Below are 72,089 nucleotides of genomic sequence, written 5' to 3' on the forward strand. Positions count from 1 at the left end.
AACATAGAGCCGTTTTCCACTCTTCACTTCCATTTCCGCTACATGCCAAATTAATTTGTAATCACTTGCGTCTTGCTATGATGGAGCGGCATTTTGCACATTTGGAATTAATAACACAGTTTTCTTTTTTTATGCATCCTTTTAATTTATAAAAAAAGCATTTTACATTCACTTTTTATAATGCTCCTTTCTCAGTGAATTCTTCTCTTTCAGACCAATCTTATAAAGAAATTTTAAACAATATTATAAATAATTCATCAACACTTCAACCAAAATTGGAGGACTTGGATAGTTTTTTATATTCAGATCAAGTTAGAATAGAGAAAAATGCCCAAAATCGATTGAGAAAATGCCATTCTTTCGAGCTGGAGGTCTTGTACATCCTTTGTGTCATTAAATCATTATGTACGATAGAGCGAGCAAAGATAGAGCTAGTGAGCAATCGAATACTTTGCTCATCCAATTGAGCAATCCGGTAGAAATAGTTTTTCTTTATAATACATTGTTTGTTTTGGGCAATGAACATGTTTTATGAATCATAGTTAATAGTCCAATATGCCGCTCAAGAGAGAGAGTCCCGGGGGAGAGAACTGCGGACATATCATATCCATATCCCCTTCAAGAAAAGGGCACGAAGAAATGCGCCCACTTAATTTATTTTCTAAAGGGTAGGTTCCTCCAGGAAAAGGTGATTGATACCAAATACACTTGGAAAAGACACTTGTTTACTTCCAACGCACACAACAGATATTAAAATTGTTGTCGAGCCAAGATAACAAAAGCAAATGGAAAACATAAAATAAATAAAAGAAACTGAATAAGACTCTGGAAAAAAAATAAAAGGTACGCCAAAACTATAAGAAGTGTAAAACGCAGATACTACGCCTCCAGCTACTTTTATCATCGGTCTGGTCCTCAAGTGCAACTTATGCAAGTCAATTTTTATTTGCTCCTTCAACATTCTTTTATGTCTAACCCGACTTCTCTTTCCCTCACTATAAGGCTTTCCACCATTCTTGATGAGGCGTCTGTAGTCTTTTTCTTAACATGTCCAAACCACCTCAGCTTGTTTTTACCAATTTTTCGGACAAAGGAGCGACCTCTAACCACTCTCTCAACTCCTAGTTCCTGTTATTTTTTGCACCACTTTCCATTTTAATTTCTTCCACAAATTTTGCATCATTTTTTTTGGCAATGGTCTTACTGTCATTCTTTTAATTTCATCCACAAACTTATACTCTCTCTCCATCTTAATTATTTATTTCTATCATCTACTTGTTTTTTTTTCTTATTCTCCAATTCAATTGCCCTTTCCACTAAGGACATGCTTGGATTGAGTATAAATATTTAAGGGGGGAAATAAAGTCAAACTAATGAAATGAAAGCAAATAGAGATGCATTGAAAGTAGTTGTGATAGTTGTAAAGAAGGTAAAATGAGCATGAAATAAACATAAAGAAGGAAAAAGAATATGATTTTCCCTATTATGGAGGTAATGCATTCCCTTACCCTCCCCTAAGATAAATGTTTACTCCACAAAATTGAAAACTCATTTTATTTGTCATTACATTGCAACTATTCTTTCACCTCTACAACAATCAAATTTCACTAATTTCTCAATATTTATCAACTTTATTTTCTTATTTTGACTTTTTTACTTTTTAAATATTTACACTTAATCCAAACATGCTCTAAATTTCACGTATTTGCACTATGTGCAAAATAAAAGGCAGAGGAAATACATTTTACCTTTAACATATTCAGAGGAAATACATTTTACCTTAACATATTCATACATTTAGTGTATAGGGTAGAAAAATTGATATATTCCTCTTTTGAGAAAGTAATAAGCTAAATTTAGATATAGGGAGAGTGTTTAAAAATTATACCCAGTTTATAAAAACTTTTCAACAAGGACCTTTAATTTGACCAAATCCAACCCATCCTCCAACTAAGTGACTCATGTACATGTGTGTTTTCACCATTAATTCCCCACGTGTAATTGACCGTCCACAATCGGCATAAAGTATCTTTTACCCGATATTATTTTTTTTTTGACTAATATTACAAATAATTACGTATAGCAGAGTAAATATTAAAAAGTGGTTTGCTCCCGCCAGTTTTGAAAAAGAGTGGCTGCATTTCGTCTTAAAAAATAAACGTAAGAGTTAATAGGATGGGGATGATTGATGCTGGTCATGGAATGGAGGCTTCGTATTTTCTACGTAATCTACAAACCTTATACTCCATTTCGTATAGCGGTTTAAAGTATTAAGAATAGCGCTTCAATATACAACACTTTATTCTATTTAATGAACAACACATACACCAACATAAATTATAATTGGTCTGCTATTTTAAGTCTTTTAAATCTTTTTTTGTAAGATGGTGTATTTGTGTATATAAATATTTTGCACATTCAATCGAATCTAGGTAAGTCGTGATTATCATTTATAATATAATAACTTATAATTGTATAAAACTTAACATAAATTATCTAAATAATCAATTATAATGGACCGAAACATAAATTATGTAAAATTGAAAAATGTAGAACATAACCTTTTAATGGACCAAATACAATTGAAATGGACATAAGCATAATTTATGTAAAACCTAATACATAATAAGTCTTTTTGCCATACCTCAAACTTTAATAATTCTAAGTTACACTAAATATTATTAAAATTTGTCTTACTCAATTTCTAATAACCTTACTTTACAATGTTGGTTCTCAATTCCGGCTTAGTGATCGAACTGTTTGTACTAGTGTTATGTATAATGCTATGTATAATATGTCCGAGATTAAATTTGTTATGTATAATGCTATGTATAATATGTCCGAGATTAAATTTATTTAAAAGTTTAGCTTGTAGTATTATGATTGAGTATTTTATTTTAAAGTCTATTCTAAAATGATTTGCAGTTCGATTTGGTCTAAATAATTAATAAGTGAGCAGATTAAAAATTTTATTTTTCTTAAAAAAAAAAACAGACCATACCAAATACTCAAACTACAATTTGATTCGCTTGCATTTGTGATTTAGATCAAATATTATTCGTCTAACAACTAATTTTTATTTACAAAAATCAATAAAGTAAACATTTAGGGTGCATTTTCAGTGAATATAGAAAATGTCCATCTTTTCTTAATTTGAAAGGGTAGAAAAAAACATGTAATTATTGATTTTCATCAAAGAGAGTAATAAATCATAAATCATAGATCATAATTCGCAATACATAATTGGCAATTCATAATTCATAATGAATAAAAGCCTTGGAAGAAAAGTCTACCTCCTAATTCTAACACAGTACATCATTAGACATTATATATCATTATAAAGAAACCAAGTATCCTTTACCCTTAAGCTTACACAAAATTATACTACTAGATTATTAAAGTTAGTTTGCTTTGCAAAAGAAACTACGGGTCAAAAGTTAAAAAAATAAATTATAAAATAGCTAGTCTCCTTGAGACTGCTTCTATGAGAGACTTTTTCAGGCTCAACCTATTAAATTTTAATGTCCACTTATTGTATTATACTTAATACCTTCTTATAATATATTTAATGCCTACCGAAAAAGAACTTAAAATACTTATTTACAATATATTTTCTTTATAGTTTCCTTTTTGGACCAGCCTAATTGGAGTTCGTCTTTCAAAAAGACCGTCTCTTACAAGAATTTATGATTACAAAATATATTCAATATTTAATAAATTGGAATACTGATTGATCACATCCACTAGTTGTATGTCTGTGATGATTCATCAATAATAATAATAATAATAATAATAATAATTATTATTATTATTATTATTATTATTATTATTATTATGGGAGACTTCAACTGCATAGCCAACCTAGATGAAAGAATAGGTCAACGACCTCGTATTCATAAAATGGAACACTTAAGGAGATGTATGGAAGCTTGTAATATTCATGATCTAAAAAGTACAGGGAGATTCTTCACCTAGACCAACAAGCAGTAGGGATCCGCGAGGGTCTTAAGCAAAATCGATCGACAAGCCTGGTAAAGCACCTTCCCTAAATCAGAGGTTGTTTTCCTCTCAGAAGGGGACTTTGATCACACCCCGATGCTCATCCACTTCTTCAAGTAGCAAAGAAGGACCAAAATGTTCAAATTCTTCAACCACTGGGGAAAACAGGAAGACTTCATTGGGGCAATCCAAGACATTTGGGACAATACTATCCAAGGTTCTAAAAGCCATCAAATCATCACGAAACTCAAGAACATACAAGGTCACTATAAGTAGAACTTCAAGAAAGATGAACAAGCAGCGGTGATCCAAGCGGAAGATAACCTTCTTATAGCCTAGGAGAAGGTACACTCCCACCCTGCTAATGTGCATCTTATTGATATTGAATGCAAAATGACAGATCTTCTCAAAAAGGCCAAGGAAGAGAGAGACTCTGCTCTTCGTCAAAAGGCCAAAATTGTATGACTCACTATGAGAGATTAGAACACTAAATTCTTCCATCAATCCACCAAACACAAATATAGATCAAACACCATCAATATGCTTCACATAGGCGATGAGATAATGAGCGATCAAACTAGGATCCGTGAGACCTTCCAGAAATACTACACTTATCTTTTGTGTTACGATATAGAAGAGAGACGGCTCAACAACATGAATACCATTCATCAGGGCCCAGTTCTCACGGAGGCCCAACAATTCGGAGGATGAAATTAAAAAGACAATATGGAGCATCCTTGAAGATAAAGCTCTTGGTCCAAATGGCTTCAATAGTGGCTTCTATAAAGCAGCCTGGCCAGTAGTAGGCACTGATGTGGTTGAAGCAGTCCAAGATTTCTTCAACACAGGAATTTTTCCTAAGGCTTGGAACGTCACAACTATCACCTTGATCCCCAAAACTCAGAGTCCGAAGGGTCCAGGGGATTACCGTCCCATTTCTTGCTGCAATATCATGTACAAATGCATCTCCAAGCTCATCTGCAGTAGACTCAAGCTTGTCCTGGGTTCCATCATCAGCTCCAACCAAGGCGCATTCATGGAAGGACACAACATTCTTCATAATATTCTATTGTGCCAAGATATGGTGAAGCACTATGGAAAGAAAAATTGCACGCCCAGTTGCCTTCTTAAAATAGGCCTATGAAAGGCCTATGATACTCTGAATTTGGGTTTTCTGAAAGATATGATGACAGCCCTCAATTTTCCGACCCAATTCATCAAGAGAATCATGACGTGTGTTACCTCCACCAATTGTTCACTGATCCTAAATGGTACCCCACTGGAACCCTTCAACGCCAAACGTGGAGTTAGACAAGGCGACCCAATGTCCTCGCTTCTTTTTGTCATCGGCATGGAATATCTTTCTAAAATCCTCAAAACTGTTGGGGAAGTAGAGGATTTCAAATTCCATCCAAGATGCGCCAAACTGAACCTAAACCACCTTTTCTTCACTGATGACCTTATGTTATTCTGCAAAGGAGACATGCAATCTATTAAGCTTCTTAGCCATGGTGTGGAAAATTTCTCTCAAGTTTTGGGCCTCGCTGCTAATTACACAAAATCAGGGATCTACCTTGCAGGGGTCGATGATGATTTCAGAGCGCTCGTAGTTAATACCCTAGACTTTGCCTTTGAGCGCCTCCTTATGAAATACCTAGGCATGCCTCTCACTTCCAAACAGTATACAACAGTTGACTGCGACTACTTGGTGGACAAAATGACTACTCGAATTCGCTCCTGGTTTGCAAGGAAACTCTCATATACAGCTCAACTCCAATTGGTCAACTCAATCCTTATGAGCATTTCTAATTACTGGAGTCAAACTGTGATTCTTCCCAAGAAAGTTGTCAATCAGATTAACACTACATGTTGCTCTTATCTTTGGCATGAAGAATCAGATAGCAGATCCCCAGGGAATGTAAGCTGGGAGAAGGTGTGTAGGCTTAAAAAAGAAGGCAGGCTCAGGATTCGAAACCTCCAGCTCTGGAAACTAGCAGCCGTAGGTAAAATAGCATGGCACATTAACTCAATGCAGGACTCCTTGTGGGTTAAATGGGTACACAAAGTGTATATGAAAGGAGGAAGATGGGAGCTCTTCAATGCCTCTATCACGGAAAGTTGGGTTATAAAAAAACTTTGCCAAGTCAAGGAAACACTCAACGTATGGATGAAAAAGTCGCAATATTCCATAGAAACTGTGTACAATGAATTTATGGGAACCAAGGACAAAGTATGCTGGGCTAATACAGTGTGGATTAGAGCTGTCACACTAAGAAGCCGCTTCATAATTTGGCTCGCCTGTCATGAGAGACCCAAAACCAAGCAACGTCTCAAGAACATGGGAGAGGTGGGTGATGAGACTTGTCCTATACGTGAAAGTCAGATTGAATCGATCGAACACCTCTTTTTCCAATGTGACTTCAGCTGCCAATGTGTGGAAGCTCTTAAACGTTGGGTAGGGGTGAACTGGAGCATCAAGAGCATGAAAGACATCCATCGTAAATGCCGAATGCCTAGAAAGAAATCAAAGCTCATAGAGGCAATCTTTTGTAACCTCATCTATACTATTTGGAACGTTAGAAATGATGCTATCTGGCAGAAGAAGGTGATGACTGTCTGGAGGGTGGTAGACTCCATAAAAGCAGAATCTAAAATCAGATTCAAATCGCTGTCGCTTTAATGAACCCATGTTACATTGGTTGATAACGTTGTAATTGTGTTGATTGCTGGCTTGTGTATCTTTGTGCTCTTTCTGGCTTTGCAGGGTCTCTCCATACCTGCTGCTTCTTGATTCTTGGATGCACAACCTGCTGCTGCCCTACGTCCACAGTATTGCTGCTGCACCTGCTGTCTGCTGCTATTCCAGCCACCGATCAGCTGCTGTACCTGCTGACTGCTGGCTTCTGGTCCCTGTTCCAGTGCACTACGCATCAGCAGCCAGCATGCACATGTTTTTGCTGAGGTTTCTTTCTTTGGATGCTGAACTTCGAGTGTGTACCTGCTGCTGTACTACAGGCTCTTTGTGCAGGATATTCTTGGACCCTAGTCTCATTTTGTACCTATGTTCTATGCCTCTTTTGTAATGGTCTTATTTGGACCCTCTTGTCTGCGACTAACGCATAGGTAGATTTTTCATGTTGTATGGCCGTTTGTGGCATTATTTTGAGATATCCCGATGTCTCCCTTGCACATGAAGGATGAGGTTGAGAAACTCTTCATAAAAGTTGGGCTCTTCTTACACACTGATGCAACTAATAGAGAGGCCCCTGAATATCTGGACTCACCTCTATTTGTAAATGATTTCGTTAAGTGTTTTATAGAAAATCGTTTGACAATAATAATAATAATAATAATAATAATAATAATAATAATAATAATAATTAAAATTTGATCTTTACTCAATGAAAAAGAAGGTTTAAAAATGCAATCGTAGCAGGAGAGACGATAAATCTTAGCTTATAATCACTTTTCAAACAAAATAATAATAAAAATTACTCTTAATAACCAACGACCAAGCTAAAAGTGGGTTTGATTAGATGTTGTTTTTAGTTAGTACATTAATTTGCTGGCCTTTGGATGTGCTTTCTTCTCATATAATGAAAGAGGTAAAAGTTAAAACATTTATTATTCAGCTGTTTTCATATGGTAATATTGTTTTCGCCTTTCATTAATCAATTCCAATTGATGGTAAAATCATTAATTACATATGTTCGGTGGGTTATAATACAATATATGTTACAATTTTTTAATTATGCAACATAAAAGTGATAGAAAAAATTAGGCAAAAAAAAATTATAATTTGTAAACTATAGCCTTGAAGTTTGAAAACTTTGCGAGTTACAGCTGCAAAGTTCTTTTTGTTTTATAGCCACAAATTTACAAAATTTTGTAAATTCAGACCAATTTACCAAATGACCTGCTAAATAACCTTTAATCAGACTTAGTTAACTTTAACTTTCACTTAAATCCATTAATCCAAGTTAATTACTCACCAATCTTTATCTAATCCAAACTTGCCATTTATTTTCTCTCTCCACCTAAGAGCTGAATAATAAATGCTTGGATTGGATAAAGTTATTTATTTATTTTGACCGAACTTAATAAACATTTATTTTGTTTATTTATTGACATTTTAAAAAAATATAAAGTCATTTATCAAAGATTCTAAAATAAAATGTGAATTCATTTAAAATAGGATGATTTTTTTTTTTTAAAAAAAAAAAAAAAAAAAAAAACTAATAAACTCAAGGTTTAAACATAGTATGCTGTACATTCTAAAGGAAACTCACTATCTTCTTTCCTTTCTATATTTTGAGACATTAAGAATCAAATCTTCTCATTTGTATTGATTAATTACTAATTATAGGTTATGGAAGTTGGACTAAGAACTTAGATACACTTTATTCTTGTTCCTTCCACTCTACTTGTCAAAAATTAAAGCACTTTTAAAACCTCTTTAATATAGTGGAAATTTACAATGATTCTGTTAATAAATAAGCCTAATGATTGAGTCCATTTCATTTTTTTAATTAGAGCCCATTTCATTTTAATTGTATAAATCTTTATCATTTGTCTTGTTAATTTTGTGATCTGTAGACTGTAGCTTGTATAGAATATTTAGGCCCAATCATCTTTTTTTCTAATTGTATTATATTATCAGATACTCTTTCGAGAGATCGTCTCTCAAAAAGACGACCTTAAAATAAGAAGTCCATCCTTGTATTATTTTTAATTTGTACTAATATATCTCTCGAAGAAACCGTCTCACAACAATTTGTATTATGGTTTAGGCTGAGTGAAAGGTTGGCTAGGCGGAATCCATTTTGCTTTTTTCTTTTTTTTTTTTTTTGAAAAAGTAGTACCTGTACCAAACGAGACATAAACTAACTTAATAAAAAATTTGTCATTTCTCAATTATCAAATTAGAAAGGTTCTTGGAAGAGTATTTTATTTAAAAAAGCAATATAGTAGTACTCATAACCAATGTTATGTCTCATTTACAAAACGCATAATATCATTAATACTTCACGCAGACTATATCAATCAAAATAAATCAACAAAACAAAAAGGCAAACAAAATATCTCTCAATTGATAATGCTTCGTTGTCAAGAACTGCAACCAAGATTATCAGGATTGAGATTCTACGTAGAATCGAAATCAACTGGTGGGACCGGATCGTAGGATCGGACGATCCTACAAATTTACAAAATTAACAAGTTGTATTATGTGTATGTTTGTTATTTGATCATTTTCAATTTAAAAAAGCATTAAGAACCCATACATTTTCTTAAGATTTTACTTTAATTTTAAAATACATATATATCTAGACTTTTTAATATAGTTTTTTTTTCTCTATTCTTAATGAAATGACAAAATATATATAAAATATACACTACACATAATATAAATATAACACATATACACAAGGATATAATAATAAACCATAGTAAGCAAAAAAAAGAATAAAGATACTACTAAAAAAATTTTAATTAGTAGTTTTGACCGATCCTACAGACCCTACCAACGATTCTAGCCGATCCTGATGATCCTAACTATGATTCTAGCTGATCCTAACTGATCCCACCAACGATCCTGATCGGTCCTGACCGATCCCATGCACAATTCTGGCAGATTTCAATCCTATACATGAGTACAATCCTACAATTCAAATCGCAATTTTGATAACTGAGTGCTCATCCTTATGTTATGTTTCTTTCAATTTAATGGTGGTTTAAAAACTTACATATCACAATGCTATAAATTGAGTTGGTAAAGGAGTATCTGAAAAATATTTTATGTAAAATAATTATATTATATAAGAAATAATCTAGTAATTTTTTAAAAAATATATTCATTACAAAGTTTTAAGTTATCAAAAAATTCATCCCTTCCCCCTTATACAGAATTACTTGTAACACCCTGGTCTTATCAAATCATTGATGACTACCCATGGCGATTATAAACTTGCCTCACAAATCAATACAAAGTCTTTCAGAGCACTTTAACCTCGTTAATACGCACTTAAAAACTTTTGAAAAGATACCTATCCTACAAATACTCCCACCAAACATGCTTATAATTGTAGAATTTTCAGCAAATGATATCCCATGAAAAATAATACACCTAATCAATATAGATAGTGATTTAATTTATTTTTTAAAGCTCAACTCAGGAATGACATACTAGCCTGATGCAAACAAAAAAAAAAATAAATTAAGTGCCTCACTTCACTTGAATCACTTTCATTTGATTTAATGAAAACAAAAGAAAAAGTGCAAACAATACACAGCTATAACACTACAATTTTACAAATTGTGAATTCTTTGATCAACTGCAGAACTCATTTAACATTTTTCAATAGGTAAACCAGCTACAAGGTTTATTGAATCCCACAACTAGAAAATCCATGAAAGCTAACATACATAAAACTCATATCTTTCCTAGTACCTTAGTACAGATCAGCCTCTTTGTGGGTGTGGATTACACAGTCGGATCGCGGGTACGAAACACATGTGAGCAAATAACCCTTCTCCATTTGATTTTCATCCAGAAAAGATCCATCTGATTGATCCACAGTTCCACTTTCGAGCTGCCCAGCACAAGTTGAGCAGGCACCTGCCCTGCATGAGTACGGTAGCTCAAGCCCCGCTTGCTCGGCTGAATCAAGGATGTAACAATCATCTGGAGCATCAAATTCATTTTCTTCCCCGTCTGGCCCAATTACTTTTATCTTGTATACAGCCATTGCAGTCGTTCTAAAAGAGCATGAAGATTTCAAGCCAAATGACTTGGATATTTCTTTTACTGAACCCAAAGATACAGGGCAGTTCACCATGGGGGTCAATGATGTTGTCTTTGGAATGGTGCTAAGCAGGCTTTGAATAGGGATGTTCACAGTCGACATTGTTTCAGCCTGAATTGTTGGAAAAACAGTTAATTGGTAGTTATTTCCAAGAATTTATCAATGAATCATAAATTCAAGCATACACCGATTGTCATTGACAAATATGTATGCGTTACTTGAACCGAACACAACAAAGTTTCGGAAGCACATTGGCCCAACAATGGAATTAAGGGAAATAAAGAGAAATAATTAAAAAGAAAATTCACAATGATGATGCTTTGGTTCAGAAGTCCGAACCATATCATAAAATCCAATTCATTGACATACCATTCAACAATACTAACAAAGAACAAATCGCAATATCCTACTTCATACTCCTATTAAGACCACACTAGCTTGGTTAGTTTCTTCACTACCATCATTAATCAAAAATTATCAGCCGAATGTCACTGCAACAGTGCTCTCAGCATCCACCATCTTGAGCTACTTACAGCTCGTAATAGCCTAACACATCAGCCATCAACTCCCTAAACCTAATTATTCCTTTCTGTTTTGACACATATTTGTTTCTCCTTGATTTTTTTGGGTAAAAGAATTTGACAAATAACATCGAAATTTCACCATCATAACAGATAACTTCCTTATCTAAGCTAGTCACTTCTGTATGGATACTATCTAATTCTCTTATAGATAGCTTCATTGTCTTAAAAACGTTCTCACATGTTTTTGTTCAATCTCTTAGGCGAGGACTACTACTCATGGTGGACATTGCAATCTCAACTGCACAACACAGGACATGACCTAAATATAGGACAAGGTTCATATGCACTATTGATATGCTAGCACAACTACGGTACAGTATAGAGAGCCCATCACACATTCCTGTTGTTTTATTGTGAGCTAAAGCCGACAACCCGGGTTTATGTCTTCAAAAAAGTATCAAGAATTTGGTTGGTCCTCACTACAATACAACCCTCTCACTGTCCGTGGTATACACAATCCAAGTGATTTTGGCCAAAACTAATTATCACTATACATCAAAATTCTATGGCAGTTCAATGACACTTCAAAGCAATTTTCCATGGTAGATCTTATTTTTCAATCAAACGCTTTCTTTAATTTCACAACACACACGTCACTCATCCACATTCCAGATACTCATTACACAAGTGACTTTTCTATAGTACACAATCACATGGTGAAAGCTAGCCCTTTCAAAAGAAAGTCTCAACTTTTGGTCATCAGTCCAGCAGCTCTCTTACTTGTAAAACTAACAAATATCTTAGTGATAAGGACATTAGGCATATGCACAGCCGTATGGGAGTTCTAACAAAATAATTATCCTTACAGGAGACGTTCAAATCCTTGTGAGAAACTACACTCAATAAATTACTGCCTAATGGTTTACAAGATTAAGGAGCTATCATACATCCCAAAAAATCAATTAACCAAAACATGCATTAACTGAATTTTCGGGTTTACTACATCGAATTCAACCAAAAAGTTACATAGATTTAGCATATATATAGCCCAAAATATCATGAATTCATGACCAAATCGCACTCCAGTTCAACTACATTTCATAACTCCAACGGTAACACTATGTTTGGATAACAAATTAGGAGAAAAAAGAAAAGACGAAAGGGGAAGGGAAGGGAAAGGAAGAGAGGGAAACACTACATTGTTTGTATAGGAAGGTAGGGGAGGGAAAAGAAAGGAAATCCATTTTCCTTAGATTTGAATGTTAACAAAATATAGGGACTTAATTCAAAATTCTTTTCGTCCCTTTTTGCTATCCATCCAAATCCTCTCCTTTCTTTTCCCTCTATTTCCCTCCATCCAAACAAAGGCCTAAAAGTGGCTCCCACCACGTCAAGATCCGGGGGGTCGGATGTATCATGCAACCTAGGGTATATAGTAAAATCATCCAATTAAACTTCCTCAATTATCAATATTGTAAATATCCTAGAGCAACGCATAGATCTCCCAATGACATGAAATATCCAAACTTTGGCTATTACTAAAACAAATACATAAACATCAACAACTGGGAGTTAAATAACCCAACATATAATCTCAATTCTCAATGTAAAAGAAGCAAACTTTATTATGATTCAAATAATCCTAAATCGTGATGACCACCACCATCATCATCATCATCAATTCAAATAAACCTAAATAAACCAAAATTGCGAAGACCAATTTAAGAATCTAAAAAGAAATACTTTCAACAAAAAGGCAGACCATCAATTATTTTTTACAAGTAATAGTCCTCTTTGTCGCTGAAATTAATCAAAACTAAAGATGTTGACACTTTGGAGGCGTGCACCTTAAGCCCTTTATATAAGTTCCTTAAAGAGAGTCGCTTTCAAATTCAAGCATAATTCAAAAAAAATCCAAAAATATATATATTTCTTAAGAAAATATACCCATAAATTATATCAATAACTTTACATAAAAAACTTCAACAATACAGAAACCCAGAAGCAGAAAATCAACCTTACAAAAAATGGAAATTAGAAAGATGGGTTTTACCTGAAATTTGAGATTAAAGGAAATATAAGTGTGTGGATCCACAAAGGGTTTTTGAAAGTGGCGACTGAATGTAAGAAAGGTTAATGATTTATCGTTGTTAATTGGTCTTTTATAAACAGAGAAAAGAGCGGCAGACTACACAGTTCTATATTATATAATTTTTTTTTTTGAAGAGCGGCAGACGCTTGTGGAAACAGAGAGATATATCTGACCCTTGGTTAATTCATTAAGTGCAATTAATAAACACAAATTCTTTTGAAAGGCGGTTTCGAATTGGGCCGATATATTATATTTTTTAAAATATTGTAAATATGCATTAAAAATAATATAAATAGGCATTTAAAATGTTGTGAGTAGGTATTAAGGATATGATAAATAGACATTAAGAATAATATAAGTAGGCATTAAGTTTTAATGGGTTATGCCTGAGAGACGGTCTCTCAAGAGACTAGCTGATTATTAAAAGTTAATTAGTTCATTTTAAATAAATAAATAATTAAATAAATAAAAAGATACTCTTTGTAAGAGATCGTCTCTCAATCATATTCTTAATATTACGTAGTACTAAATGCACTATTTAACTATAAAATACGTCTCTCAATAAAATCCTCTTATATAACAATTTCTAAAAAGTAATGAATTGTTTACTATTTTGATTCAGTGATGAATTGCTGATGACATTATGCACGGGTGACGTTCTATGTTTTCCTAAATTCATATTCATATACTTCAAAATACTCCAAAAATTATAAATTATTATTGCTATTATACTCCTATAGTAGTCCTATTATTCAATAAGATTAGATAACATAAGCACATTCATCATTTTAGAGACATTGCTTTATTATATACCAATTGGGTAAAGAATCAATTATTAAAAGAAATTCATAATAAGTGGAATTAAACTCACCAACAATAAATAAGTATTGTTTGTTTATTAATAGTGGATTACTAATATATATGTCAAATAGATCAGATTGGATTAAATTCGAGTCATATATAAATGAGTCATAAATTTGTTGAGTCAAACATAACATATTTAGTTTATTGGTTCAAAAATCTTAACTCTAACATGATCTATAAGGGCACTATTATTGGTGACCTAATATTGGGTCACATGACCCAACAATAAGAAAAATGCTAAAAATGGTGATCTATTTTTAGGTTGGTCATGCAAAAGGTTGGGGGAAAATATTAATGGATGACCCGTTCATTTGAACGGTCATCCCAATTTTTTTCAAAATTTAATGCCACGTGTCGCGTTCTGATTGGGCATTGAAATTTAACAGCCTGCTGCCCCCTGCATGCCTCTGACGTGCGTCAGCTGCAGGCCACGTGGCGCGTTCTGATTGGGTGAGAAAAAATAGCCGTTTTTTGCCTTTAACGGCTATTTTAGTATTAAAATAATTTTTTTTAAAAAAAAAAAATTATACCAACGGTCATATTTTTTCGAGATCTATAAAATGAGACCCATATTGATATTTTTTGACATAATTTTTTTTTTACATATTTTGTTCTTATTTTCCTACTTTTTTTGGTTTAAAAAAATACCAAAGTAATCATTTCAAAAATCCCAAAAAAAAAATATGGATTCAAATAACCCAAATTATGGAAGAAATCCATGTAAAAAAAAACCAAGGAAAAAATCTTCTCACAATCAAAGTGCTCAAATTCAATATCAAAATCCTCCGTTTAATCCTCCATTTTCTCAAAATACTCCAAATTCTTCTTATTATATTCCTCAAAATATCCCAAATTCATCTTATTATGTTCCTCAAAATACCCAAAATTCTCAAACTATGTTTCACCACCATCATCAATCTCACAATGTCAACTCTAATATTTATATGTATTCAACTCCAATAAGGGGTGAAAGTTTAGATGAAAATGAGATGGAGTATGATGATGATGATGATGATGATGATGATGTTGATGAAAATCAAGGAAATGATCAAGATGTTCAATATGGTGAAGATGGAGGAAATTCTGTTCATCATGTTGATGCTAGTCTTTACACGCAACCATCATTTCAAGATCTAGTTTCACAATTTGGTTCACCACCGAGCTTCACTCAATTGGTTCAACCATCTCAACAGCTACCTAATAATAATGATGAAGCCCCTATACATTCAAAGAAAAGTTGGGATTTGATTGAAGATATTGCTCTCATATGTTTAGTCATGAACACAAGTACAGATCCAATTGTGAGCACCAACCAAAAGATAAGAGTGAGGTGGCAGAAAGTTAAGGAAGCTTATGAAGCAGCGAGGATGGAACGACCCCATCTGATCCCACGAAGAACCGCCGACATGCTTAAATGTCGTTGGGGTAGAGTTGCTCCAGCATGTTTGAAGTGGTCTGGAAGTTATGATGAGGCTGTTAGGAGGAAGAAGAGTGGCACGACAGACGAAGATGTGCTTAAAGAAGCGCATTTAATCCATCAAAGAAAACACGGTAACTTTAACTTGATTGAGCAATGGAAAATTTTAAGAAAGTATAACAAGTGGAAGCAAGTGGTAAAAACTAATCAAAAAAAAAATTGGATCAACAACCAACTGATGATGTTAGTAGTAAAAGTAGTGGGAAAAGATCAAGGACCGAAGAAGATTCTGAAACTCCAACAAGTGAACCTCAAGGAGGATCATCCACGCGCCCCGAGGGTATGAAGAAGGCTAAGGCTCACATGACAGGGAAGATGGTCGCAGATCAATCAATTCAAGCTTTGAGTGCATTTGGAGAGAGTCTTCGACTTAATTCAGAAATAATGAAAGAGAAGACAGAACTTCAAAAACAAAAAGAAGCCCGAAAACAAAAACAACTTCAACTGGAAGAATATCGAATGAATTGGGAGATCTATGAATCATTAAGCAAAAAGGAAACTCTTCAGTCATGGGAAGCTGATATGATGGTTCAACTCGGACAATACCTTCAGAATTACAATCGTCAGTAGATATTTTAATTATGTAATGTCTTAATTATGTTTTAATTATGTATTGTTTTTAATGATGGTTTAATTATGTAATGTTTAAAAATGATGTTTTAATTATGTATTTATTTGATGTATGTGCATTGTAATATTTATTTGAAGTTAACGAATTTTTCTTAAATATTAAAAAATATTTATTAAAAATTATATTTATATTTATATTTATTAAAAAATATTATTTTTATTAAAAGAATAATTTTTTTTAATTATAAAATAGTAGATCTATTTTAATCAAATAAAAAATTATATTACCTTTGTACATGAAAATATTATTATAAAAAAATAAAGATAAATGTTAGATAAATTAAGGGAGAGAAATTATGGTGGGGTAGAAAAAAAGTAAGAAAATGAGGATGATGACCTTTTAAAAGAGGTCATTGTTAATAAAATTAGGTTAAAAGATGAAATTTTAGGAGAGAGAAAAATTGTAAAAGATTGTGATGACCTTTTTTAAAGGTCACCATTAAAGATGGCCTAACAAATAAGTTTTACCTAATTTCATCCACTTAACCCATTTTGAGTTTTTTTTTTTTTTTTTTTTTTTTTTTTTTTTTTTTTTTAATATTACGGTTTTTAACATGATTACATTGAATTTTTTGGCATAGATTTTGAATGTTTAGTTTTTGAGTTGATTATTTTGTGTTTTACTATAAAAATAAAAAAATAAATGAATTAAGTTTAGGTTATACTAATTGATTTGACTCAAAATTAATTCGTTTTATGAACTAATTCGTTTTATGAACTGAATTAACATGTTTGTTTCACATTTTAAATTTTAATCTTAATCGAACCAATTTAATAAACAGATTAAATTGGGTCAACCTATTTAATCAATTGGATCAAAAGTCTAATCAATATCCACTAATTTCGAATTATGTTCAGGTTAGATTAACAAATTGGAACAACTTCTGTGCCGCCTAAAATCAAGTAAGTTTTTTCTAGTGTTGTAGAGCTCCATTTGCAATGTATTACCAAAAGCAATATGCATAAGAACGCTAATAATCCACCGAAAAAAGGTAAATACATAAATGACCCTAACCTTAAATTATTATATCTATTATTCTTTTTTTATTTTTAATTCAGAGATTGACTATCCATAATTAAGGAAAAACCGAATTGATTTTTCTTAGTATATGGTGGAGATCAAATTTTTGTAAAGATGTCTACTGTAAGATGCATTTTAGCTATTGCAACAAGTTCAAAGTGGAAGGTGCATCAACTAAACATTAACAATGCATTTCTTCATGGAGATTTGCACAAAGAAGTATACATGAAAGTCCCGGAATGAAGGAATACAATGTAAACCCAATCAAGCATGCTTCCCTAAGAAATCACTCTATGGTCTCAAATAGGCTTCTAGGCAATGGCATATCAAGCTTCTTGATGCATTGAAGTCTTTAGGATATGTTCAATCCAAAAATGATTATTCATTGTTCCTAAAGAAACAAAATCTTAAAATCATCATTGTAGCAGTATATGTTGATGATATCATCATCACAGGAGATAATGATGAAGAAATTCATTTCTTAAAAAGACACCTTGATCATGTTTTTACTACTAAGGACTTGGGTGATTTATATTTTTTCCTTGGGATAGAAATTAGCTATCAAGATGATGGTATGATTCTTATCCAACTAAAATTTACAAAAGAATTGTTGGCAGCTAGCAAAGATAAGGAGTTGAAGCATGTTGTAACTCCATTACCTCTGAAAACAAAATTATCTGCTAGTGAAAGAACTTTTCTTGAAGATCCAACCATATATACAGAAGTTTGGTAGGAAAATTAAATTTCTTAACCAACATTAGGCCTGATTTAGCATACAATATATAGAGTTCAAGCCAATTCATGCAGACACCTAGAACTTCTCATTGGACTGCATTACTTCATACTTTAAACTATGTCTATTCAACATGTGGACAAGGCATAAAATTAAAAGGGCAAGCTTAACTAGTTTTACAAGCCTATTCTGACTCAGACTGGGGATCTTGTGTTGACACAAGGAAATCCTTACAGGATACATTATGATGTTAGGTAATTCCCCTATCAGTTGGAAAAGCAAAAACAACCAATTGTATCAAAGTCCAGCTCATAAGCAGAATATAGAGTTATGGCAAGTGCTATTTTTAAGAGCTCAATGTACAAATCAACAAACCAATGACCTTGTTTTGTGATAACCAGTAAATATTTTTATAGGCAAAAATTCAGTTTTTTATGAGCGAACAAAACATATTGACATTGATTGTCATTTTATAAGAGAAAAGGTTCTTTAGGGATTATTACAATTATCTTACTTGCCTACAAAAAATCAAATAGCTGATCTTTTTACAAAAGTTCTGCCTTCTATACATTCCAAACCCTTTTTAAGCAAACTAGGAGTTTATAACCCCTAGTTTTGGTGGTCTTTCAAGTGAAAAAAATTTAGGAAACCTAATCTTTCCAAATATTACACAATTTGTTCAGAAAAATTTGAAAGCTGTACTCTTCATGTTGGAACGATAAAACTTATAATTGTCTAAAAGTAGCCACCTCCACCACTAAATGCTAACTAAACAACTACTTTACTAAGGAATGATTTTTTAAAAGTAGTATTTTGAGCTAATCAAACTAGCAACTAATTGGTCAAATACACCCTGAATTTGCTCACAAAATAACAAGCAACTTGGTGCGAGCTACTAATCTTCTCAAGCAACAGATGGAGAGCATGGTTAAAGGCCTTCTAGCATAGATGATTCTCAACTCTTGTATTACAACAGAAGCTGAAGCTGGTCTTTGTGATGGCACTTGCACAGCAGCCTATCCTAGCATTCCATGTGCAGTAGTTAGTTAGGATCAGTCTTTATTCTGTTCCACGTTAGAACAACCTTGGTTTAGTTATGTTGTACTATAGTTTAATTGAAGAGTCTTGTAGTCTATATAAACAGAAGGTCTTGTAATTATCCATTTAATACATTTGCATAATCAATAATACATTCTCTATTCTTCTTCTTGATTCAATCTTTTGCACAAATTCTAACAAAACCCATAAGTATCATCATATCTCCTCTTTCTTTTTTTTTTTTACATTTACTTGTAATATAATTTCTTTATATTTTATATTTATTGTATTACTAAAATTATACTTCCTACGTTCTAAAACACTTACTATTAATGGTGTCATGTTAAGTGGATCGAGAAATCTCACTATCAGCAGCAAGTATAATGAAACAGTGAAAGTACATTATATTTAAGTAGGAAGAGTCGAGACTCTAGACTATCAAGATAGCAAAGGAAAAGAAGTAACGTGGGGACTTCAGGGGTGTGTAGAAGTGCAAGCTGAAGTTGCCGTGCTATGTTAGGGTGCCTCTTAAGGAGCATGGGAAGCCAATTTTAATTTGTTGGGTCCTGATCCGTGGATCCCACTTTCATTCAATTTTAAGTAATTCGTTTTTCTGCCGGCCTGTCAAATTCAAATTGTTGAGGTTATGAGTTCTCATTTTAAGAATCAAAAGTCACCTGCTTTGTTATTTTGGTCCATTGAAATATGAATCTTTATTAGAACAAAAGTTGAAACATTTAATTTGATACAATTTGATAACACAAGATTTATATGGTCCATTTAGGTGACTGATTCATCACGTGATCAATGATAGAAATTGTGAAATTCTAATTAAATAGCCTAAGGCCCTAAATAGACCATTTAAATTGTATGATTTTGTTTATTTGGTGACGTTGAATGTTATATCATTCTGATCACTTATTTTTTTAGTTGTTTTTTATTTTGTAGTTATGTCCATCGGAGTCACCCACTTTTTTGTTGGTTTTGTTTTGTGGAGTTACTTGTTATTTGAGTTAAGTTTATGAAAAATTAGTTAAGACCACTTAGTGGATGGTTGATGGGTGTTTTTACGAGGAAAGCCATTGTGTCATAAGTATATAATAAGTCTTTCAAAGAAAAAAAAAGTGCAAGTTATTGTGTTTGAGGTAAGATTTGGAGTCAAAATATTTTTTAAACGGCTATTTTGTAATATTTTATTATTTTAATACGATGGACTGTGCAGTCACCTTTTAGTTCACCACACATAGGAATTGGCATAGGTTTTAGACTTTAAAGGTTTAGACTCGATCCGATTTTAATTTAAGGATCTGGATCAACTTATTTTTGGACCTTTAAGAACCGGGTCAGATCTGGATATATGATCTTAGCATTTGGGCTTGTGTTTGGGACCAGATCCATACTTTTGAGACCCAGATTCGAGCTAGGACCAACCTATAGAACCATAAAAAGTTTATATTCAAAAAAATTATTCAAAAACTATTATGTATATTTGTTTGTTTGATGAAACTTTGTCAATTTATGCAATTTGAAATGTGGTAGTTGTATTGGTACTTTGAAAATTGAACGACTTGGTTAATATTTTGTTTTAAGTACATAAATGTTGGAAAACTTTATATATTTGATCTTCTTTTGGCAATTAAAAGAGATATTATATTTGATCTTTCAATTAGTATAAAGTATAAGAAAATCCTTGTTAATTGAAAATGTTTAAATAATTTTATACGAATGAATGAAAATTACAGAAGAAGTTTTTTTTAGAAAAGCAATAACAAAGAAATTTGGGCACAGATTCAGACCCTAGACCCGCAAGACCCTAAGGGTCTGGGTCTGAATCCAATTTTTTCAAACCCTATGGATTTGAGTTTGGATCTAGGTTCAATAAAAAAATATAGAATTCTAATTTGGGCCTAACTAGACCCAGTCAAAATCCGACCCATGCGCATCCCTATTTCTACAGTGTTGATCTCGTGATTTTTTTATGGCTATCTCCTATGACTCGGTATGATTTTGACTTAAAATAAATCTGTACTAATTTTAATTTGTAATTAAATTAATTCAAATGAAATCGTCCGATAAAATTCAAACTTAGCAAAATCCAAATCAAAATAATATACGTCTCCAATGACAAAAGTATCATGATTTAAAGATGGGACAAAAACTTTGATTCCTAGGAATGTCATTGTCGTACATCATTATTTTTGAATAAATTGAAGTAAAATTGACAATTTCATGTTAATGGAGAGGTTAGATTGAAATTTTACCAATTCCAACATTTAAGTAGCAGTTAAATTTGTTAATAATAAAATTTAGAGATAATTTGTCTGAATCAAGTAAAATTTCTACCTAAAACAATGTTATGTTCCAAACTTCCAATCACCCAAACACACAAATACCATCTTAGTAAAATAACCCCTTTAATGTACGTGTAGATGTAGCACGTAAACAACTCCATCAAACTAAAGGACTAATATAATTCAACTAAACTATCAATTGATAATTAATAATTATCTTAGACTTGATCAACTTTCATGTTTTTAAAAGGAACCTAAGAATCAAATGTGCCTTATACATAGAGGCTGATTACACACCATATGCTTCTCAAAATCAAAATTCTTTAGAAAATGGGTCTTAACCATGCTTCATTAGTGTCTTTCATGATCATGACCTTGGGGGTTGTCTCATTCGCTCGTTCTACTCCAACATTTAAGACACTTTCGTACTCTCCAATTAATTATACTCCCTCGTATTTGCCATTTTCAGTTTTTTCACCAGTTTATAATAAGCTTTTTGAACCATCACCAACATATGAGTCTTCTAAATACGAGTCTCCATCATATACACTATCTCCAATGCATTCTCCAGCATCAGTCTATGAGTCTCCTAAACCCTCACCAATGTATGTTTCTCCAATATACGAGTCTCCATCATATACACCATCTCCAATGTATTCTCCATTACCAGTAAATGAATCACCTAAATCTTCACCAATGTATAAATCTCCTAAATACGAGTCACCATTATATACATTATCTCCGGTGTATTCTCTATCACCATTTTATAATTCTCGAACACCTTCACCAATGTATAATTCTCCTAGATACGAATCTCTATCATATACTTTGCCGCCAATTTACACGACCCCAATCTATAGCCTATCACCATCATACTCTCCATCGTCTCCTGAATATAGTCCACAACAAGTGTATGATTCACCGGTTTACGCTCCAACACTCAAACCTACACCAAAAGATGAGCATCCAATTTATACTCCACCACCGATGTATGTTCAGTCTCCTGAATACAATTCATCACCAATATACAACTCTCTAACTTACACACCATCATCAAAAGACACCCTATCTTCAACATACAAGTCTCCTACGTACCCTCCACCAACTTAATGACTCTCCTATGTACATTCCACCAAGTTATTAAATGCTTATTCATAGCTCCTTTTGATTTATAAGCTTTCGTATCTTTTACAATATCAAGTGATACTACTAGGAAATATTTTCAATTCAATGATATGATGTCGTGTATCTCATTTACTCATACTGTATAATAAAATACTATTTTTTCCGTTAAAAATTCTAAGGGTAAAAAGAGACATACACAACAAATCACCAAAATATAATACTCTTTTAGTGAGATATATTTAGTGACATCTAATTTAAATGTCACTATTTTAAATTTCTAATAGTATATATAGTAGTTTTAGAGACATTTATTGAATCCTTCAACAGTAAAATAAAAAAATCATATTAAAATTTTTCACAACGTTAAATTTAATATTTCTTTCAGATAGATTAGATTGACTTGAACATCAGAAGGTTGTTCTAGAACAATACCCCAACTAGCTAGGTTAGTTCCCTGCTCTAATCACAACTGCCTAATATTCGGACCTAAACTATCCGGACAGCAGTCACAGGCTCACAGCACCATTCTGAAAAATCAATCTTCTTATCATTCAGCCACGTGTCGATATAAGGTAATCTCATACCTTTCACTTTAAAATTAAACACACTACAATATAATTAGCTTTTAGTAAAATATATTTATCAACACAAGTCTTTACTTTAAATTTCTAATGATATATATAGTGGATTTAGTAACAATTATTAGACCCTTTATTAGCATAATAAAAAAATCATACTAAAGCTTTTCGAAACATAGAATCTAGTGACATTGCTCATAAATGTCACTATAGACTATATTAACAATTACATATGCCACTAAAGACCAACTAAAATGTTACTAAATCACTTTGTAGTGAAACTTAAAATAAAAATCAACAATTATTACACTAAAAATATAAGTCAGTACATTTTTTATGCAACTGAATTTAATGTAGCGAAAAGTAAAATTTGTTGCAGTGAATATATTATTGGTGTAACTATTAGTTCCAACTACTATGCAAACATTTTAGATTGATGCATGGTTTATGACACTCACCATGCAAAGAACAAAGGTTTTTGTTGACACAAAGTTTTCCACAATCGAAAAAACAAGAATAAAATTCTTAAAACTCGAGATGAACAAATATGTTGAATCCTTAGCATAGATTGATGCACAACATGGTGAATATAATGTCTATTTCTGCCTCAAGTATATTTTATCCAAGTAAGACTTCAACAATTTTCTCACATTTGTGTTTGGGATAGCTTCAATACGGCCAATTAGCTTCTCGTACAAATTTGCTTCGTATTCAGCGTACACACCCTATCATCAACATATGTTTTTCACATCACATAAAATATTTGATGTTATTAGAAATATAAAAAAAATAAACATAAAATAATTTTCAAGCGAGATAATGAGTTGATGATGATGAAGAAACAAAAAATAGTAATAATAATTATAATAAACATACACAAATTTAACATTGTTATTGAAATAATAATGTGCTAGCTACGTCCAACGAAAGAGAGAGTACATAATACAAGTAGGTCAAGAGGAATTTATATCGAATTCCTAAAAACATTATCATAATAAAGCTCTAAAAATCCTAATTAAAATAGCGCTAATACTAGGCCCATAATTGATCAGTCAAACACATAAATAACTCATATAATCACATTCAACATGTGTAAAGAGATTAAAAAAACAACTTACATTGTAAGTTTATATAATCATTTTTTTATTGTCCACTCAAAAAAGCTCAAAAATTGAAAGAAAAATCTTCAGTGTCAGTGGAAAATATCTTTGATAGAATAAATGGGACTGAAATAATAAATTCTTTGAACAAATGGGAGCATGTGAATATTTTATTGATATAAATGTTAAAAAGATAATCTAAAATCCAGATAATTTTAAAAATCTTTATAATTATACTCTAGAAAGTGTTTAGAACAATTTAGGCTAAGAAAAAACAAGAATATACTAGAAGGTTGTAAGAAAGTGCTATTCACCAACATAGTGCTTATAAATACTCTAGCATACATAGAAAGAAAAAATATATATATACAAAGAATACAGAAAATGGGTTAAGCCACGTAAAGGCTATACCATAACATTAAAATATGAGTGTTAATCAAAATTTGTGATTTATGAAAGATAAGTTAGACATGAGCTCACATAAAAATATTAGTGAAAAGTGTATGGGTGCGGAACAAGTATCCCACCAAAAATATTATTGTACAATTTATGATGTAATTAAATATTTGTATTCAGTAAATGTAATATAATATTTATTTGAGTCTAACTATAAAATTGGCGTACACCTAAAAATTCTATCAATAAATGTAAATGACTTAGTAATAACTTTCTTGATCGAATAAAATGAATGTGTGAATATTTCATCAAATTAAATATGAATGAAGGGATAACTTTTTGAACGAAGGCATAATTAAATGAATGATTGATTTAGTCAAGTTAGTATATATAACTATAAATTATTTTAAGTGAAAAAATAATTTCAATTTTTCTATTTTAAAAATGTGGACATATTCATTAAAAAAATATGGTAAAAAAATCGGATAATATTTTCACTTTTTTATTCGACTAAACTGTATTTTTACCTCAAGATTAAGATCTTTATAGAGACATTTCACTATAGCAACACTTTCTTGATCCGACTTCATATAATTTTCCTGCAAAATAAAAACGCTATCATTGAGCTATGATTTATAAGGTTAAATATAAGTAGACATTTTATAATGTTATATACACTAATAATATATATTTAGGCAATACTCCACTGTCGCTATAATTTTGCTTTATTGCGAAAATTAAAATAGGAATTTTTATGTATTGTGTAGCAAAATTAAATAAACAGACAGACATATCTAAAGAACAATTTGCATGAAGTAGTAGGAGGAAGAAATAGGAGCATTACAACTAATATTTTCTTCTGCTCCTCATCACAAAGTTCTAAAGCTTTCACGACCAACCAAGAACATTTGGATTCTTCAATATCTGTTCCCACCTAATGAATATAACAAGATATGAAAATAAAGTATATATATAATTTGATATTTGATTATAGGCATGAAATAATGAAATAATGTGGGTGTTTGGCAAACGACTAATAGCTAGTAGCTAAATTGCTGATTATAGTGGTTGATTTGACCTGTTGATTTCATTAACTAGTTTGACTAACTGGTTATGAACATGCTGTTATAAGCAGCTTATTCAAAAATAGCTTATTCATAACAATAAACTGTATCAACCAGCTAATTTATCAAACACTAGCGTTGGCTGGTTTAACCATCCAACTATCTATTTATATCAAAATAAACTAAAATTGCTCAATAATCTATATTGACAAACACGCAAAATAGTTATAACATATATTTCACCTTGCCCATCTTTTCAGGATCACCAAAGCAGTCTAAATAATCATCCTGCCATATAACAAAAGCATCAATAGTTTTGATGGCGAAAAAGTATCACAACTAATTTAGTAGGTTGTAAAAAATGTTATAGCTGTTTATTGAGAAGGCTCAAAATATTTAACATAACGGAATAAGACATTTGAAAGAGTAATTACAAGACAACTCAAGATAAAAATATATAATATATTTTGATGTCTGATTTAGTGATAAAGTCTAATATTATGTGATATTAGGTAGTATAATTTATGCTTATATAATATGCAAAATTTAAAATATAGGAAAAATTAATGAATAATTGCAATTTTTGATTAACCATGAAAAATCTCAACTATAGAGAGTGTTTGCTAAGAATGTATTAAGATAATTCATGACCTGTAAAACAAGTTAATTTTCAAACAAAAAATATTTAATGAAAAAACTGAAAAAATGAAAATTAAAAAAGAATCATGTTAGTTATTTTTTAATCTTAACTTTAAATTTTTAACATTTTAAAATTTTGATTTTATTTTTCCTTTTTTTCTTAACCGGTCCTCATTTGGGCCACAATGTTCCTAGATTCGTGACCATAAAATTGGAATTATTTATGATTAATTGAAAGTTAGAATTATTGTAGGAAAATCAATAAAAGATTGAATTATTCTGGATAATTTTGGTAAAATATATTATTGTTTACTATTTTAAAATTGATTTTTTATCCCTATTAATAAATAATAAATATTTGGAGAGCATTCATTAAAAAGATCCTTAATCTAAAAATATAGAATTAAATTTATTGAGAAAAATATACTTAGAATTATGAAATAGCAAATTCACTCGATAATATATACAGCTAGGACGCAAATACACTAGCTATATACTTGGTTGGTCTTAATTGCATCGGTGGATGCAGAAAAACTTATGGAACTGCCCGTTTTAGTAAGGTGGAAAAACAAAAAGGAACGGAGGGAGTATAAAAAAAAAATTAAGTAATGCTGATGATTTAAATTAAAAAATTATATATGTTTTATAAATTTTGTTATATATGTCTTATAAAATAATTTCAATATATTTATTATAGTTATTTATTTGAAATCAACCGTTATAAAATAACTCATGAAATGTTGATATACCTGTACTTGAAAGTAAATCCCCATCTCAAGTAGAATGTCCTTGGCATCAACAAAATCCTCTACCTTCTCTCCCAACATAAGTAGTGCGCATGCAAACTGGAAATTAATTATTATATTATTATAATTTAAAACTTGTCTTAGTGTATTAACGTTCAAACAATTGTAATTCAATGAATATACACAACAACTATTATGACAAATAAATAAACAATTAATCACAATATCACATTAAATAATATTGGGTGATTCTGATGATGTATAAGGTGTCTAATTGCATAAAAATTAAAAAGCCTTAATTATTAGTTATTATTAGTTTACATTGTTTTCGTTTTAATTTAGTCATTATTTATTTTTAGACCTTAAAATAATTATAAAAAAAAAAATCAAGGCCTAAAATTTATAGTGTAATTTTACTGCGTTCGTTAACATCATATAAGAAGAATTAGGTTAATAAAAAGAGAAAGATACTGAATATACAAGTTTTTTTATTAACTCTGATTTGGAGGTTAATATTACAATAAATTTTTAATTTTTTTTTGATTTCAAGTGTACTTTACTGGCATTTGTATTGTTTTCTGAAATTTCCATATTTATAAACTCAAATATTCCTCATCTTGTCAAAATACACCCGAGACCCGACTAACAATTAACTTAATATAAACCTAAGTATTATCTAATAATTATTCAATTATATATGGCTTTATTATTATATATGCCTTGTGAAAAACGATACTATACTAGAGTTTAAATGACGTGTTTTAAGCTCCAATATCACCAAGATCAAGTGTATGAAGTCTTGTGATGAACAAATTACACTTTCAATGAAGTGAATGTTTGTAAGAGAAAACAATGCAATAAAAATGACACAAAGATTTAACGAGGTTCAACCAATTTAGGTTACATCCTCCGGTATGTAGTATCTCGCTTATATTACACAAAGGAGCTTAAAGAACTCTCAAATGGAGAATTACAATAGAGAAGATATATAAGTTTGTGTTTAGGCTTAGGGTATTTTTGTGGATGTGTTACAATGGCATATGAGACCTCTATTTATAGAGGTTTGTACATTAATGAGTATCATATAATTAAGGCTAAGGATCAATACACAATAAACAACTTCAAGGAACATCAAGAGTCAAAAACCGAATCCAATGCTCGATCAAGACAATGCTTCATAACTTGGATGCCTCGTACAAGAATCTTCACCCTTTAGTCTTCTCATTAACTATCATTCATCATGCCATAATTCTTATGTTTAAGTCACTCCTTAATTCCTCCATAACTTCATGAATAAATTCTAACACTTGAACACCATCATCAATCACACATTAAGTTATATACTTAACTCACCCATTTAATCTATTCATGGGATTCCCTCTCTATGTTGTTATTTAGAGCGTATAATGGTCATCGGAAATTAAATTAAATAAATTAATTTAAATAAATTAATTTGAGAATATCCCAAGGTTGTAAAGTTTATGTTTTTAGCAAAAAGTAGTGTTCACGGATCGTGAAACAACTCGCGACTCACGAGAAAGGAAGGAAAGCTATTATTTTGTGGATCAACAGGTCGCGGCCCGCGAGTTTCCTTCTGTTTTGCGGATTCTTCTTTACAAAGTTATTTTATCCGTTTTGTTAGTTTTAATGTAACTACCAACAGTTAAATGTGGTTATATTAACCAGATATATTGGGATGGATTAGTTCAAAGATGACATTAGTTCGTGAACCAATCTTGTGTTTCATGGAGTAACATGTTGCTTCATGAAAAGGTGTAAGCTATTCTATAAATATAGAATGCATGTGTGGTTATTTGACACATGAGATGTAATTTCTGTTTTCTTTTCTTCTCGAGCACTTTACATAGAGAACTTGCAATCCTCGTTTGTAATTTTCCGTATCTTCTTCCATTTAAGTTTTCCTTACATCGTTCCAGATTCCGTGTGCTAGGAATTTAGTGTAAATCTTTGTATCTCAGAACATATTTTCGGTTTATTCCCAAGCACCGTAGTAGGGAGGAAATGATGTTTTAGGAAAAAGCATCTCGTCTAGAATTAATATCAAGTTCAAACAAAATCTTCTTGTTACTTTGTTCGGGATTGAAGATCCGCTTCTCAGAGTTCTCGGTGGTGTACATAAGCATGGTTCTTGATTGTCATATGTAATTTATTTCCTTCTACAAACTTGTAATTTTATTTTATTGTTTATTTAAAAAATAAAGTAACATTTTACAATACTCTATGCATTCACTAATACATAGAATTAATTTGGTGAATTCAAGTCACCATTTAACACTAACACCTTGACTTGGTGGTTGATTCATGTGCGCATATCGAATCTAAGTGTTCAACACACATTATATTGATTATGTATGAGGATTAGTTTGGAAGCCAAAAGGAATTAACATTAAGAAAAGAAAGGAAGAGGTTAAAGTTCGTACACAAAAGATAAAAATCAAGTCATCTTACCTTCAAGGGCTCCCAAACAGGAGTCCATTTTAGGGTGCTGGAAATTTAATTTTGAGAGAGGGTTAAAACCCAAATCGGCTTTGAGTATGGTTGTCGGGGAAGGTATACCACATTGGGTGAACTTCATTAATTCTTTGTTATTGATTGCATTAATTTTACTTTTCTTACCTTAACTCATTAAGTTTTCATGTTGTGTGTTTTAGTGGATCATTGATGAATCAAAGACTTGAAATTAAAATTTTGATGGATGTTAGACATGTTCTGGGTTTGAAAAGAATTTAGTCTCCTTAGTTATCGTTGATATGAATGTATGTAGGTTTACATGTGAAGATGGAGTGATGAAGGTCGCCAAGAGTTGATCTTTCATTATAATCAAAGAAAGCATGATTGAGAGGTAATATGTGCTACAAGATGGAGTGAAAGCTTAGATGTTTTCACTTACCGGAAGATAAGTTGTTCCATATGCTGTCTTGTAGAGGCTGATGCGTTGATGCCTGCCAGCAGCAAATTTGTTAGTATTCACTTTTATCCAAATTAATTTATTGATACTTGGGGATTTTGTCAACTAGATATGACAACTTAGCCTAAAATTTTTGATATTTGTATAAAATAAATGTAACTTATTACAAACATTAGTGCTGTTAATTACTTTAATTGAGAGGTGGTTAAAATTCAAAATTATAATTTATTGTTACGTAAGCTTTTAATATCATGTCAAGTATCCAACTCAACTAAAAACTTAAGTTAATGGTTGACGCTTTAGGATATGTTATATATACTCTAACATGTCCCTTCACACGAGAACCCTTTGGACTAAAACTTTGGATACAACACAGACTCTCCTCATACCTTGTGAGTTCCCACTTGAATTTGAGGGGTGGTTGAGATTCGAACCCGTGATCTTTTTATCACATTGGTTTCTAAAATCTTTATATACTCTAACAATTAAAATCATTATCATGTTGTTTTATTTTCCATGAGAATTAAAACATTAGAATTTAGATATTGTAGAAAAATGTAATTGAATATGAAAATACACGAAATCAATGATTCTATTTCTTATAAAATGTAGGAATTTAATTGGCAGGGATGGGCAGGTAAATCTAAATTTCTAAAAATTTATATCAATTTGATCAAGGCTTTCAAGGAAATAAAAAAAAAAAAGCTAATTCATAAAAATTGATCAACGCTTTCAAGGAAATAAAAATTCACATTGAAATGGACTCCTATATTTGTCAAACGAGATCTAAGTGTATAGGGATTAGGGTTTCATTGTATTAGGAATATTGAAGTTGATAATAACTATAAATTCGTGCAGAAATTTTCACTTACCCGATATGTTTGGCCAAATTCGAATTTATAACCTTCAACTTAACTTAGCAACAACATTACCAATTCATCCATTTTTAATTGCTTATCTAAAATGTATCAAATAATAATTGAGGCACTTTATTGGTAAAGTATATTATATTACACCCTAATGCTAGTACTCTAACGGTCCATTTGATAGGTGGTGATAAATGATTTATGGGAACGAAAACTTGTGTAATTTTATTTTTGAAAAATCTCTTGACTACCTTGATGGTCATGCTTATCTAACTTCAATTATCTCATTTTCTTTATAAAATTTATTGCAATGCATTACTATCGAGAGATGTGGTATTAGGTGGTAATGGAAATTTCTAAAAAAAAAAATATATATTTTGTGATCAAGTTTTATCACCATGAAAAGGACATGAAACTTTTGATTAAATTTTACACTATAATCACTCTCATTATAACCATTTAGTACCAATAACCAAACGGGCCTGATAAGTGCAATTATTTGTACTTATTTATATTATTTTATACTCCTTAATGATGGTCATTGTTAGTAAATGCATTACTATCGAGAGATGTGGTATTAGGTGGTAATGGAAATTATTAAATAAAAAAACTTTTTGTGATCAAAGTTTTATCACTATAAAATTGACATGGAACTTTTAATTAATTTTTACACTATAATCGCTCTCATTATCACCATTTAGTACCACTAAACAAATGGGCCTGATAAGTGCAATTATTTGCACTTGTTTATATCATTTTGTACTCGTTAATGATGGTCGTTGTTAATAATTTCGTGCTTATTTTGAAGATTTATGCTACATTACTCATTTTGGTTATTCATGTTGATTTTGAGTGGCTTTGATTGTTTTAAGCATAATTCTTATGGTTTTAATGATGATGGAATTTTTAGCTCGGGCGAAGATGTTCTACAAAGAAAATGAACAAAAGAGTATGCTTTATCGAACTATTCAATATAATTAGCGTGTGAGATTAGGATCGACTTTGCTTTAGGGTAAATTTTAATTAAATTCTTATTAATTCGTTCAATAAAACTAGCGTGTGAGAATTGAATTAATAGGGTCAAATCTAATAGTTAATCAACAGAGCGGGAGTTTGAGATTAACAAGATCATGTTTAACCACGAAATTAATCTGACATTTCATAGACACCAATGAGAATCTGATTATACAAGACTTTAGGGGATTCCCGACACCCTAGATATCATTATATAGCTTTAATTCTCATTTCTTATCACATTTGTAGTTTGATAAATAAACAACCAACCAAATATTTTTCTTCTTGAGTAATATAATTAGTAGAAATTAGCAAGTTTCTTGTCCTACACGTAAACTGTGCGCTTGCGGTTAATTAAAATTTGCACATCAGGGCCGTAATCCTAAAATCCATTACCTGTCTCATATAATTAGAGTAATTTGAACGTTGTTCACTAAAAGATTCACATTTACAATTGTAAACCCTCACATTTCGAGACGAAATTGAAGTTTGACTTTGATTAGGCTGTAATTGAAGTATTAGTTTGATTAGTACAACCATAAACTAATGTTTTTTATCTCCTCAACTTAAGGCAACATATGCGGTATGATTGTTCTCTTGGGAAGTTATGTTCAAAATTTAAAAATCTCTTGTTAAAATTTGGTATCTAATTGTTTTGATCTTACAACTTCATTAAATTCATTTTATAAAGTATTTGCTTGTAATCCGCCACCTTAACAGCCCGTTTGGTACATGGTATTAGAGGGCGGTAATGCTAATAAAATTAAGTAATAAAAAATTTATTTATTTGGATGCCTTCAATGGTAATGGATGGTAATAGAATAAGGTAATGAAATTACCAAAAAGGGCCATTTTTATTACCATCAAACAACCTGATATTAGGCTGTAACGGTAATGAAGTATTACTGAAAAAAAATAATGAAAAAAAAGGTAATATATGTAATTATCCAAAAAAATTTTATTACTAAAAAAAGAATCATTAAATTGAATAATTTAGATACAATAATGCTTTTAGATACAAATATACAATAATGAAACTAAGAGTCATTACCATTTTTTATTACTAACAACCAAATGCAATCAATGGAATAATATCTTCCATTACTATTTTTAGTCATGCACACCAAATAAAAGAATCTTCATTACCAATTCTCATATCCATTCCTTCATTACTATTGTCATTACAACATTTCATTCCCATTACTTCATTACCATCAATCAAACGGGGGCGTAAGATTTTTTCAACTACTTCTCATAAATCTCTAGTTTTTAGACTAATTTTAATCTGATTGTAATTTTAAGTATTCATTGAAAATAGGAATTATATTCTAATTGATGGTATGAAATGTTTAAGATGAAGAAGTCATGTATGTTAGCGTATTTTATGGATATACATAGAATTTAAACCGAAAAACTAATAGATTTATTACCAATTGTTAGAGGAAAGTAGAGAGACTAAGAGAGTTTGTAAGGAAAGAAGATTAAAGTAATACTTTTATAATGGTAATATTTATTCTATAGTATTTGTTACTGAACAAGACTTTTAGTTTCTCTATTTAATAAGTTTATCATTAAGTCTAAATTAATTAGAGTATATGAATAATTTAGGGGTTATGAGTAGATTTTTTTTGAGAAGAGGGTTATGAGTAGAAGAAAGACTAAAAGTTGTTACTTTTTGATAATTATAATTATTATTTGATATATTTCATTCCCTATATAAAGGGTGCATTGTATCCATTTTCAAGTAAGAAAGCAAGTAAATATTTTTCTCATATTATCTCTCTCTTCTAGTTTATAGTTTTTCTCTACTTTTCCCAATAAGTCCCTATAATGACTACCATTAAAGAGTCACAAATTTGACCTTTCTCAAATAGATAATAAACTAAACTATTTCATAAAAACATACTGACAGTCTCTAAACCGTATAAAAGTCACATTATCAAACACACAAATAATCAATATTAGTATTATAGTAGTCGTTTAAAATGTCACTCACAGTGTCATATTAAATTGCCATATATCTTTCTCCCCTTCAGTAATAAGATCAATCATTTGTCCAGAAATTGTTTGGAACCCAATCTATATAGGAAAGCAAAAGAGATTGATCAAAACAGTGAAATGAAAAGTAGAATATACAAATCGTGAATCTAAATAAGCGAATATGATCGTTTTCAAGTTAATTTTCAACAATTTTGAGCAAATCCCAAGTTTAAAAGTGTAATTAACTAGCAAATCCTTAGGTTGTGTGAAGAAGCACTAACCTCACTTATTAAATCAACATAATCTCTATAGTAAGGCTGGTCTCGAAAGTGTTTCTTAGCAATTCTACCAGCTTGACACCCAAGTAGTGTGCTATCATTTAAAGCAATCAAGCCAACCTACAAATATAGTGAAAGTCATACATTTGTTCCCTCAAATATCAATGAATGATGAGAATACAACATAAATAAAATTAAACCTTGGGTAATCTAAACCAACAAGGCTTGCCGCGCCTCATGTTGGAATTGTCCACTATATCATCTTGCATAAGAGCACTTGCCATTGCCTGAAACATTGTAGTAATAACTAAAGTGTCAATACTGTTATTTGACTTAGCATAGCTGACTTTGGACACTTGCATTTGGAGTATTGAGCATATAAAGTGGTGATTTAATTAACTATTATTTATTGTCTTAACCATTTTGAGGAAAGTCATAATATCATCAAGCATATGCACATGACTTTATGAAGTTGTGTCCTTTGCATGTTCATGATAAATTTGTTATTAGGCTTATACAAAATAAATTTAAAGCAAATAAAATTGCCCCTGTTGAGTAGAGATGGACATGGATCTTGGACCCTGAGGGTCTAGACTCGAACCGATCCTAATTTAAGGGTGATTTACTTATTTTTTGACCCTATAAGTTCTGGTTGGATTTGGATCTATGACTTTAGCGTCCGAGTCTGAGTCCACACGTTTGAGATCCAGAACGACCCATTTACACATTTACATTTTTTTTTTCAAAATTATATATTACCTATCATGTGTATTTAATTATTTGATTTGAAATTTTGTTATATTTTGGAACTTTTTTACTTGATTTGGAACTTTAGCGATTCATGTAATTTGAAATGTGGTCGTTGTATCTTTACTTTAAAATCAAAAGACTTGTTGAATATTTCGTTTTAAGAACTTTAATGTTGGAAAGCTTCATATATTTGGTCCTTCAATTAGAATAAAGTTTTAGAAGATCGTTGATACTTAAAAATGTTTAAATAATTTATACAAATGGACAAAATATAATATATTTTAAAGAATATTAAGGAATTAAAATAAAATATTATTTTGAATTAAGATTTAGGTTCTAGACCCGCCGGACCCTAGGGGTATAGGTCCAAGTCTAAATTTTTCAGACCCTATGGATATGAATTTGAATCTGAGTTTAATAAAAAAATAGAGTCTAAATCTGAATTTAGCTGGACTCAATCCATTTCCATCTACTGCTAAGTGCTTGAACAAGCGGTCTTAGAGCTCGATCGAGTGAATCACGAAGTATTAACTTTTGTGTCTTTTAATACTTTTTGTTTTTTTTTTTACTTTAGAGAATTTGTTATGAATTTTTTACCATAAAATGAAATGAATAATGGTATGTTTAACAATTTGAAATTTATTTTTAAATGTTGAACTGGACTAAATACTATATTTGGTAAATCTTGAATTTGAAAATGTGAAATTGGGTTAATTTAATGGATTTCCAATAACAATGAAAAATTGATCAAATATCAAAATTTGCAAATTTTAGTATATAAGTGTCATTTATAATTCTTGAATTTAAAAGTCAAAATTAAAATTTTTATTTTCAAATGAATTCTATATTGCCAAATACTACCTAAAAACAATTAATAAAATAGGAATTCTGATGGTTTTTGAACCGTTTTGTTTTAAGGAAAAAGTAAAGACAAAAAAGACAAAAATGGTTACCCATTGAATACACCAGCCCATAACGGAAGCACGAAAAAACTCCTCTTCAGAAACTGGTTTTCCGTCTTTTAAGCGCTTCAAGCTTTCAATCACAAGCATTGCCCTGCTTTGTTTTCCTGATAATCCAAACATAATAGATTGTTCAGAAAATAACTTGTATGTGATTCAGCGAAGAAGAAGAAGAGTTTGATGGACTAATCTTTTTATAACCAATCAACTCATCACTATCTCACCATAAAACATATCCATATAATTAGTTTATTTCTACAATTTATCACTTTAAAATTGCAACTGATTACTTTGACATACTAAATAGGTATGGACCAATTCAATAGAGATGGTCTGATCATGATGTAGCCTCATCCGACTTGTTTGCAGTCAACTGTGAGTCTTGTTGTATACAACTATATAAGCCCAATGACAACGAATATTTTAGCAAAAGAAAAAAGTTTATACTCATTAAAAGATCAAAGCAAATATCTAAAGGAACCAACTCAATCGTCAAAATTTTAAGTTGATGGTTGAGGCTTTAAGATAGATATCACACAAGAGCCCATTACGCTACAAGTGTAAATGTGCACATGCACTAAATATTCCACTTTAAATAAAAAGTTGTAAATACTCAAACGGGTGACCTCTTGCCACAATGGCTCAAATACCATGTTAATGAACCAATTATGTAATATGCTCTGACAAATTATTTAAACTGAAACTAACCTCCAGGAACATTGTAATCCATCATCTGTACACAAAAATAAGAGAAAATACATGAAACATCATAACAGCAGTCAGCAGGTGAGTAAGAAAAAGAAGAAAATAAATCAGTTTAAATGACAACCTGTTGGACCCATTGAAGAGATACATCATCATGCTCAAATGCAGGATCTTCGAGCACATCTTTCTTGAGCACTTCATAGACTTGTTGAAATCTTTCTTTCTCTTCCTGTTCTACATCCATCTTTATGTACCAAATGAAAATTAACAATTTTAAGACTCCTTTTAATTTCTTCGTTTATGTACTTATATTACGGTGACGCGTTCTGTTACTCCTGAACCTGTGTCAGGAGGTTTTAATTGTTGAAGAAATTTGCATTCGACGAAATCTGTTTTTGAACAAATTAAGGAGCTACTATTAATTAATGGCCTTAAGTACCTTGACAAAACTAGTAGCTAATAAGATTCATGAGTTTAAGTGAGGGCAAATAAGGAATTAATAGACTACTCATACTAATAAAGTGCATTCTTTTTTTATAGGAGCCATTTACTAAGAAGTATACGGTTAAACGTGTTTGATGGAGAGGAATCTTAGGATGAGTGACCTCTTGAGAAGTTTTGCTAGGTTATACACGAGTGAAACCAAAGTGCGTTGAAAAGATTTGTGTTGGTTTGTAGGGCCAATCTACAGTCTATATGAATAGTCACCGGCAATCTGAGGGGTCGGGGTGTTAAAGTAATTGAGTCATACTCTATCTTTTTTATTTGTTATTTGCATTCATTTTTTTGCACAGATTTCAATTCAAACTTAAAAGTCAAAGAATTTTAATTGTGCGTTTTTAAAATTTCAAAAGTTGATTTTTGGAAAAATATGTATTGAGATGAATCTATCAAGATCTCACATGAAAATGTTTTTTCATATAAATTGATGAAAAATTATAGTTAAAGTTTGCCACTAAAATTTGTAAATTGTATTTGTAAAGAACATGTGAAAACGGAAGGAGTAATTCTTAGGACTATTGTCATGCTTATTAGACTATTTTTTTTTTAAAAAAAAAGAAAAATTTTAATGGGTAATGATACATAGAAATTAATAAATTCTCTTTGTTACCAATAATTTTAACTTTTCAAGATATCTAATCTAGAATTTGAAAAGAATTAATATTTTGTATAATTATTTTAACTTCCTAAAAAAAATAAATTATAAACTAATAAAGTATAATTAAAATTTTATATTTTCAAGCAAAAATATTACATATAAATAAAATAAAAAATTATTTCATACTTCTTTATTTAAAAATTAAATTCATTGTTATCTATTAATGGAGTATTAATTTTTGAGAAGCTAGTTTTAAGCGATAAATTCCAAAGAATAAGTATTTTAAGGATTAGAGTTTAGGGATGGTTATGGATTCAAGATTCTATTGAAAGTGCCTTGAACTCATTTATTTTAAGGTCCAAATCCAATTTTTTTAGACCAAATGAATCTGCATTTGAATTCGGATTCAAAAGAACCAAATGGGCCTAGATTTAGGTTTAGGTCTTCGACCTAGATCCCCTCTGGATTTATTTAAGATTCATACCCACTCTAGACTCGGCCTATCATATATTCAAAGTTAATTTTAAATTCGTTCTAAACTTATTTTTTATTTATCTTAACTCAATTTAGACAAATTATATACAACTTATAAACCAACTTTAGCACTAATAAAATATCTAGTGTAATAAAGGGGTTTAAGTAGTCAAGAATAAGTAGATTATGACTAATTCATACCCATTATTATTTAAATGCTAATAATAAAAAATTGTAAAGAAAAAACATAAATTGAATCTTGCAAACAATACCTTTTTTCTTACAACTTAAACCATACCAACCAATCTCAATCTAAATCGAACGTGACTCAAGATGATATTAATTAAACTGAGTTCAACAATAAATGCAAATCTGAAAGTGAATCTTACGGATATCGATCTTAATTCATTTGAGTCTAATTTGACTCTAACAACAAGTTTTGTTAACTTTTGTGTTATTATTAGTAACGGGGATTCTAAAAAAACACTTGTAAAAAATGCTATTAGGAAATTTAAAAGATATATAAAAAGTTTTTAACAATTACGGTTATTATACATGTTTTATAATTATTCCTTGAAAAATATTTTCTAAAATATATAACTACTAATATAAGTATATTTAAAACTTTTTTAGACTTAGAGAAAGGAGGGCGATATGAGATTCGATCCCATGATATTGGCTTAAAAAATGTATTTGCCCCAACTGTGACAAGACAATAAAAAGATATTTTGTTTCATGGAATTTGTTATATTGTATTTTTCTTATTTAATTTTGTTGGTCACATTATTTTTTTTGCATAGTTATTTTCAAAATATATTTTAAATCTCACTACCTATAACTATACATTCAATAAAATATTGATAAGAAATACATATTAATATTTTATACCTTGAGAAAAATCTAATCAGATTCTACATAAATAAATTTAATTTTTATACACCAAAAAAAGCTTGTATGGAATATATCAAATATAAACAACAAAATACTCTAAAGGATCAATGTCTTACTTCCTTTGTCCTCCCTACGTTTCATAATTTCGCTACAAGTACAATTGTAATGACTGCAATACAAGAGAGGAAAATCAATATTTTATTTAAAAGCGAGAGCAATATATGAATAAGCGGAAAAATAAATTAAACGTGTAGATTGATATTAAATAAAAGTATAGTTTATGACAAAAAATATGGCAAATAAATAACGCATAATAAAAGAAAAATATAGCTAAATAAGATATGTGAACTTTTTATTTAGTCACAATTGATCAAATTAATTAGAATGAAAAATGTAATAAAATTTGTGATTAGGGATGGATATGGGTTGGATTTAGGTCAGGTCTAGTTAGATACAGATTAGGATCCTATTTTTTTTTTATTGGATTATTACACAAACCCATATCCATAAGGTTTGAAAAATTTAAACTCGGACGCAGTATCGATACAAATTTAAACTTTTTATTGGATTTTTTTAAAAATATATTATACAATTTTCGACAATTTGTATAAAATTATTAAACATTTTTACTAGCATGGATCTTCTAATACTTTATATTAATTGAGCGAATAAATTTATGAAGCTCTCCAACGTTCAAGTTTTTATAACGAAATATTTTATCAAATCTTTTAATTTTTAAAGTATCGATACAACGACCACATTTCAAATTATATGAACCGACAAAGTTCAAAATCATGTAATGCTTAGAAATGTAATAAAATTTCAAATCAAACAATCAAATAATACACATGATAGCTAAAAGAAGATGGAAATGGGTCCCATGGGTCGGTTCTGGGTCTCAAATATATGGATCCGAACACGGAACATAAGATTATGAACCCAAATTTAACCCAGATCTATAAGATCCAAAAATAAGTGAATTTAGATCCTTAAATTAAAATGGGATGAAATCTAAATTTTTAGGATCCAAAACCCGTAACCACCGCTATTCGTGATTGTCAATAACTAAGCTCATATCCTTGAGCACTACTTTAATGGCAATTGGCAAGTCAACACTAAGGGGGCGTTTGGTTGGGGTTAATAAACAAAGGGAAAGGGAATGGGTAGACCCGATTCCCTTTGTTGTTGTTTGTTTGCCACTCTCAATCATACCCTTTCCCCATTTTTAGTTTTGGGATTACCCAAAATTACTGCTTCCTCATTCCCCAACCCCCCTACACTTTTCCATTCCATTCCCCCTTCATTACCCATCAGTGACCTTTCCTCTCAAACCCTAATCACACCCGTCCGCCTCCTCCCTCTAGCTTTCCTCTGTTCCTCACGACGGCCGGCCGCCATTGTTCGTAGCTTTCTTCTCCTCAATCTCGACTTTCCTGCCGCCATTGTCAAATGTAAGTTATATCTTCTACTATTGCTGATTTGAATCTCTTTTCTCTTCTAATACTGTCGCCATTGTTCGATTTCAGTGGCCATTGTTCGACTTTCCTCACGACTGCTTTGTTCGACTTTCCTGACGACTGCTTTGTTCGACTTTCCTCACGACTGATTTCTTCGACTTTCCTCACGAATGCTTCATCTTCATCTCGATTAGCCAAATTGTTATTGCTTCAATTCGCTTGACTGCTTCATCTTGAAGGATTCAATTTGACTGCTTCAATTCGCAGGTAAACCCACTGATTTGCTTTCCTTATTAACCAAATTCTTGTTTGTTCATTTCGATTAGCCAATTTCTTGTTGCTTATTTTCTTGTTGCTGCTATTTGTTGTTGATGCCATTTCTTGTTGCTTCAAAGAAAGGGTAATTTTGTGGGTATATTGCTTGTAACTGTAGGATAGTTTATGGATGCAGTATGTGTTGGGTAATTTTATGGGTATATTTCCATTTTGCTATTGATGTTCTTGATGTTCTTGATGGAGTATAATGTCAGGGCTGTTGCTTCATCTGGGCAGCTTCATGGAGCAATTCCATGTTTAGAATAAGGTGCTTTCCAATTTGTGTAATTGAGTTGAAGTTCTTGTACATAGCTTGATGGAGTATATTTCCATGTTTGGATTAATTGTAATTGAGTTGAAGTTCTTCTACATAGTTTTGTTGCTTGATTGTATTTTGATGGGTAAATATCGCCTTTTTGCCTTTTTTGGGTTGTTCTACATAGTTGTTATTGATGTTCTTATTGATGTTCATTTCTACAGAAAATGGCTAGCATTGGTACTTCTTTGAAAAGGAAGAGAAATTGGGACTGTATTCGGTTCATAATTACTATGATTAATTGTGTTGTGTTGCTACATTTGATGTTGTACTCGATGAGAAAAACTATATACGATTCCCATTATGTTAAGCTTGATAAAAAAAACTAGGAGAAAAATGAGATTGCACAACTTGAATAGAATGATTAGAGAAAGTGACACTTTGTGTAGGAACTATTTTCGTATAAATCGATACACATTTGGTGTACTTTTAGAGATGGTTAGAGATATTGGTGGATTAAATGAAACAAGAAACACATGTTTGGAAGAGATGGTTGCGGGTTTCTTGTACACATTAGCTCACCATAAGAAAAATAGAATGATGGGTGCACATTTTTATAGAAGTGGAGAAACTATTAGTAGACAATTTCATGCTTGTTTGTTAGCAATCTTAAAGTTACATGCTATTCTTCTTAAGAAACCAACACCAATACAAGAGGATTGCAACGATGAAAGATGGAAATATTTCAAGGTAAATAAAAACCAACACTTTAATTTGAGATAAAATAGAGAGACTATTACATAATTTAAAGTGATATTGTTTGTTTTGTAGAACTCATTAGGTGCCCTTGATGGTACAATGATTCTAGTGAATGTTCCTTGTGATGATCGATCCAAATATCGGACTAGAAAAGGTACCCTTGCTATGAATGTATTAGGAGTATGTTCACCCGAGATGGAATTTATATATGTCTTACCTGGTTGGGAGGGGTCGGCACACGATGGTCGGATTCTTCGAGATGCTATTTCTAGGCCTAATGGGTTGAAAGTTCCAAAAGGTAATTTGATTGACGTACTAGATTTTATTTGAGATTAACTTAGTAAGAGAGTAATATTTTTTTTTTAATTTGTCAAGGTTGTTATTATCTATGTGATGGAGGATATACTAATGGAGAAGGATTCCTTGCACCCTATAGAGGGCATCTTTATCATCTTAGAGAATGGAATAATGGCCCCCGACAACCCCAAACCGCCGAAGAATATTTCAACTTAAGGCCTGCAAAAGCTAGAAATGTGATTGAGAGATGCTTTGGATTACTCAAGGGAAGATGGGGGATTCTTAGAAGTCCTTCTTGGTTTAGTTTACAAACACATGGTCGAATTGTACTTGCTTGTGCTTTATTACATAATTTGGTAAAGAGATACATGCTTGCAGAATTTGATGATGAGGACTTGTTTGAGGAAAATGATAGTGATGATAATGATGGTAATGATAATGATGGTGATGTTAATGAGGAAGATGATGTGGAGTACATAACCTCCATTGCTGTAACCGATCCATGGACGAATTTCCGAAATACAATGGCCCAATATATGTTCAATGATTGGAGGGCTAGACAACGCAGACTTACTTTGTGATGTTATTCATTTTTATTTAAAACCTCCATTTCTTGTATTTGAATTTCAGACTTGTATGTTTATTTCTTGTATTGAATATTTGTTGGTTCATTCCATTTTTATATACATGCAATTTTGTTTACTATGATCAGTATAGTTCAATTTTGTTTATTTGTATTGAATGTTATAGAGGATGGATGAAAGTAGTGCTAGTGGAGGTGGAAGGGGAAAAAACAAACGATTTTGGACTGCCCAAGAAGATAAGGCTCTTGTGGAAGCCTTGTCAGAGTTAGCTGTTGATCCTCACTGGAGGTGTGAAAATGGATTTAGAAGCGGCTACATGGTTCGCTTAGAGGAGCTCATAGGTAAGGCTCTTCCTGGTTGTGGTTTGAAGGCTCTGCCACACATTGATTCTCGACTTAAGACACTTGTAGCCAAGTTTAGGGCTATTTCTCAAATGTTAAATACAAGTGGATTCGTCTGGGATGATGAAAAAAAAATGATTTCTGTAGATCGGGCTGTTTATGACGAGTATTGCAAGGTATGCCAACCTTTGTACATTTGACATTGTTTACTTTGAACAGTATGGTTCAATTATGTTTGAGATTGTTTGATGATGTTGTACATTTGAATGTTTGGTTCAGAATCATCCGAATTGCAAAAACCTGTTTGGAGTTTCATTTCCGCACTTTCATGAACTAATGAATGTTTACGGCAAGGATTACGCTACCGGAAAACCAGCTGAAGATTATGTTGAAGCAATACAGAATTTGCAAAACGTTGCCCCTCCAGCAGTTACACTTGATTCAAGTGATGATGAGGGAATTGATGCTAGTGGTAATGCCACTCAAACTGTTAGTTCTCCTCCTGCTAAAAAAATAAAGACTGAAAAAACTTCTAATAAAAGAAGTAAGAGAGGAAATGCTGGTGAAGGTAGTTCTAATGAGTTGGCTAGCTTACAAGCATTCATGAAAGACATGAATGTTCATCTTTCAACTATGGCAAATGTGATGGCCCGCACTGATGATCGTGAGCAAAAAGTAGTTGAACAGACTGAGAAAGTGTTAGAGGAACTACTATCTTTTAATTTAGAAGGTGTAACTCCTAACCAAGTTTTTGAAATGGCTAACATTCTAACCTCACAACCAAACAAGCTCCTCATATTTTCAAAGTGTCCCGACGCTTTGAAAAGTGATTATGTTAAGAGTCTTCTTGGAGAAAATAGTAATGCTTAGATCTAATGTTGTGGTTCCATGAATGATTTTGAAAAGGACTAGAACACTTTTCGTATGTATTTTGATCTACAAACAAGTCATTATATGTAATTAATCGAGCTACGTTGTTATTATTTAGAGTTATGTTTTTTCAAAAAATAATTTTTTCAAGTTTATCATATAACAACTACTTATTTTTGGAGAAAATATAAAAGAATTTAAAAAATCAAATTTTGATTCCTTAGCTTGAACCAAACAGTCACAAAGGGAATCATTCAGCAGTTCATTCCGTTTCCTGAACACAACCAAACAACTAGGCTAAATTAGGGGAATCCATTCCTTTCTCCTTCATTCCCTTTCCTGATTCCATTCCGATTCCCTTGTGCGAACCAAACGGCCCCTAAATTATAATGGAAGTTAGCGTCGTGCATGCATGTGCGCCGGCGCAATTGTCGAAGTACTTTCATATTAGTTATACCAAATTAAATTTTGCAGTATTTATTATTCTTTGTTAATTTACATATTTTGGTTATTATATGAGAAAAAAAAATTATGTGGGATGTTGTTTTATACGTCACGTCGCATATTTTCATAATATCAAATTTTTATAATTTTTAATCACGTATAACTTTAAATATAGATGATCCGATAAATACATTGGATTATACAGAAATATGTTTGATGCAAGTTTTTTTAAAAAGTTAGCAAACAGTAGACAGCCTTCTTTCGTGCACCTTGTTTGTCGGAAAAACACTTTGATGTATGTATTGCTGTAGCATTTTATGTTGCGTTAATTGAATATAAATACAAGGGTTAGTTTAGAAAGTAATAAAATTATTTTTATGTGTCTCTATTTTATAGGTAGACCTTTAAATTTTCATTTTATTTTTTTATTTTGTATAATTTAATGTTATGTATTTTAATTTTTTTTGATTATTTGTAAATAATCATTATTGTTTAGAGCTTTCTATAAATACTTCTACTACAAGCTAAGGTTTTGTTTTTTATTTTGAATACTTTTAAGTTCTAACCAAATATCTAATTTTCATTTGTAGTTGAGAAATAGTCAAAAGGACCTATGGATCACAAAGAATATGTGAGTAAGAAAAAGTAAGAAAAATGTGCTAATTTAAAATACCGACAATTATATAAATAGTTATATCTTGTTAGAGTATAAATTAATCAAAACGTAAAACTATCAAATAATGAAATGAGACCTCTAATATATAGAAGGTCTTAGTAAATAATAGTTATTTGTGAGGTTAACAAACTATCTTTATGTAGTAGGGGATTTGATAGGGTGAAAGTGCTATTATTTTAAATTATCTTTTTTAATTTTGTTTATTTTTTTAACATTTCTTCATTTTTTTATGCGGATTTACAAATTACGGTGATTCATTAGTAATTTTTGGAATTTTTGTTAAACATATGTGAACAATGGGTGCCAAATGAAATAGCACATTTGAGTAGACTATGAGGTAACATGTTTTATTTTGAACTATCAAAGAAAAGACAAATTAAGCCAGAGATGAAAATAATTTTAAAAAGAGAAAATTATTTAAAACTATCTTTTTTATACACTAGTTTGCAAAAAACTACCTTATATAAATTTTTTTGCAAAAAACTACCTTATATAATACATTTCTTTGCGAAAGACTACCTTTTAACGTTTTCTTAGGGTTTGACCGTTGAAAGTAACGGTTGACCATCACGTGCAAGTCACGTGATGTTTTAACCCTTTTAAACCCTTCTTCTTCTGCTTTCTTCAATCCCTAATTCATGAGCTGCTGATTTTTTCTTCGAAAACCCAAATTCATTGTTCTTCTTTCTCGTTTCTCCCTTCTTTCTTTCTCCTTGATTTCGAATCAGTAAGTCAGTAAAGGAAGCCAATTTTTTTGCAATTAATTTGGAATGTCTTCTTCTTCTTGTAGCGAAAATTCGAAATCTGAAAATTGTGGCTGTGGAGTTCCCTTTGCAAGGAGGGTTTCTTGGACCAAGGAAAATCCCGGAAGAAGGTTCAAGACTTGCGTATTTTATGATCCTGAAACAAATTGGAGGGGATGCAAAAAGTTTAAATGGGTTGATCAACCTGAAATGACTGTTTGGCAAAGAGAAGTCACTAACAAACTTGTGGAGGAGAAGCGACAATTGGCAACCGAAATAAGGGTTTTGACATCAAGGATTTGTTGCTTGGAACATGAAAAGGAACAAGCATTTTCAGAAATTAAAATGATTAAGAAGAGATGGTTGAATGAGAGGGAGCATGGAAATCAGATTAAAAGCTTTGTATTAGGGTTTTTGTTTTGTTTTCTGTTGGTGTTTCTTGTATTAATCAAGGGTACTAATTGAAGTTTAGGACCTAGTTAAGAGTAATTGTAACATGGATTTGGATATTGTTGATAGGTCGTTTTACTACCAAAAATAATTCCTAATTCACCTAACTAGTATAGTTGGGAAAGTAGGGTCGAACCACTGTGGAAGGACAAATAAAGTCACAATTTGAACCAAGTTCACTATTGCTAACAATCAAATGTTGGATTTTTGTTTATCTAAGTAGAACGTAAAAACAAGAGATGAATAAAATTCAATAATTAAAAACCTAGGGCTAAAAGGATTCACTATGCATCGATCATGATTCATGAACAACAATTGGGATAGGAATGAATATAGGCGAAGGAAGATGTTGCTCTCGCAAACAAATTCGACAATCAAACAATAAAACAAGCTATCGCGATTAAAGCTTAATTGTTCAAAGAAGGAAATCGTTCACTCAAACTCGCAACTCTCGCTTATAGAATTGAGCGAATAAAACTTGCAAATTGGCCAAACATGCAATCAATACAAATCCCATCAATTGAAACGCCTAGACAAACCAAATTTAAATCCTAAAATCAAAAAAGAATCATGACCTTTTGCATAGTTTCACCAAGCCCTAGAAATAAAACTACTCACTAAGCATATTAAAACTAACAAGAGATTCAACAATTAAATTCATGGAGAAAATCAAATTCAAATTTAATGGAGAAACAAACATTCAAAGATAACAATGATAAACAAGAACAAGAGATTAGAATTGAAACTAATACCTTCAATATAATTAAAATTACAATGTTCAAGTGTTGATTAACAATCCCCCATGGCAAGTAATATAAGAAATCTCTTCAATATCAAACCCTCAAAACAGAGAAAAAAACTGTCTCAAAAATTCTTCTCAAAAGCTATTTATATCCCCCTTAAAAGAGATCGGAGGATATGGGAAGTTACAAAAAAAAATAACTGCTTGACCCGGCCGGGTATGTGGAAACCCGCCCGGGTACGCAGCAAAGCATTTTAATCTTCAATGGAAGCCTGGCCGGGTATGTGGAAACCCACCCGGGTATGAGAGTCTCCCCCGGCCGGGTATGTGGAAACCCGCCCGGGTATGAGAGGCTCACCCGGCCGGGTATGTGGAAACCCGGCCGGGTGCGTGTGGCAACTTTTTCCTCCAAATAGCGTCTTCAAATTCTTCTAAGTATCAAGTGCAAACCCGGTCGGGTATGTGGAAACCCACCCGGGTATGAGAGGCTCACCCGGCCGGGTATGAGGAAACCCACCCGGGTATGAGACCTGGTCAGCACAAAAATGACCTTTGAGTAGCTTATGACCTTCCAACTTGCAAATCTCGCTCCAAGAGTCGACTCCTAGTATAATTAGAGCTTTGTACCTACAAAATAGATAAGAAACAAACACTCCAACCAAGCATAAAAACCAATAGAAAATTGAGCAAAATACGCGAGAAATGCTATGAAAATACAATGGGGGCATGGTAGAAAATAATGTATAAAATACACACATCAATTGTAACATGATCATGTTGAATGAATGAATTAAGTTTTATTTTTTCCACTACATTTCTTTGCAGGTATTGTGTTCTGCTTGCTGTGTATGATCTGTTTGGTGTGTATGATATTGTGTATGAGCTGGTATGTTTGCTGTTTTTGGTATGTTTGTTGTGTATCATGATGGATTTGTTGCTTGGAACTTGTGTCTCTTGTTTTGGTATGTTTGCTGTGTTTGAAGCACCCAAACATAAAATGTGTTTGCTGTGTTTGCTGTAAACACATTTTCAGCACTGATTCAAGACAATGCAACTTGCACCAATGCTTGCTGCATTCATGAACTGATTTCAATATAACTTCATGGAATTCAATATAAAAAACCGCAGCCAAAACGAAGCAGATTTGAAGAAGGAATTCAATTTTAAAGATAAAAAAAACAATGAAGAAAAGAACCGTAATTGAGTAGTACTACATACCTCTAAATGTTAGAAGCTTCACCAACAAGATGTCGCAAGGAACAGAGCAGCGAATTCAAGAACTTAGAGAGATGATTTTTTCGATTGAAGAAGGAAGGAGAAGCGTTTAGTTTCAATTTTGGAATGAAATCGCAGAAATGAAGAAGAAGGAAAGGCTTAAAACATCACGTGACTTGCACGTGATGGTCAACCGTTACTTTCAACGGTCAAACCCTAAGAAAACGTTAAAGGGTAGTCTTTCGCAAAGAAATGTATTATATAAGGTAGTTTTTTACAAAAAAATTTATATAAGGTAGTTTTTTGCAAACTAGTGTATAGAAAAGGTAGTTTTAAATAATTTTCTCTTTTAAAAATAAGTTTATAGCAAGCTTAGATAAAAGTCGTCAAAAAATAACCACTTTTCCTTTTAACCAACATTGATCATTGTTTGACACAATAACCACCTATGCGAGATTCATGCATTATTTTTGAGAGGAATGACTTTTGAACATGTAGGCATTTGATTATGTTTGTTTGAGGTTTGATTTAAAATTAAAATATCTAATTATTTAAGAGTTAGTTATTTTAGTTAGGTGTTAGAAATTTAGAAGTTAGTAAAATTATGTTTACTTATTTTCCAGAGTTAGTTTTCTACGATTAAGATAGTTTTTTTATGATTTTGTAAGCTATAAATAGACTAGTTTTTTAGTTAAGCAATATAGTAGTTTTAAGTTTAACATTTACCACTCTACCGTACTTGTTTTCTTTAATATTTCCAACAATGATTAGCCAATGGAATTTGATGGTTTAGTGTGCGACTAATAGACAGGTAAAAGGTAAAGGACCATCTCAATATCTCACACAAGGCAGGATCTGGGTGACGGGTTTTTCTTTTTCTTGAAAGAGATGGACATACCATACCCGGTACCTCCAATGAGGGAGTAAAGAGGGATACGCGTAATCAAGAAATCCCCAGCTAGTACCTACGCCCGGTAGGGGTCGAATCCCAAATCTTCTTCTCTACATGCAGATGCTCTATCCATTGAGCCACGAGCGCTTTTAGCAGTGTGCGACTAAAAGCGTAGCAATTACGTCACAAAACTTGTCACAGCAGATTTCCCACTACTATTCCTGTTGTACCTCATTAGTTGGATGCATAGTAGTGACTAGTGAGCGTATTTTATATCATGGCTCTTTCTCTTACAGGTTCCCCCCAAAGTTGCGTCTAGGAGGTGATGCGAAGGACTGTAGAATTATATTTGCGTACAGTTGTAAAATCTTGACATCTTAAGTTTAATCATTTATGTTGTATACTTAGCGCAACAATGTGGGTATACTTTCAAATCTATTTTTAAGTTTATTCTAAAGTTTTTTGGGATGTTCTATAAGTAATATTTAGATTTTAAATTCTCGTGTATGTGGTATTTTAGATACACTAATGTTTTTGCTTGTTTGGTATATGTTGAATTTTCATCCTGCATTAAGCATGAACAAGGCTTTCTGCTTTGAGGTATGCCATTGCATCAACTCTACATTCCAAGTATCTTTGGTCAGAAATGTCAAGGATTTCAAAGTCTTTGTTTGCAATTCTTCCATTGTTCAGATTACAAACTAATTTTATGAGAGTTAGTAAAATAAACGAGAAATATTTGTGCATAAGTTATAATATTGTAATCTTTAGAAATAGTTATACATCTCAATGCAAGCCAAAGAGGTCTGAGTGTTTCTTATTCGTATTAAAAGATTACAAGTTCAAACGTTCAACAAAACTATAAAAATAAATTAAAGGCTACAAGCTTTTGATAAATTTATTTTAAGAAATTATTAATTACTGTGTCGGTTGTTGATAAATGTTAAAAATTAATTTTCTTAAAGAAATAATCTAACGGTTAGAAGTATAATAATTAAGTAATGAGTTTGGAATTCAAGACTTATTACACACATTATTCTTTCATAAATTGTCACGCAAAATGGTAAAGTATAATGTCTTAATAATAAAATTAGAGGAAGTATAGTTTGTACGCAAAGAAGTAATAATATACGGCCGAATTAGTATTAGTGCGAAATTGGAGAGTACTTTATTCACTAGCATTTAAAACTGGAAAATGGATATGGGATTCCATCTTATACGGTATTTAGAAAGCCCATTTACGTTGGGTAATCTAATAAAATATCTGAAATTCAGATTCAAATATATACTATTTTAAAACCTAACCTAAAATCAAATTTATTTTTTATCAATTAATTTGATCCAAATCATAAGATTAGTGTTGCATTTAATGTTAAAACTGTAAACTGAGACCATAACCATGTTTTGGAATTAGAACGGAAACCATTATATCTCAAGTACTCAACAAATTGGACTCACGTAGGATCTGATCTGAGTTGGGTTTTAATATAGTGTCTTTAACACATTAGCATTTCAAATTTAAGATAGTCTATGACTATTACTAAAACAAAATATTACTGACATCATCACCATTTAAAATTGCTTACGTGTTACAACATCAACAAAAATTTTCGTTCAAACAATCAATGACGATGTCTTTATTTGTATGAATTCTTTTTTTATCTTTGACTTTATTACTCACATTATTTAATATATTAGAATATCATATGTATTATTTCTTTTTTTTTCAATAATTTATAAAATCTTTTTTATTTTATTCATTAAATAAGTAGTATTTAGTGTATTGGATATTTTGAGATTGTTAAAACATAATATAGTTTTATTAGGATTTTTTTGTTATTTATACAATTGGTACTTAAATGCAATGCTTAAATTCTAATATGATTTAAATTGTGATTATTTTTATGTAAGTCAATTATATTTTTCATGACAAAAACTATTTTTTTCGTTTAAACTATTTTTCATGACTCTTTTTAATAGTCCTATTATTTTTTTTTTGAATGAGTCCTATTTAGTTTTGATGTTTAGTAAATTGACGCCCTTTGTCAACTATCAATGGTAGAATAGGGATAAAAATTTTCGCAAAAAATTAACATTAGTAGATTTTGAACTCCAACCAACAATATTATAGAAAGCCACATCATCAAATGAGCTACATTTGACTGATGAACTATATATAAGGAGTCTAATTATATATGAGGCCCCCTGTTTTCTAGAGATCCTAGGTGGTCAGACACCTGAAATGGATCTAGAACCGCCCCTGCATTCAAGATCGATAAAAATGGAATTTTGATTAATAATTCAACAAATAACAACAATCACTCCCATAGATGAAAATAGATAACTTATGCGAAAAATGCAAAAATTAGAGCTAAAGTGAGCTTTGAAGAAAACGAAGCTAAAGAAAGAGGTTTGTATATGAATTGACTTATCGATAGTCCTAAAGAGGATTGAAACAACTAGGTTAATAGATCTATTTAACAAGATTTAGAGGACAAATTAAATGCCCAATGACCAGTGAAATACTCTAGTGTTCATTTACAAAAACAAAAGAGATGCAGTCGACCGGTGAAAATCTTTCAAGTTGTATTTTGTTTTGGAGGGATGACGATCCTTAAATGCTATATAGATTATGTGTGTGTTTGCTAGATACCCCTGGAACCTTGAGATGTTTCTTTTAAGAAACTTTCTAAATGAGTTTTTATATTAATATTTGTTTTTATATTTTAATTGGTGTTCTTAATTTCTTTTTTTAGAGTAGAGTAAAGGATTTTTGAGCTCCATATTTGTGGATTGGTATTTATATATTGGTACTTTTAAAACTTTCTTGTTGTGAACTATGGGTCTATAATTAAGTATGTGATTAGTTAATCTTAGATTGATATTCTTTGTTAACTTAATTTATAAGACGATATTATGAGATTAAGATTAACTTAGTCTTGAAATAAATTTTATGTTAAACTTTTATCAAGTCGGTCAAAAAGACGATAATATGAGATTAAAATTAATTAGGTCTTAATATAATAGTCTAAGAATAAGATAGCTATATGAAATTGACTAAATCTTATTTAATATGTGTACGAGCCAATATTTGTGAATAGTAAGTATAAATTGATATCCATGTGTAATTGTGGTGATTCCTAATATGTAGTCTTTCTTATTATTAAAATTTGTTTATAAATTATTAGTTGTTTAGACCTTCCAGCATCACATTTAGTTAAATTCATGCATAACAAGTAGATTCCCTCCTATTCACCTTAAGAGTCCCATTTGGCATTTCACGGATTTTAAGGAGAGTTAAAAGTGGGACCATAAGGATAGGAAAGAGAATGGTTTTATGGGTTTTTATATAAGGGAGGAAAATTAGTATGGGTAATGAAGGGTATAATTGAAAATAGGATAAAACTACTAAGGGCATAAAAGTCAAAACCCATACCAAAAATAAAAACTGAACAATTAAGATGATTTGACTATAAAAAAAATGTGACACATAAACTGAATAGGAGGGAGTATCACATTAGCCTTAACATCCTTATATACAACCACCTCACCGTACACTTGCAATAAATAAAATATGACATCGAATCTAAGTGTGTTTGATCCAAGGTCTAGCAAACACCCTCAAATTGAATTTATGTCATGACTATGGATGTTTAATGGGCTGGATATAGGCCTAGTTAGGCTTAAATAAATATTGGTCGAATTGTATATAAAAATTAAAAAATTCTTTGAAAGTCTAGCCCAACCCGATTTGGGCCGTTTTTATTTTTATTAAATATTACTCCATAATCTCCATTGTTCAATTTATAATAATTAAATGGATAATGATATTTACAACCCTAAAGGTTGTATATAAAAATCAACAAATTCTTTTTATTATCTATTTTTTTTTGTTTTTTAAGAGAATCTAACATGAAAATTGAAAATAATTAATGTTTTAAGTAATTATTTTAAGTTTTCATGAAAGAATAAAATGAAAATAATAAAATATAGAATAATTTGATAATTATATCCTTTAAATTTAGGGCTTTTGCGAATTACAGCCTTAAATTTTAGTTATTGCGAATTACAGTCACCAAAGTATCAAAGTCTACACCATTCAGGCCAAGTGACTGTTGACATTCTCAAATGACCTTTGACAAGCCTAGATGTCATTGACCATTACTAATCACTTTTGACTTTTGTTGATTATCCCTAATCAACTTTGACTTTTCTAATTACCAATGGTAGCCTTGTGTTGTGGCACTTAACGTCGTTTTTACCCATCAACACGATATTTTTTCAAAAAACGGACGTCTCATTTTGGAAATCCGGTCGAAACAATTACTTATTCACCTATTTTCCGGCACATAGACAAAAAAATATTTAACATCGTTTTTTACACATCATAACGATATTTAACGTCGTTTAAATCCCTCTTAAAACGGGTAAGGACTCAAAATATGGGCCCGACCCGTTGAACACCTCTAATTACTAAACTCACTCAAATTGCATTTATGTGAAGCATTCTTCTCCAAACATTTTGATTACTTATTTTAGTTAGTCACACCAAAAAATTTTCACTGAGAATCTCTCATGACTTCCTACTATGTCTGATTCATTACATGAGTGTGAAAACCACAAACTTCTTGCTTGCAAACACAACCCCAAGATTTACTACAATTCTAATTTAATATTCCCAATTAATCATTAGACATTACCATCACATTCATAACTACAAAATCTCCTATGAGTTTCTAATACCCCTGCTTCATTGCAGGGGTGTGAAACCCACAACCTTGTTGCTCCATTCCCACTATTTTAACTCCTTTCAATTAGGACACTCCCATATAAATCCTATACACAACATTATTCTTGTACCTAAAACTTACAGTTCCTTAATAAGATCAACAATAATGGCTCTCTATAAGTCTTGTTTCGTATCTTCAATACTTCTGTCACTGCTCGTTATTTGTTCAGCTCGCGCTGATTTAGGCTATAACCCGAAACGTGACCACAACACTCCAGAAGATCAGCCAGCAAACAGTCCTAAAACTGATGACAACAAACCAACAGATCAAACAGATCATCAGGGTGTTCATCCGATACCTCAACTACCCCGCGGCACTCCAGAGTCCTATCCAAAACCGAAAATAGTGATTCCTAAGCCAATCTACAAGATACCCATGTACAACCATCCATACTCGATGCACACGAGACCATATCATACACCAATGCCTATATATAAGAAGCCATTAATCAAAAAACCGTTGTATAGTCCAGCCCCTTTATACAGTCCACCACCGGACGCCCAAATTCCAAGCTCCCCTCCACCTTCGTCTCCACCACCGCCTCTAGCTCCACCACCACCGTCAGATCATGAGTCTACCATCTCCACTACTCCGTCACATCCACCTCTAACAAACAAGTCTCCCACCTATGGCCCGCGTCCACCATACAATCTGCGAGACTATACCCCAGCACCAGTTTATGAAGCTCCAATTAAAGGACTTATTCTAGGAAACTAGCTGGCTTGTTTCTTGCTCTATGCCGTACAATCTGAAGACTTGAAGCTTAATTAAACTGATAACAAATGTGTAATAACTACAGAAGTATGGTTTTTGTCAATTTAATATTTATAATTTACTTCGTTTAGAAATGTATCAGGAATGAAATAACAGCAACTATTTTGTAAAGGATGAAGAAGGAAGAATTGCATATTTATCAATTATCACACAATGTTTTTTTATCTCTTTGTATTTACATGTAAAAGTAATTAATTCATAGGCATATTTAGTAGATAGTTCGAACTTCGAAAAATTTTCCTCCTGCGCAAAGCATAAACGATTACGTAAGTTAGGTCACTGCGGATCTGTCACCCAAAAAAAATCAATCTCAAAACGTAATCCCATAAAAGCGGATCACAAATCCCAAACAAAACAATTACAGTTAAGCTTAGGTCAATACAACTACGACAATGCAAAGTGTACCTTTTCTTAAATTAGTATGTATATTAGACACATAAGTGAAGCTATTAAAATCCTAAAAGTTGGATAACTTTAGGCGTAGATTAGTTATTAATGATAAACTTCGTAAACAAATAAATTTGTTGAATCTACTTTAAATTCCGTAATTATATTTTATTCACTTTTATTTACCAATTTGTAAACACATCCTATAAACATTTATTTCACAAATAATCACTTAGTTCACAAATCCCCTAAGTGTGATTTTCCCTTCAATAATTTTTAATTCAATCAACATAATTTTAGAATTTTTTCACCGATCGGCGAACAAAGATTTCAGAGGCTCATCTGGGTCCCGTATTTCGCACTTTTCTCAACTGGGTATGGTTCAATTCCCTAGCTAGTTTTCTGATTCTTTAACCATTATTCATCATGGGGTTTTTTCATTGATTTCTCTTAAAATTTTTTTTTTTTGATTTGTTGCCCACTTGTTGATCTATTATAAAAAGCTTTGATATTAGTAATTCTTCAAAGTTTGGATCTACATTTTGTTGGAAGACTATGCAGTTAGTTAAATAATATGTCAATTTGCCAATTGCCATTGCTAGAATTTTGGGGTTTGGTTGTTCTTGATTGGCTGAAAGAAATGCATATATTCAAAGGATTAAAATTTGTTTTTCTATTGATAATTTGGTTGGATAAATAGGGTATGTTCTGAATATGATCATTTTCTATTAAGGTGAAGTTTTGTGTGGTTAATTTTTCTTGATATTATGTTTGATTTCATTTAGGGTTTATGTTTTTATTGATGGTTTTTGTTTTAGGGTTTGTGTCAAGTAATTCTTGCAATTTTTTTGTAAGATATGAAAAATTAATCATACCTGGTTCTTCGATCTGTTCACTGGCTTGGAGGCTTGCCCTATTTCTTCTCCTGATTCTTCATGAGTTTTAAGAGAAATAGCAGTTCATCCTATTTTCTTCAATAACTCGTCATTCTCCTTTATTTATTGATCTTATAGTCTCCTTTAGTAATTGTTTCTTGGTGTTTGGTCACCATTCAGGATACCCTACTAGTTTGACACATCCTTCTTTTGTGTGACGAGTCCCTCCACAGTGGCTACATTTTAGATTTGCTATTTCGTCACCATCTCGCCGGAATGATGTTTTGACTGACCAGTTTTATGCTGTTACTAAACCACTACCAATTGATGTCATATCTTCTTGAGGTATTTTTTCAAATCCCATGATTTCTCGACGGGAAATTTCCCTTCGAAGCAGTGGCATAAACCTCTTCAGCGGATGGTAAGATGTCCCTAATAGTGAGATCTCTCCGATCTTTATCAAATGTTTTGTTTAGATCGGCCATGAATAGATATACCCAGTTTTTTGCGTAGTTTCATTATAGACAGTAATGTCAGCTGAACATTTCATTGGATCTGGTACCCTACAATCGATTTCTTTCCATAAGGTCATTAGCTTCCCATAATACATCTCGATTAAACCTTTGCCTTGTTTTGTTGAGTTGGCTTTGCTCATGAGATCAAAGATTTGCAATCCATCATGACCACTACTAAATAAGGACTCTATTCTTTTCCATAAATCCTTTGTTCTTCAATAGTCAAGGAATTGGTTGACTAAATTCTAGTTCAACATTTTCAAGAATCCAAGAAATTACAATTGAATCAAATTGGGCCCGTTTCATGTAATCTTGGTTGGTTTTGGTCGGTGGACAGACGATGATGTGATTGAGTCTCCCTCGGCCACTAATTACTAGATGCATGAGTTTTGACCATTTTGTATAATTGTTATGGTTGTGCTTCTTGGACAGATTTACGTCTTGGTTATTGTTGGGTTCCATGACAGGTTTGTTTGTGTTTAATCTGTGCAAGAGTTGCAAGAACTGTTCCATGGTGACATTATTTTTAGTATTACTAAGTTTGGTTACTTTCAGGTGTTTGTTCCTCCATTTTTGGTAAGCTTTCATAATTGGTAAATGATGAAACTTAGGTCTGAGCTTTTGCTTCTGATACCATAAATGAGTAATCTTTTATTTACTATGCAAAGAGTGAACCCTAAATGTTGTTTTGAGGTTGATCGATACAAATACATAATTTGACCATGGAACATTTGCCAGATGAAGTGGTTGGAAACATAATGTCCTGCCTTGTGGCTGCTAGGGATGTAGTGATGGCATTAGCAACATGCTAGGAATGGAGGGATGTGTTTTGCAGACACCTCCATTCCCTCTCATTCAATTCCAATAATTGGCGTGTGTACCGCGATTTGTTGACTAGTCGATTAGAGATTTTAATTACACAGACTATTTTCCAAACAACTGGTTTGCAATGGCTTACAATCTTAATGGATGATGTTTATGAGTTTTCAGCTTCAGCTGTTACTGCTTGGCTTATGTAATCTAGCAAAAGTCTGAGAACATTTTATTACAATGTTATGACGAGTCCTAGTCTTTACATTCTCGATATTTGTGGGAGACACAGATTCGAGATGTTGATTTTGTCTCACAATGCTATTACAGGAGTTGAACTTAATTTCCAAAGGTTTACTTGCCTCACTTCATTGTCGTTAAGTTATGTTAGTATTTCAGCATTGAACTTGAATCTTCTCCTAGCCGCGTGCACAAAGATTGAGACTTTATCCCTTATTAATCCCGATATTGCAATGTATACCTAAGTGTAGAGTTAAGTCTTACCCTGAAGCCATTAGTTCGAACAAGTTCATTTTGGAGGCGGACTCTCTTGAGTCTATGCACTTCAAAGATTGTGCCCTGGATCTATTCAAGCTTGTCGGGAAAAGGACCTTGAAGCATTTAACAGTAAATGATTCTAGTGTTATAACTCTTGATGTTGGTGAAAAAGCTGAAAGTCTTGAAGTTGTTGATGTTAGCAACTTCACATTAGCCCAGCCAAAGTTATATTATATGATATTTAAGTCGTCGAATTTGAGAGTTCTTCGGCTTTGGGATGTGGAGTTTGATGATGATGATGACATTATCGATTTGGAAGCTATCGCTATTTGCTTGCCTAATCTGTGCCATCTTTCATTGAGTAGTTGTACTAAGATACCCCCATCTCGAAAAGTTGATAATTTGTGGTAGTGTTTTTGAAGCCAAAACACATAAAAAAATGCTCGGATAGGAGAGCTTAAGAGCTTTCCCCAGAACATCGGTAATCTTAGATGAGGTATCGGATCTCAATAGTGAAGTTCATTGGCAAAGCCCATACTTTTTTTGTCCTTTTGGATGATAAGAGTAGCGAAACTGCTGATTTACAGTATGAGTGTTAGAAAGCTGCCGATGTTGTATTGTTGCCTGCTCTACATAAAAATGAACACTTGACATATCATATGGACCTTGGAAGGAAAATTTTATAAGGCTATCTTTGGAAACAAATAATGAGTTTCAACTATGGAAATATAAATGAAGACTTTTAAGTTTCATATTAATGGAGGAGAGATAAAATAAACAAGCAAGAAAATTACTTATATGAAGTTTATGTTGAGGAAGAAAGAAGATGAATAACTACTTTTGTGGTTTTTAAATTTCAGAATAAAAGACTTGGGTAATTTATTTTCCAATTCGTAAAATAGAATTACTTCTAACATAACGTCGGATTTGGCTTAAATTCAAATTTATATTTTTTTATTCATCAAGCACGTGAATTGGGTCAATTTTATATTTTCAAATAAAATTATGATTTCCACTGACATTATAATATAATTTCTAAATTAACACATGTTAATATAATTGAACCAATTTTACTCTTGTTATGGTACTGTTTTTTAATTAATTTATTTATTTATTAATTAAGCATCATATTACTAAAATACCCCTTGACCTTTCCGGATTGACTTTGACTTTTGGTCAATGGGCTTTCTGCTGGACTTCCCATCTTCCTTGGAAGGCTCATGGCATCTTACCTTCAGAATACTTAACTTCCCTATCATCTATCTTCTTTGGCCATCCTCCTTTTTTAGGTGAATAACTGCCCACCACCTTCCACTCTTCAGTCATGCTTGGCTCTCCTTGTTTCAAGGTGAATAACTGTCCACCTCCCATTACTCCCACTACTCCCATGATCTTCCACCTTTTCTCTCTGAAGTAACCTCCTCCTTCAACATTATAAATAGGGACAACCATCAGAGGGGAAGGGACATCGGAAAACAGCTTTCCTAGTATCCTTGCTTACACTACTTCCTCCAGCCTTCCCAACCACTAGCACTAGAACAAGCAATCTTAATCCCGACCTTCCTTCTCGCATTCATTCTATAATCTGTCATTCGTTAATTTCCGATCTACGTTCTGACTTGAGCGTCGGAGGGGTTTTCCGGGAGATCACCCCCCGGACAAGGCTAACGTGTTATGTTGCAGGAGTTCAGGTCACCTCCTATCATAAGTCGCTTCTCTTGATCACACTTCTACTTATCTCCAGGTATTTCAAGTGTATCCCACTTCCTCGTTTCAACACCGAAACAGTTTGGCGCCGTCTGTGGGGACCTATACAAAAAGTCATGGCTCCCAAGATGAATGTCAGGCAAAAATGCTCCGGAAGAAAGCCAGATGGTTCGAACTCCACGAAGGAACGCTCTACAAGAAGTCATATACACACCCCCTCCTGAAATGCGTATCCCCTGAAGAAGGAAACTATATCCTCCGCGAAATACACGAAGGGGGATGCGGTATACACCAAGGAGTACGGACTGTCATTGGGAAAGTCCTTAGAAGTGGATATTATTGGCCCTCACTCCGAGAAGACGCGGAGTATTTGATCAAAAGATGTCCTGAATGTCAGTACCACTCAAAGATAGGAAGGAAGCCATCTAATTACTTGACCGCCATGCAAGCCGTCCTGCCTTTCGACAAATGGGGCATGGACCTCCTTGGCCCCTTCCCTCCGGCAAAAGGGCAACGCAAATTCATCATTGTGGCCATTGATTATTTCACAAAATATGTGGATGCGGAAGCCCTTAGTTCAATCACGGACAAACAAGTCTGTCAGTTTATATGGAGGAATATCATCACAAGGTACGGCATCCCCCGGGTGATCATAACAGATAACGGAAGGCAGTTCGTCAGCAAGAACACCATCGAGTACTGCAACAAGTTTAACATTCAAATCAGATTCAGTTCAGTATCCAGGCCGCAAACTAATGGTCAAGTAGAATCCGCAAACAAAGAGATCCTGAATGGCATTAAGAAGAAGATAGAGGGGGTCAAAGGTAATTGGGATGAAGAACTACCAGGCGTCTTATGGGCAAGTCGAACAACCATCAAGGACGCAACGGGGCATACACCTTTCTCTTTAGTATACGGATCGGAAGCCGTGCTCCCAGTTGAAATAGGCATACCCTCTACAAGGGTCACTTACTACTCACACGACAAAAATGAGGAAGGAAAAAGAGTAAACTTAGATCTGCTGCCAGAGACAAGAGGAAACGCAATGCTGAGATCAATAGCACAAAAACAAAAGATGATCCGTAGCTTTAACCGTCATGTCAAAACCAGACGTATTCAAATTGTTGATTTAGTCCTCCGAAAAGTAGAAGCTACGGGAAAGATCGTGGAGAAAGGAAAGTTAGGGGCCAACTGGGACGGACCTTTCAGAGTCACCCACATCGTCAAACCAGGAACTTTCGAACTAGAAGACATGAAAGGAAAAAAACTACCCCGTCCATGGAATGGAGACCACTTAAAGAAATTCTTCATTTAATAAAATTTGCAAGGGGCAATCAGTTACTAGTATCAGTGTTAGCAACATCAATCCGCGACTACAGTCCTTCCGCAACATAATTGCGTTGTAATTCAAAATTACTTCAATCATCGCTTGTATCCTTAACAATCATTAATAAACAGGTTCTATTTTCAGATTGTCCGGCTCTTATGTTCGCAAATGTTTGGTAAAATTCTTTTGCAAATCTTATTAAATCAATAATATCCATAAGTCGGACCCTTGAGAGGGGGCCCATCATCAAATTATTTTGTCACTAACGAACTTGCTATAATTCGGACCCTTAGAATAGGGTTCCAAAACCAAAAATCATTTGAAGCATTCACCATCTGTTCGTAGCATCGATAAGTCGGACCCCCAGTTTGGGGTCCCTAGAGTTCAAAATATTCTAAGTTTTTCACGATGATGTTTCCCAACCGGGACATCGATAAGTCGGACCCCCAGTTTGGGGTCCCTAGAGTTCAAAACATTCCAAGTTTTTCACAATGATGTTTCCCAACCGAGACATCGATAAGTCGGACCCCCAGTTTGGGGTCCCTAGAGTTCAAAACATTCCAAGTTTTTCACAATGATGTTTCCCAACCGGGACATCGATAAGTCGGACCCCCAGTTTGGGGTCCCTAGAGTTCAAAACATTCCAAGTTTTTCACAATGATGTTTCCCAACCGAGACATCGATAAGTCGGACCCCCAGTTTGGGGTCCCTAGAGTTCAAAACATTCCAAGTTTTTCACAATGATGTTTCCCAACCGGGACATCGATAAGTCGGACCCCCAGTTTGGGGTCCCTATTGTTCAAAATATTCTAAGTTTTTTACTATGACGCTACCCAACCGAGACATCGATAAGTCGGACCCCCAGTTTGGGGTCCCTGAGTTCAAAAGAAAATCCCAGGTCTCCCACTAAGGTAACCCGTAACCGGGACATCTACAAGTCGGACCCCCTTACTGGGGTCTAAAGGCTGAAAATATTTCAAGTACAAATTTCCTTGATGACGTCTGCGCGTGACATCGAAAAATCACGTCCTCCAAGTATTATTCCGCAGCCTCAAAAGAGAGAAGCCACGGCTCAACAAATAAAAGCATGAATACCACAAATAAACTCCACAATCAGGAATATATACATCAAAATATTCAAAATACAGAGTTGAATGTTTGCAAAAATCAAAATTACAAAATTGCAAGATCATACATCCGCCAAAAAAGCCTCGACGTCTTGATCCGGCGGCAGAGGAGGCTCGATCCTTCCCTCTTCAAGACTGGGGGTGAAGCTTACATAATCTTCAACGTTAAACGGCTCCACCCCGATCTCGGACAGCTCTCGGGACAAGCCCTGGAGGTTCCTACCTTCGTCAATAATAAGATTCGATAAATCAAGGCACAAAACCTCCAGGTTGGAGAGCGTCAAATTTTCCGGGACATCTGACGCCGGAGGAGAAGAGAGAGCCAGCTGATCCAAGTCTAGGCATAGAGCCTCCCTCTCAGCCTCAGCATTCATCTTTTCGGACCAGGCTCTCCTTTCATCCGCATCCCAAGCAGCGTCGACCAGTACCGCCGACTCCCCGTCCAAGACAGGAGCAAGGTTGGACAAGGCTTCACTTCCCTTCTGATCAGCAGTTTGCTGAAGAGATGTAAAGTCCATGCCCAACTCTGCGGCAGCCAAACGATACTTTTCGTCGCTGATCAGGGTTCCGGCTCTCACCATCTCCGCCGTCAGATCTCCAAGGAACTTCGACGCTTCCGGCTCATCCGAAAGAAGCCAATCTCGAGCCATCCGGGCCTTCCTGGTTAAACACAATTTATACACCTTAGCCGCGGATAGAATCATCTTGAAGTGGGCTGAATCAGTCGATACTTGCTGCATAAGTTGCTGGTTCTGATGAACGAGCTTGGTATGGGTATCCATCAGCAAGCCGACTTCATGGCCGAGGCTCGCAGACCAGGTGGAAGCAGCATCCAAGTTCTCGATGGTCTTGTCCAGCTGCTTCCTTGCCCTTTCCCGCCATTGTTCGGTCCTGACCAAGCGCTCTTTCAGCTCAGAACACTTGGCCAGTTTCTCTTTTAGGCCCGGCAGGTCCTCCCGCAATTTTGATAATTCGTCATTCAGTTCTTCACAGCGGGAGGTAAGGGCGGCAATGGTTTCCTGGTCCGCGGCACTTTGACGGTTTGCGTCGAGCTCAAAAGCCAACCGTATGAACGCCTGCAAAGAAACGGCAATCAATGAAATCCGCAAACCAAGTAATGACACTACTAAGCATAAAAAAGTCATTACCTCTGCCGCCGAAGCTTGTGCCTGACGCACCCTGTCACGGGGGGGCATGGATTCTAGTAGGTCGACGTCCACCTTGCTGATTAAGTTGGACGTCGCCCTTTTAAAACGAACAACTAAGCCCTTATGCCCCAACTCCGGAAAGGGTGTCTCGTGTCGAAAAGGGAAAACTTCCCGACGACGATAAACCTCCGCGAATTGTGATGAGGGAGCCGCGGAAGACTCCCCCACCTTCTCCTTCCCCTTCTTTGAAGCTGGCCGTAGAGAATCCGAAGGGGGAGACGCCTCCTCCTCAACCGACCCTATGCGGAGAGGTACGGCCGTAGGGATCGCACCCACAGAGGGCCGCTTGGCCGAGCTCTCCTTGCGGGAAGAAGAATCCCGCTTCCTCTTCTTCTTCCCACTCTTTTTCACCCCCCTTGTCTGCAGAGGAATCATCCTCTCAGATTCATCGGGGATGTGAACTTGTTTTCTCTCTTCGAGAAGTCGGAGAGCCTCTTGCTCTGAGGGCACGTCCTCCAGACCCTTCTCTACAGTCGCCGAGTCCTACAAAAGAAAAAGTTAGGAAGAATCAACAGGGATCTTTCATAACGAAGAATTTTGTGAAGTTATACCTTCGGAGGAAGGGGAAGAGGCTTATCCTCGGGTCGTTGTATGGCCCCTTGAGCAAGTCTTAGAACGCTGAATTTCTTCATCAGCTCCGGACTCTTTGCTCGAAGATTCTCCTTGGCTATCCCTGTAAAAATCGCGAGTTAGAAGCAGTTAAACATATCATAGGAAAGAAAAGGAAGAAACCCGGCCATTCTTACTCCGATCGATAGCCAAGCTGATGCCGAATGATGAGAGGAGGTTCTCGTTCTCCAACTCAGGGCGACCAGGTATCCAATTAAGTTGGACGTTCATTGGTTTCCTTCCCAATTGAACGTCCATCTTTGCGTACTCTATGATCACCGCGTCACTAAAAGAACACTGCGGGATCCCATTATTAAAACCCGTGAGGTTGGGTTTAATGTCAAAAGAGGTCTTGATGTTCCATCCCTCTGAATTATACAAAAATGCAAATTTCGTCCTATACCCCTTCTGGTTATCGGGGAGGTCTTGGACTATCTTCAGTTCTCGACGGTGTGTAAAAGTAATCCAGCCACAGCCGTATGATTGCGAATTACATAGGCGGGCTCTAAATATGTATCTAAAAGCTGTGAGTGTTGGTGGCACGGCCAAAACTTTGCATAGGATCAAAAAGGCCACCATACAACCCCAGGCGTTTGGGTATAACTCGGGCACTGAAATGTTCAAAAACTCTAACACCTCCCTAAAAAACGGGTGAAGAGGAAATCTGAGCCCTAATTCAAAAGAAGGAAAGTATACTGCTATACAATGTGGGGGAGGAAACCTAACGGTGTCATAATTCCCCGGGGTAATAATGTTTATATTATCCTTCAAACCCCACTTTTGAGAGATGGCCTCCCGGCGGTTGTCTAGATCCCTTTTGGTCTGTAAATCAATGAAGTAATTTAGGGGCCCGCCGTTTGAAATGTAGAATGGAGGAGGAACTGGCGCTGCACTCTCCCTTCCGGAAGACTCGGCTGATCCTTCAAAGTTTTCCATATCTACATACAATAACCCTTCTAGGTCAGGATTTATTCGCGGCAAGTAATTTGGAAAGAAAGCAACGCTCACTTCCCAAGGAGCAGTTTTTATAATCTCCGGAGGATATATAGGGGATACAGACGACTCATCCCCATCTTTTATTGGTTCATAATAAGGGGTAATTCTCACCGAACTACTTTCATCCGAGTCATTCATTGGTAAACCCTTTTTATTAAGACGCCTAGGTACTATCAAAAGAGTTTCCGGCAAGTTAGTAGGGTTGGTGTCTGCGCTAGCTATAGTCTCTTGAGTAGCCGCGACATCCATGTTAATAATAAAGTAGTAGTCGAAACTTGTAAAGAATAGAGACTAAATTCATAAACAAATTCAAAGTTCTAGGCTAACATTCAAGAACAGTTTGAAGAATAACTTGAAGAAATTCGAAAAATCTGGGAAAAGTTTGAATACCTTGAAGAAATTTGATGATTTGTCAGAAATTTGATGAAGATCTGTCAGAAACTTTGAAGATCTTCAAAAGATTTGTCAGAAGTTTGAAGAAGGGATGAAGATTGTCCGAGCGTTTCTCTACTTTCTCTTTCTCGCAATTTGAAGATTTGAAGAAGTTAATGAAGATTAGGTGAAATGGAACTATTCCAACTACCCTATTTATAGCAGCAATAAATGCTTCACTTGGGACTTGAGCATTCGAACGAAAGGATGGAATTCCGGAGGAAAACTGGGAAGTCGATAAGTCGGACTACCAATAAGGGGAAAACATACTTTTTTAAGTGTTTAGTGATGACCGTGAAGTCTATTAGTCGGACCATGGTTGAAAGGGTATGTTGCGAAATTTTTCTAAGTGTTTAACTCTTGAATATAGCCGGAAGGTCGAAAAGTCGGACCCCCAATTAGAGAGGAACGTCATAAATATGTTTGAATGTCAAAGCCATCCAACCTGTGGGTCGACAAGTTAGACCCCCAGGGAGGGAGGAGCAGATAATTATTCAAGTCCTTTAGCGCTCGAATATGTCCGGAGAGTCGATAAGTCGGACCCTAAACTAAACCTCCAGAAAGGAAAATCATTTTAAGTATAGAGATTACCCATTCTTCCGTCCGACTTATGGACACGGCGGGTAAAATGTGATGGAAGGAAATATAAAAATATCTCAAGGGTGAAGGAAATCCGTGTGATCGATAAGTCGGACTCCTTGGTGCACCCAGTCATAATATAAAGAGAAGTCCCATATTTCTGTATGATTGAAGACACGGGTCTGCGAGCTGGTTCCTCGTCATAAAAGAGGGGTGAAAAGTAAAGTGGCTGATTCCCATATTTATCCGTGTGGTCGATAAGTCGGACCCCCAAATGACCCTAGTCCAAGTGAAAAATTCTAAGTATATAACCTCTCACGTGTGTCCGTGGGATTGAAGATGCGAGTTATGGGGCTCATTCCGTATCATGCTGGAATAAAGGGGGCTGCTTGGACCAAGTACTGAACATTTTTAAAGATATCCGTGTGGTCGATAAGTCGGACCCCCAGGGGGTCCTTCTCTTTCTAAAAATATTCTAAGTATTGAAGAGGGATTCTCGTGCCGAACTTACGAGTGAAGACGCAAACTATTAGTTCGCGGCATAGTTCAACCATAGGGGTAAAAATATCTTGAGAAGAATGCAATGCCGTGTCATTACTAGGAATCTGATTCGTAAAAACCCTTGGCGTTACGCGGCATCGGTTCAAAACAGACAGTTGATTTAGTCCGCATAGTCGATAAGTCGGACCCTCCTTGGGTGTTTTGTTGAGAACCTGATTTCTGCGATATCAGTGAAAGCAAAGGTCGAGACAAGATGTCGCGGAATCTAGATCCCACAGTAACTATTTCGCTGTTGTAATATAACGCGTCTGGGGCTACTCCGCGGCATACTTCAAGCCGCGGCTTCATATGCCCGTTTGGCCCATATTCAATATGTTCTTTTCTGACAAGCTTAAAAGGTCATATCTTTTTCATTACAACTCGGAATTCAGCACAAGGACTGTCGATTCAAAGCTTACAAACTCAATTTTTAAGATCCTTGAGGAGATTCGCCAGGGCACCTGTTTTTCCGCATAAAGGAGGATGTTTCTAGTCGTTGTGGTTCTCCCCTCACATCACCCTTCATGCGTGGGGCTAAATGTTATGGTACTGTTTTTTAATTAATTTATTTATTTATTAATTAAGCATCATATTACTAAAATACCCCTTGACCTTTCCGGATTGACTTTGACTTTTGGTCAATGGGCTTTCTGCTGGACTTCCCATCTTCCTTGGAAGGCTCATGGCATCTTACCTTCAGAATACTTAACTTCCCTATCATCTATCTTCTTTGGCCATCCTCCTTTTTTAGGTGAATAACTGCCCACCACCTTCCACTCTTCAGTCATGCTTGGCTCTCCTTGTTTCAAGGTGAATAACTGTCCACCTCCCATTACTCCCACTACTCCCATGATCTTCCACCTTTTCTCTCTGAAGTAACCTCCTCCTTCAACATTATAAATAGGGACAACCATCAGAGGAGAAGGGACATCGGAAAACAGCTTTCCTAGTATCCTTGCTTACACTACTTCCTCCAGCCTTCCCAACCACTAGCACTAGAACAAGCAATCTTAATCCCGACCTTCCTTCTCGCATTCATTCTATAATCTGTCATTCGTTAATTTCGATCTACGTTCTGACTTGAGCGTCGGAGGGGTTTTCCGGGAGATCACCCCCCGGACAAGGCTAACGTGTTATGTTGCAGGAGTTCAGGTCACCTCCTATCATAAGTCGCTTCTCTTGATCACACTTCTACTTATCTCCAGGTATTTCAAGTGTATCCCACTTCCTCGTTTCAACACCGAAACAACTCTACTTATATCAAATAGTAAAAATGTGACAATTAAAGTGACAGATATTAGAATTGAATTTAATTTTATTCGAAATGAACTTAATTGTCAATAGAGTAATATGTTGTTGAATTAGTATCATATAATTCATTAATCTCAATCTTGAAGTGAAAAGAAAACAAATAATGATCAGTTTGGGCCATATTTAGGCCATTTGAATGAATTATAAATTTAAAAAATAAATTAACTAGTAAATTAGAGATACTCCTTAGAGTATCTATTTTGATGATCTAATTTTAGATCACATGACCAAATTAGCACAAAAGTATTATTAATGGTGATCCAATATTGGGTGGGTTGGGGAAAAAGTTGTCAATTTTGGTCATCATGTGACCCATTCAATACGGTTACTCTAATTTTTTTCACCCATTTTGCCACATGTCAAGCATTAATTGCAAGATAAAATCAGCAAATTCTTCTCTTGACAGAGCCTTACCCACTATCCCTCGTGTCTCCTCTCAATGGATGATAAAAAATAACCATTTATTTATTTTAATGGCTATTTTCTTAATTGATTAAATTATTTTTTTTCGAAAAAGTTATACCAATGGTTATATTTTTTTGAGATCTATAAAATAAGACTAACTTTAATGTTTTTTTTTTGACATAAATTCATATTTACCTTTCTTCTTTCCTATTTTCCTACTATTTTTTTGGTTAAAAAAACACAAAAAAATCATCTTAAATATCTCAAAAAAACATGAATTCAAATAAAAAATTATCTTAAATTAAATTTATTAAAATTTAATAAAAATTATATTAAGTTTGTACATGATAATATTACTATGAAAGAAATGAAAAATAAATATTATATAAATTAAGAGAGAAAAAGTATAGTTGAATAGATAAAAAGTAAGATAAATAAGATGATAATCTTTTAAAAGAGATCATTGTTAATAAGATTAAGTTGAAAGAAAAACTTTTAAAAAAGAGAAAAATTGTAAAAAAGAGTGTGATGACTTTTTTTTTAAGGTCACCAATCCATGCTTTTGAGACACTGGATCCAGATTTTGAAAATGTCCTTGTTTATCTTTCGCCTTTATTGAAGAATACCTTAAGAGAAGCTACTGATTAAGATGGGATGACTGATATAACATTCGTGCAATCACATCCCAGATATGATGGAGAATGTTACATGGTGCAAATTAGGGTGTTGCTATTTTTCGCCACCCCTTTTAATTTTTTCGCCACCCCCCTCCAAAATTACTTAATTGCCCCTGGATTTAAAAGAATTACAAAAATGCCATTGGAGTTGAAAAATAATTAATAAATGTAAATCACGCTTAATAAATGTAAATCACGCTTAATAACACTATTAAGAATTTAATGAGGATGATTTGTCTATATATATCGAACTCTGAGATGCGTTTGAAATACGAATTGAAACACGGTACTATCTCACTAAAAACTGGTACTATCTCTCTAAAAAGTGTTAATGAAGTTGTAAGGCGTAGTTGGTTGAATATGGCTAACGAAAGCGACTATGAGTCGGATGCGGTACGTAAAATTGCCGTTCGAAGGAAAAAAAAAAAAAAAAAAAAAACAAGTCGCACAAATCTGGGCGACTGAACCATGGTTTAGTCGCCCAGATCTGGGCGACTGAACCATGGTCCAGTCGCACAAAACTGGGCGACTGAACCATGGTTCAGACGCCCAGTTTTGTGCGACTGGACCATGGTTCAGTCGCCCAGATCTGTGCGACTGCTATTTTTTTTTTTTTTTTTTTTAAATTTACGTATTAATGTATTTTTAAATTATTTTTATAATTATTGTTAGTATTATTATTGTTGTTGTCATTATTTTAATTTTTATTGTTGATATTTTTATTTTTTAAATTTTTTAATATTTTAATTTACGTAATTTATTTATTTATTATTGTTATAATTATTATTATTATTGTTGTATTTGTTGTTATTATTATTATTATTATTGTTATAACTATTATTTATTTATTTATTTATTATTGTTATAATTATTTATTTATTTATTATTGTTATAACTATTATTATTATTGTTATTATTTTTCTTGTCATTATTTATTTATTTTAAATGTTTTTAAATTTTTTTTGTTAACGTAATGTTTTTATTATTATTAAAATTATTATTATTATTATTATTGTTGTTGTTGTTGTTATTATTAATCCAAATATTATTATTATAGTCATTAATGTACTTAATTTATATCATTTCAAATGTGCAGGAGTTTGAAAATTTTGGAGACAACGTAGACTACTCCGGTCGCTTTGTTACGGATAGGGAATTTATCTCCATAGATGAGTTACATAGTTGGGCCGATGCAATAGCAATTACAATCGGTTTTCTATTTACACGTGCTTCTTATAAAAAGAAAGAAGGACGTTCCAGAGTTAGTTGTTATTTAAGATGTCACCGCTATGGTAAACTTAGGGGTGATGTAGATAATGTAGATAATGCTGCCCGACCTGGTTCTAAAAGTAGGAGTTGTGGGTGTAAATTTATGATTGTAGGAAGTAGTCGTAAACCAGGAGAAAGACCTTGGACGGTAAGGGTGTGTCCTGGTGTAAAGGGAAAACATAACCACCCGTTCTTGGTGTACAGAGATGGTCATGTAAGGGCGAGGATTAATGTAGATATTCGGGAGCACATACGACAGCTTAGTGCAACCGGAATGCAACCGGCCTTTATTATGAATTCTATTAGAGATAATTTTCCTGGTTTTTATGCTAGTATGAATCAGATATATAATATTAGGCAATCAATAAGGAGAGATGAAATGGAGGGCAGGACTCCCCTTCAACACTGTCTTCATATGGCCACAGAACATAATTATGTGGTCTGGACAGAGTTGGATAATGACGGGCACTTGAGCAGACTTTTAATTGCAAATCCTACTTCAATCCAAATGATACGTACGTGGCCGTATGTTGTGCTGATAGATACAACGTACAAAACGAACAAATCAAAGTGGCCACTATGTGAAGTCATCGGAATGACGCCAACAAATCACAACTTCTTGGTTGCGTTTTGTTTGATGCGAGATGAGGCGGCTGTGTCGTACTCGTGGGTGCTGCAGGGATTGAGAGATATTTTCGGCAGTCCTCAGACTCCTAGCGTCATTGTAACCGATCGTGACGAAGGTTTATCTGCAGCTATTCGTGACGTCTTCCCAGGTAAAAACGCTTTGTGAGTTCATTATTGTGGTTATATCTATTGATAATGTCTTAATTACGTTCACTGTTTTGTTTAATGTAGATGTACGTCATTTGTTATGCACCTGGCATATTGGCAACGATGTTGAGAACATGGTGGACAAGTTGTGCGGCGGCAAGAAAAATCAACAAGGGCAGATATTTAGGAAAAGTAGATGGAACCCCTTGGTTGAAAGTGCTACAATCCGGGAATATGAAAAGAGATGGGAAGGGATCGTCAGTACGTGGTCGGTTAGGAACCGAAGGGTCGTTCGGTATTTGACTGGAACATGGATTCCACTTAGAGAGAAATTTGTGCGTGCGTGGACGAATGATTGTTTACACTTGGGTAACCATACTACCAGCAGAGTGGAAAGCCAACACTCGTCTTTTAAGTATTACCTTGGTAGCGGTAATAGCTCATTCGATACCCTTTTCAAAAGGGCGCACGCACAGATTACAAATCAACAAGCTAAAATCCGACAATCGCTACAGGAATCCATGACTTCTGTACCAAGAACGCTACGACAGTATTTCTTTAGACCACTATATCGCCACGTGTCTCTCTATGCCTTGGAGCAGATCCAGAATGAGTTCAACCGCATGTTAGAACTGGGTGATTTTGCATTGAACAAATGCGGTTGTGTACTTCTAAAAACCCATGGATTGCCGTGTGCATGTTATTTACAAATAAAAATTGGATCACATGGTGCTTTGTACTTGGATGACATTCATGAATTCTGGAGTAGTTTGAGGTACACAGAGGTAGGAGACGAACCCAATGAAGAAGTACGAAACGCGAACGCCAATGACAAAGAGTACTTTCAATCTCTGGTCGATGAAGTCCTTAAATCTGATCCCGCTTTTGTTCGCCGAATGGCTGAGGTACTTGAATATGAATTACACCCAGATGGTGCGGATATACCTGAGCCTTACGCTAGTCCACCGAGAAAGGGAAGACAAAGCACTAGTAAAACCATGAGAAGGAGAAAAAGTTCATTTGAATATAGCCGATCATCTTCTCGTGGTCGAGGGTCTAGATCTTCTTCCCGCGGGAGATCAAGTGGCAGATCTAGTGGCCGAGAGACGCAATCTTCAGTAGGAATTAAGTTCAGTTTCAACTTATCCGGTAATTGAATTAATTTTTAGTTTTTTTCATTAATTATTTGTTATTGTGGTTATATTAACTTAATTTACATTTATTGTAGATGATCCAGGAGGTCGTGATTTCTCACAGTTTCCATGGCCTGATTACATCCCATTCATGCTTCCTCCTTATTTGTTCGACTGGATTGATGTGTTAGGTGATGGTAACTGTGGATTTAGAGCAATTGCTGTCACAGAGCTGGG

The 72,089-nt window shown here is 33.4% G+C and overlaps 9 protein-coding genes across 9 annotated transcripts in view; 7 read left to right on the plus strand and 2 right to left on the minus strand.

Annotated features, from left to right (window-relative positions):
• Positions 1–10,203: 10,203 nt before the first annotated feature.
• On the minus strand, positions 10,204–13,552 carry LOC130812586 (ferredoxin, root R-B1). Its single transcript, XM_057678100.1, has 2 exons — positions 13,380–13,552; positions 10,204–10,913 (listed from the first exon to the last, which is right to left on the minus strand). The coding sequence occupies exon 2, from the start codon at positions 10,902–10,904 to the stop codon at positions 10,449–10,451; it is 456 nt and encodes a 151-aa protein (XP_057534083.1). The 5' UTR covers positions 10,905–10,913; positions 13,380–13,552; the 3' UTR covers positions 10,204–10,448.
• Positions 13,553–15,271: 1,719 nt separating this feature from the next.
• On the plus strand, positions 15,272–16,045 carry LOC130813546 (uncharacterized). Its single transcript, XM_057679384.1, has one exon. The coding sequence runs from the start codon at positions 15,272–15,274 to the stop codon at positions 16,043–16,045; it is 774 nt and encodes a 257-aa protein (XP_057535367.1).
• Positions 16,046–21,802: 5,757 nt separating this feature from the next.
• Positions 21,803–22,582, plus strand: LOC130813547 (uncharacterized). The gene has a single exon (XM_057679385.1). The coding sequence runs from the start codon at positions 21,803–21,805 to the stop codon at positions 22,580–22,582; it is 780 nt and encodes a 259-aa protein (XP_057535368.1).
• A 949-nt stretch (positions 22,583–23,531) lies between these two features.
• On the minus strand, positions 23,532–36,915 carry LOC130812587 (farnesyl pyrophosphate synthase-like). Its single transcript, XM_057678103.1, has 12 exons — positions 36,729–36,915; positions 36,608–36,632; positions 35,891–36,006; positions 34,388–34,474; positions 34,191–34,307; positions 33,926–34,008; positions 30,032–30,083; positions 27,124–27,219; positions 25,979–26,023; positions 25,516–25,605; positions 25,199–25,270; positions 23,532–23,900 (listed from the first exon to the last, which is right to left on the minus strand). Exons 1-12 carry the CDS (start codon positions 36,846–36,848, stop codon positions 23,772–23,774), a joined length of 1,032 nt encoding a protein of 343 aa, XP_057534086.1. The 5' UTR covers positions 36,849–36,915; the 3' UTR covers positions 23,532–23,771.
• Positions 36,916–41,990: 5,075 nt separating this feature from the next.
• LOC130812588 (protein ALP1-like) lies at positions 41,991–42,748 on the plus strand. The gene is made up of 2 exons (XM_057678104.1): positions 41,991–42,153; positions 42,231–42,748. The coding sequence occupies exons 1-2, from the start codon at positions 42,021–42,023 to the stop codon at positions 42,731–42,733; spliced, it is 636 nt and encodes a 211-aa protein (XP_057534087.1). The 5' UTR covers positions 41,991–42,020; the 3' UTR covers positions 42,734–42,748.
• Positions 42,749–42,782: 34 nt separating this feature from the next.
• On the plus strand, positions 42,783–43,947 carry LOC130813548 (uncharacterized). The gene is made up of 2 exons (XM_057679386.1): positions 42,783–43,253; positions 43,357–43,947. The coding sequence occupies exons 1-2, from the start codon at positions 42,906–42,908 to the stop codon at positions 43,945–43,947; spliced, it is 939 nt and encodes a 312-aa protein (XP_057535369.1). The 5' UTR covers positions 42,783–42,905.
• Positions 43,948–54,004: 10,057 nt separating this feature from the next.
• Positions 54,005–54,616, plus strand: LOC130813549 (proline-rich protein 1-like). The gene has a single exon (XM_057679387.1). It carries the CDS (start codon positions 54,005–54,007, stop codon positions 54,614–54,616), a length of 612 nt encoding a protein of 203 aa, XP_057535370.1.
• Positions 54,617–56,465: 1,849 nt separating this feature from the next.
• Positions 56,466–58,169, plus strand: LOC130813550 (F-box/LRR-repeat protein At1g67190-like). Its single transcript, XM_057679388.1, has 5 exons — positions 56,466–56,522; positions 56,883–56,917; positions 57,286–57,465; positions 57,553–57,612; positions 57,752–58,169. Exons 1-5 carry the CDS (start codon positions 56,466–56,468, stop codon positions 58,167–58,169), a joined length of 750 nt encoding a protein of 249 aa, XP_057535371.1.
• An 11,617-nt stretch (positions 58,170–69,786) lies between these two features.
• The window catches only part of LOC130812589 (PKS-NRPS hybrid synthetase cheA-like), a 2,960-nt gene continuing 657 nt past the window's right edge, over positions 69,787–72,089 (plus strand). Inside the window, exons 1-3 of the mRNA XM_057678105.1 lie at positions 69,787–70,721; positions 70,804–71,868; positions 71,948–72,089. The exon at positions 71,948–72,089 is cut by the window's right edge and continues 657 nt beyond it. Coding sequence (XP_057534088.1) covers positions 70,049–70,721; positions 70,804–71,868; positions 71,948–72,089 — 1,880 coding nt within the window. The 5' untranslated portion in view covers positions 69,787–70,048. The remainder of the gene's footprint in view (positions 70,722–70,803; positions 71,869–71,947) is intronic.

The sequence above is a fragment of the Amaranthus tricolor genome, chromosome 5 (assembly GCF_026212465.1).
Source record: "Amaranthus tricolor cultivar Red isolate AtriRed21 chromosome 5, ASM2621246v1, whole genome shotgun sequence".
Classification (NCBI taxonomy): domain Eukaryota; kingdom Viridiplantae; phylum Streptophyta; class Magnoliopsida; order Caryophyllales; family Amaranthaceae; genus Amaranthus; species Amaranthus tricolor.

What these genes read in the sequence shown, in the direction of transcription:
- LOC130812586 (XM_057678100.1), bottom strand. Translation starts at nt 10,904, where the DNA reads ATGTCGACTGTGAACATCCCTATTCAAAGCCTGCTTAGCACCATTCCA.
- LOC130813546 (XM_057679384.1), top strand. Translation starts at nt 15,272, where the DNA reads ATGGAGTATGATGATGATGATGATGATGATGATGATGTTGATGAAAAT.
- LOC130813547 (XM_057679385.1), top strand. Translation starts at nt 21,803, where the DNA reads ATGGGTCTTAACCATGCTTCATTAGTGTCTTTCATGATCATGACCTTG.
- LOC130812587 (XM_057678103.1), bottom strand. Translation starts at nt 36,848, where the DNA reads ATGGATGTAGAACAGGAAGAGAAAGAAAGATTTCAACAAGTCTATGAA. An exon ending in ATGGAACAACTTATCTTCCG is followed by an intron (nt 27,220 to 30,031) that starts GTAAGTGAAAAC and finishes ATTAATTTCCAG; the next exon opens with TTTGCATGCGCACTACTTAT. An exon ending in AGCAGAAGAAAATATTAGTT is followed by an intron (nt 25,271 to 25,515) that starts GTAATGCTCCTA and finishes TTTATTTTGCAG; the next exon opens with GAAAATTATATGAAGTCGGA.
- LOC130812588 (XM_057678104.1), top strand. Translation starts at nt 42,021, where the DNA reads ATGAATGTATTAGGAGTATGTTCACCCGAGATGGAATTTATATATGTC. An exon ending in TGGGTTGAAAGTTCCAAAAG is followed by an intron (nt 42,154 to 42,230) that starts GTAATTTGATTG and finishes TAATTTGTCAAG; the next exon opens with GTTGTTATTATCTATGTGAT.
- LOC130813548 (XM_057679386.1), top strand. Translation starts at nt 42,906, where the DNA reads ATGGATGAAAGTAGTGCTAGTGGAGGTGGAAGGGGAAAAAACAAACGA. An exon ending in TTTATGACGAGTATTGCAAG is followed by an intron (nt 43,254 to 43,356) that starts GTATGCCAACCT and finishes TGTTTGGTTCAG; the next exon opens with AATCATCCGAATTGCAAAAA.
- LOC130813549 (XM_057679387.1), top strand. Translation starts at nt 54,005, where the DNA reads ATGGCTCTCTATAAGTCTTGTTTCGTATCTTCAATACTTCTGTCACTG.
- LOC130813550 (XM_057679388.1), top strand. Translation starts at nt 56,466, where the DNA reads ATGTCAGCTGAACATTTCATTGGATCTGGTACCCTACAATCGATTTCT. An exon ending in AATCGATTTCTTTCCATAAG is followed by an intron (nt 56,523 to 56,882) that starts GTCATTAGCTTC and finishes CTTCTTGGACAG; the next exon opens with ATTTACGTCTTGGTTATTGT. An exon ending in GTTGAACTTAATTTCCAAAG is followed by an intron (nt 57,613 to 57,751) that starts GTTTACTTGCCT and finishes ACCTAAGTGTAG; the next exon opens with AGTTAAGTCTTACCCTGAAG.